Here is a 69,883-nt window from a genome sequence, read left to right as displayed (position 1 = left end):
ATCAAGATAAAAAGCTTCTGCACAGCAAAAGATACAGTCAACAAAACTAAAAGACAACCTACAGAATGGGAGAAGATATTTGCAAATGACTTGTCAGATAAAGGGCTGGTATCCAAGATATATAAAGACCTTATTAAACTCAACACCCAAGAAACAAACAATCCAATCATGAGATAGCAGAAGACATGAATAGACATTTCACCAAAGAAGACCTACACATGGCCAACAAGCACATGAGAAAATGCTCCGCATCACTGGCCATCAGGGAAATACAGATCAAAACCACAATGAGATCTCACCTCACACCAGTGAGAATGGAGACAATTAACAAGGCAGGAAACCACAAATGTTGGAGAGGATGGGGAGCAAGGGGAACCCTCTTGCACTGTTGGTGGGAATGGGAACTGGTGCAGCCACTCTGGAAAACTGTGTGGAGGTTCCTCAAAGAGTTAAAAATAGACCTGCCCTATGACCCAGCAATTGCACTGCTGGGGATTTACCCCAAAGATACAGATGCGGTGAAACACCAGGACACCTGCATCCCGATGTTCATAGCAGGAATGTCCACAATAGCCAAACTGTAGAAGGAGCCACAATGTCCTTCGACAGATGCATGGATAGAGAAGATGTGGTCTGTGTATACAATGGAATTACTCAGAAAGGACAAATACCCATCATTTGCTTCAACGTGGATGGAACTGGAGGGTATTATGCTAGTGAAATAAGTCAATCAGAGGAGTACAATCATCATATGGTTTCACTCACAGTGGAATATAAAAAATAGTGAAAGGGATTATAAAGGGAAGGAGGGGAACTGAGTGGGAAAAATTAGAGAGGGGGATAAACCACGAGAGACTCCTACTCTGGGAAACAAAGGATTGCAGAAGGAGAGGTGGGTGGAGGGATAGGGTGTCTGGGGGATGGGCACTAAGGAGGGCACTTGATGAGTTGAGCACTGGATGTTATAGTATATGTTAGCAAATTGAATTTAAATTAGAAAAATTCATATCTGAAAAAAAATTAAAGGTCTCTGGAGGAGTCATGAGTGAAGAGAGGAGACATTCAAGCTGGAAGGAGACACACAAGGCCCAAGGACAGGAAGAGCCATGATATTGTGTGATACAGGCAGTACATTCGTTCTTGCACATCGGGGCACACAGCAATCACACGGGGTAATGTCGCAGTGAGTATCCCAGGCCTGCCACTGGAGATTCTAGTTTGGTAAACCTGGATTAGAATCTAGATTCTTATATAGGTGATATAATGATGCCTGTGGTTACAGACATAAGCATTTGAGTCACATAGACCAGATTTAAATCCCAATCCCCTCCAGCAAGTAAAGACATGATATCATTGAATCGCTTAATTTCCCCAACATGCCACTTGCCCAGTTCAAAAATGGGAATATGAGTACATAGTTGTGTTATAAAGGGTAGTGTTTGCAATGTTTTCGTGCGTATGAATACTTAGCATAGTACTAGCACCTAAAAAGTCTCAGTACAAAAACTAAGAGCTGGTTCTTTGAAAATATAAATAAAATTGACAAACTTTTAGCTAGACTAAGAAAAAGAGAATGGATCTGTAAAAACTAAAATTATACCTGAAAGAAGGGACAAGACCACTAAGGACATTGCACAGAAGTACAAAGGACCATAAGAAACTCCTAGGAGGAGCTGCACACCAGCAAAGTTGACAACCTAGAGAAAACTTGATAAATTCCTAGAAACACAACCTGCCAAGATTAAATCAGGAAGATATAGAAAACCTGGATAGATCAATGACTGGTAAAGAGATTGAGTCACTAATCAAAAACTTCCAAAGAAAAACCTAGGACCAGATGGTTTCGCTGTGGAGTTTCACCAAACATTTAAAGAAGGATTAATGCCAATCCCTCTCAAACACTCCCCAAAACTGAGGAGGGACCATTCCCGAACACATTTTGTGAAGCCAGCGTTACCCTGCTACCAAAGCCAGATTGGAAGGACTCTACAGGAGGAGGGCCTTGCTCAGGTGATTGGAGTGAGGTGTGGCACTGGGCACTGCCACAGCTGGATGTGGCCCAGGACACGCTGTGTGAGTGTTTCTTTCCTTTTTTGCTTTCACTCTGATCTAAGACTAGAACGTTACCTGTCCAAGTGTCACTATTAACAAGGTAAAGCTGCATTGTAATGGAACAAGGGGCATCCAGAAGATTCAGTCGTGTAAAATATGGGGTCTTGTCATTGCAAGGTAAGTGAAAAATACTGTGCTGCTGGTCATTGCCAGCACAAAAAAGCACAAGAGTAAAGAAATGAAACGTGTTGTTTAGAAGAGGAGCGCCATCCCAGGTAGTTAAGATCTAGTCCCTTCCTAACCACCCTCAACAGACAAGGACTCCGCTGCCCCCACGTGAGCCGGTGGGCTGGCTGGACGATGGGAGCCGGCAGCAGTGGATTCAGGTTCTGCCACCGGAGGAGCTTCTACCCCTTTCTGCCTTTTATGGATAAAGGAGGATGGATGGATGGACTAGGCATCAGTGACTCAGTCAATCAACCGTCTGGGCTCCCTTATATTTCATTTGAAAAACAGGGGGACTGGATTGAGTTGTGATCATTCTTCAAAGAAAATCTTGATCTAGGAAGCAGATGAACCTGGTGCTGTGGGGAGTCCTCAGCCAAGGTCGTGGTGCCTCCGGTGGGCATGGTGGCCTCTCGCCAGAGAAGCTCTGTAATGTAGGCCAGCACCAGGCACTGCTCTACCTGAGATGTGGACATACTTAAACACCTGTTCTATTTCTGTTTAATATTTAACCAAAAGACACACATTTTGTTTCCTCCTTACGCAACAGCCAGTTTGTGTTCACCAGGCTTGGGAGAGCCAGCTCCCCAATGGTAAGAGCCGTATCCTGTTCCCTGGAACCTGCTGGCTGTAGACCCAGTGTCACATTGACATGTGTGACTGAGGAGGGCTGTGCCCACAAATTAAAGACGTACTACACGAAACTTGGAAGTGTAGCTTTCCCTTTTTTCTTGAGGCACCTCAAGTGGGCTGTTTGCAACCCAACAGGGACACAAACACCTTGGAGGGTCACTCTCTGTCTCCCCTCCCCGAGCAGGTCCCAGGAATGTTAACTGAGCTGTAGGGCAGCTGAGAGGGATCCAGAGGAAAGCCATATTTGCTGAAAACATGATCTCACATAGTGTATGGGGTTCACCTTGTGAATGGGATTTCAGGGGTGTCTGACAGTCTGTCCTAGAGGCAGGGAAGGGACCCAGCTGTGCTTACCATGCCTTCTGCTCAACACACGCCTGCAGTTTCCCCTGTAGGCTTCACAATGCCATCAGGAGGCACATGGCATAGGCCTCGTTTTCTGGGTCAGAACACTGAGGCTTAGCTACAGCAGGAGGGGGGACGTGGATGCGGGCTGGCTGCCTCTCGTCTTGAAGCCCGCATACTTTCTCCTTGGTCTTACTCTATTTGAAATAAGCATGTAAACATACGACCACATCAGCTCAGCCATATAGAGCTGACTCATAGGGCAGCCCGGGTGGCTCAGCAGTTGAGCGCCTCCCTTCGGCTCAGGGGGTACCTGGGGCCACGGGATCAAGTCCCATGTAGGGCTCCCGGCATGGAGCCTGCTCCTCCCTCTGCCTGTGTCTCTGCCTCTCTCTCTCTCTCTCTCTCTGTCTCTCATAAATAAAATCTTTAAAAAAAGAGCTGGATCATAAATAAATGCTCAACAAGATTATAAATGGTTTGTATATGAGGTTGATAACACACTGAAAATGTTATTCCTGTGATAAGGGAGAAATCATGTAAACGGCTAACAGCATAAGAAGGATTAAGCTGAGTATGCAGCAGGGAGATTGCTGATTACAGATACATTAAATGGCATATAAATGCTCATGATCTAATACTGAGTGGAAAAAAAATAGAGAACAGAAAATTTTATTTGTAGTGTAGTTTTAGATTTCTCTTTATGGTTTAAAAAACGGGAATAATAGTTACCAAAATTTTAGTGGTGATAAGTTTTCAATAACTCTTTTTCTACATGTAAAAGGCCCTCCAGAGAGAATATATCCTGTTTCAATGATAGGAAGTCACTGTTTAGAGAGCATTTCCAGGCATCCAAACTGGAAATAGGGGAAGGAGAGGACGCTCCTGATGAGCAACCAGGCAGAGGAAGGGCGGCCTGGCTTCTCACAGAGGCAGGTGTCTCCTGAATGCTGGGCCCTTCGCTTCCTAAGCATGTTCCTCTTTCAACCAGGCTGCCCACCAGAAAAGAAGTCTGAGACAAGTAAGAAAGTTCTAATGAGTCGATAAGATCCTTTGTTAACAACGTGGCTGCTCTGAGGACCTCATTTCTCTCATGAGGTCATGCAGGCGATAGAGTCACCTGTCCTCAAGCTGGCCGGGGCCCTTTCACAGCCTGGGGCATTAGCACAGGGAGGGCAAGCGGAACAAGACAGGCCCCTGCCCAGCCCCCCAGGTGTTCTGCTTGGAAGTGTGGCCAGGCTTCAGTGTGTGTGGAAAATTGTCCCTAAAGTGAGACCAATCCTCTGTTGGCTTCAGCACCACCATCTGAGTGCAAAGATGGGCCTTCTCTTCTAGGGTGGGATACAGCCTCTCTGAAGAGGAAACCACGTGGAGCCTTTGTGAAAGAACAGCCGAGGCAAGCAACTCAGCCTCATGCAGGAGCTTGCAGGGGTCAGGCCTTCCTGGAGCCCGGCAGTAGCTGTCAGGGAGCCCAGAGTCAGCCCAACCGAGGGGAGTCCCACAGACTGTAGGGCAGGCAGCCCCAGGCTTCTGTGGTGTCTGGGTGATCACCTCCCCACAACCTGGATTAGCTCATCTGTGTCCCTGGTCCCTCTGAACATCCACCCTCAGGGTCCCAGAGTCTACCGTCACCACGCAACAATCCTTGAGCGTTCCACAGGCTTGTTAGAAGTTGTGTGTGTGTGAGCTGGATGGAGAGACTGGATGCACTGGCCCTGCCTGGTGTACCGAGGACTTGCAATCTACTGTAGCCCATGAAATCCCAGGATGAAGGCCGTTTTAAAATCTTCTGTGTGTTATCATTAGTTAATTGATGTCCATGTACAATAGAAGATATACTGACTTTTTTTCAAAATGGAGAAATATTTATATTAAAGGATTCTTAGAGACATAGGGTTCTCAATTTTCTTACCTTAAAATCACTAAATGATTTTTAAAAAGTCAAACTAACATCAGAGCACCTGGGTGGCACAATTGGTTAAGCATCTGACTCTTGGTTTCAGCTCGGGCCCTGATCTCAGGGTCGTAAGTTCGAGCTCCGTGTTGGGTTCCACGCTAAGTTTGGAGTTTGTTTGAGATTCTCTCTCCCACTTTCTCTGTCCCCTCCCCCCAACTCCTGTGCATGTTCCCTCTCTCTCTCTCAAAAATAAATCTTTAAAAAAAATCTTTAAAAACACATAAAATATATTTTTCTCTTGGCACAATTTTGGCTTGAAATATTTGTGACTTGATCACGCACCTTGCCAAGATGAACAGGAAGTTTATTCATTTAAATCAGTTAAAAATTAGGTAACAGTAGATTTCAAAAGTAGTGGAGACACATTTTTTGCTTTGTTTTTGGTATTTGACTAGCTGGTACCTTCTAAGTACCCGCCTAGTGCAGGTGGTGCAGACATAGAGACGGGGGATGCGGTCTCATCTGTGTGCCCTGCACTGGAGATGAGCTGCTCTCTGCCAATGCTGAGCACCCAGAACTACATCTGGAACCCAGAGACTGAGCCGTAGCATTCTGGAGAGAGCGCAGGTGTTTCTGCCTCTAGAAGATACAAAGCCCGGTACAAATGTGACTGGGAAAAACACAGTTGTGAGTCCCCACTATCCCCTGAGATTGCATTCTGATGAGAAACTCTTCTTGGTCACTTGGGCTGGGTAAAGAATGCATGGCTGGGGATGCTGAACAGGAGTGATTCCATCTGCCTTTGGGGATGGGTGATGGCTAAGCCCTTGTGACCTGCCGGCTGGTTATACTCACACTGCACAAACCTGCTGAGTAGTGGGCAGCTCGGTGGCTCAGTGGTTTAGCGCCGCCTTCAGCCCAGGGCCTGATACTGGAGACCCAGGGTCGAGTCCCACGTCGGGCTCCCTGCATGGAGCCTGCTTCTCCCTCTGCCTGGGTCTCTGCCTCTCTCTCTCTCTCTCTCTCTCTCTCTCTCTCTCTCCCTCCCCCTCTGTGTGTCTCTCATGAATAAATAAATAAAAATCTTAAAAAAAAAAAAAAACCCTGCTGAGTAGGATCAGTGCTGCAGGATCAAACCACCATGTTCTAACCTGAGGAAGGCCCCCTCCCAGAGCAGGGCGCGGAGGTGCTCCGGCCACAGGTCCGCGTGTGCGACGGGATAGGGGCCAGGCAGTGGCCTGACACCTGCACATATGCCGTTGCTGCTGAACCACCTGCCCCGGGCATGTAGACCCCCGTCTTCCAAAGCCTACAGATCATAGAAACTAAAGTTGGCTCTAGTGTTGACTGTGCAACTGGTGATTTTTCAGAAATCAGGGGGAAACATATGATCTTATATTCAAAGTATCAGAAAAACACTATAAGAGGCTTCTCGCGCGGCAACTCGTTTGTTGCAGATGTGTAAATTATTATAAATAAGCTCAGAGAAGCCAGTGTGCTTGTCCAGAAGGAGATGCACTCCCGAGCCCCACATCTGAGGCACCTGTGCTATGCCCAGATGACAATGTAAAAATTAGGGAAGGAGGGAGAGAGAGAGAGAGACAGAGGCAGGGGCAGAAACACAGAGGGGAGAGACAGGGAGAGAGAGTCTAGAACCCAGGTCGGCTGCTTCCACCTCAGCATCCATGCTGCCCCAGGCCGTATTGTCACCTGTGTGGCCTGAGTGATAAAGATGCTTGTTGGCCTTGTTGGCCTTGTTGGCCCCCCACAGCCAGTCAGCAATTTCCAGGTCTAAAAAATGAAAAGAAAGGTATTTTGTCGGTGGGAGATGGGGCTGGGAGAGGGCCTGTGTACTTTCCAGTTGGCCAGTTTGTAACCTGGAACATTAAGATGTGTAACATGGTGATGTGGTCCTCTCACTCCTGCCGGGAATATAAAAATAGTGAAAGGGAATAAAGGGGAAAGGAGAGAAAATGAGTGGGAAAAATCAGAGAGGGAGACAGAACATGAGAGACTCGTAACTCTGGGAAATGATCAAGGGGTAGTGGAAGGGGAGGTGGGCAGGGGGTGAGGGTGACTGGGTGACGGGCACTGAGGGGGCACTTGACGGGATGAGCACTGGGTGTTATACTATTTGCTGGCAAATCGAACTCCAATAAAAATATATAAAAATTATTTAAAAACAGCCTTCTTATCTCACAAGCAATTGACAGTAGCTACAACTCCGATAACATGAGAAAAATTTGAAAATGTACTATGTGAACCAGTATTCTCAAAAGTAAGATTTAGCTAAATAGTGTCTGAATTAAGGAAAAGCACCTCCTACATGGGCCCAACTCTCGTCTCTCAGTGAGTGGAGAGAACTGCTGAATTTGCTCTCAGGAGAGGAGCTGGTTGGACTCCTGGAGGTAGGAAACACAGTCCTGATAGATCCCAGCAGCGCACTTAAATTCCACAAACCGCAGGAATCACAGCTTCTCTACCTCAGACCAAAACTCGTGAGTCATCTCTCTTGATCCCACTCAGATACTTTTGTTCAGAATTCCCAGGTACAAGGCTATTGGAGCATGTTTCTCTTCGAAGGATGGCCTCCGTGTCTGTATGCAGGCAAGGATGAGCATTTCCGTGGAAGTCACGATGAAATGGGCCCAGCAGGGGTGACATTTTAGGGCCCACTACCTGCCTACTATGTGCCTCCTATGGGCCAGTTTTTGGAGAGCCACATCCTTTGTACTGGTGGTTTCCTGTTTTAATCTCAGTGACACGTGAGCAAACATATTTCCAACACAGCTATGGCCTGGTTGCTTCTATTTCCAGTTTCTTTTTATTTCATAGCAAAATTACACCTGACATTTTCTTTCTTTCAAACCCGTGTATCTATAACTTCATCTAAAGCTTAGAGTTACAATACAGCACCATTCTCTTGCAGCTTAGTGTTACAGCTCTGGTGTTATTTTGTTCCCCAAAATCCATCTCAGTCATTCTTAGATTCTTAAGCAATTACATGAAGTTCTGTCTTGCTGAAGGGAAACAATATGAGAATGTTTATTTTTAAAAACGGAGTTCTTGAAAATGAGTAAGCTACATCCCTTCAGAGATTGGGTACTCGTAGATGTGAATTGTGTTCTGAGGGAGAAAAACTAGTCTATTCATTGTCTGTCCACCGAAGTCAGGGAACAGTGAGAGCCCCACTCACACATAACGTAGTCTGACCTTTGCTTAAACCCCAGCCCAGGATGCATAAAAGCAGACTGCTGAGGAACATTCTGCCCCACTCCAGGGACGGCCTGCTCCAATTCGGTGTTTCTCAAACTTTTCTTTCCAGCAGTGGAGTCCCAGACTTCTTAGAGAATCCAATAACTTTCTCACAACCAAACTATGCTTTCTTTTGTGACACACACAATGCAAATATGTGAAGATAAAGTAGAGCCAGAGAAACTCCTTCCAAGCTGAAACCCATTTGTGAGATCTATTCAGTTCCTACTGTAGATCCTTTGTTATTGATTATTATTATTTACTTGGAATCAATTTTATGAATTCTAGCATTATTTTTAGTGGGCAAGTGTTCAAACCTCTCTATGCCCTGCTTTCCTCTGACTGTCAGGTCAGTTGTAGCCTATGGCTCAGCTTTAGTTTCTCTCTTTATTACAACAGATCTGAGTGGACATTCTCCAAAGTGATCTTTAGTGACCCTAACATTCTCACCCCTCTGTGGAGGCCCACATGTCTCCTCCTCCCTTTGCTGCCCTCCAGACATGTTTTAGCACTGCCCAAACTGTCATCTCCAGACAATAGTTTTTTTAAAAGATGTATTTATTTGAGAGAGAGAGAGAGCATGTGAGTGGGGGGAAGGGCAGAAGGAGAGGCTGAGAGAGAATCCTTAAGCAGACACTCCACTGAGCGTGGAGTCTGAACCAGGGCTTGACATGGGGCTGGACCCCAGCATCGTGGGATCATGACCTGAGCTGAAATCCAGAGTGAAATCCAAAGCTATCTAGGTACCTCTCCAGGCAATGGATTTTTTTATGAGTCTTTATTTTGCTGAGGTTCACCTGGCCCCCTGTGACTCACTGGATCACCCCTAAGTTAATGAACAAGCCAGCAGGGCAAACCTTACGTGTTACCGATGTTGCAGAAAATCTGTGTTGAACAAGTCCTGGCGAGTATGAGTCATTTTGCTGCTGAACACACATGGCTGAGCACTGCCATTGGCCTCAGATCCTCTAGTCACTAGATTCTTCAAATCTATGAGGACCTTGGGGCACCTGGGTGGCTCAGTCAGTGAAGAGTCTGCCTTTGGCTCAGGTCGTGATCCCAGGGTCCTGGGACTGAGGCCTGCATCTGGCTCTCTGCTCAGTGGAAGGCCTGCTTCTTCCTCTCCCTCTGTCTGCTGCTCTGTCTACTTGTGCTCTCTCTCTCTCACTCTCTCTCTGTCTGTCAAATATATAAATACAATTTTAAAAAAATTTCTGAGGATAGCTTAGTAATTTTAGGTCTATAAAGAGCACAATATGCTTTCCTAAAACACTGAGAAGAGAATGAGGCAGAGCAGAGCTGCCCATAGGTCACAATTGTAAGACGGTCTGTCTTTGTACGTTGGTGGAAATGGCTGATTTATCCTTCTGGAAATCACCCAGAATAGAGACTCTTTGGTCCAGGTCTCCATCCATCCCTAGTTGGAAACATTGGCATATGAGACATCTTCACCCCCATGGAGGGCCTTTAGTGGTTTTGCTCAAACATCACTGCCCCTAATGCTCAGCCAGACATTTGAATCTCCACAATCCAAACTACACCTGTGTTTCACAGTCTAGTTTCTCATTATTCCCACTCAATATTCCATATTTGTTGGACAGGGTAAGGGGCAAGGTCAAGGATAAGTTAGGGTTAAGGTCAGGGTCAGGGTTAAGGGTTGGGGTCATGGGTTCAGGTCAGGGACAGGCTTGAGATCAGGCTCAGGGTCTTGCTCAGTGTCAGACTCCAGGACAGGGTCTGGGGCAGCTTCTGCTCAGTGTCTCAGTTTGGCTCTGTGTGGGCCTTACATCCTCGGTCAGAGTCAAGGTCAGTGTTTGGCTAGGTCAGGGCCTGGGCCAGGGTTAGCTTTAGCCGGCCTCTTTCCTATCTCCTGTCTCTTCTCTGCTTCTCCTCCATGTCTCTGGACGTCTAGGATGTACAGGTCTTGGTCATGGTCACATGTGCATCAGGGTTGATCGGGAGCACTGCGTTTTGCCTCAGAGTCGGGCTCTGATAGAAGTTCGGTGAAATATCCACCTGGATTCTGATTGCTTCAAATCCAGCTCGACCTTAGTCAAGGGTATGGAGGGTCTCAGAGCTCTCGGGGATCCTTCCGCTCCCTCACCTGGGAAAGGCGCTGCTGCCCCCACTCTGCCTGGGCAGCCTCAGGCTTCAGCACCGCCCCGACCAAGGGCACTCAGCAAACACGGGTGGATTCATATAACCCAGCGCACTGTCAGCCTCCAGGTGCCCCTCCCTGCGAGTCGGCGCTGCCCAGGGGTGGGGTGGAGGACAGGTGCCGCCACCCACCTGAGTCACCACACCCTGCACTACCTGCACCGCCTACAGGGGGCGCCCTGTGCCCGGCTCCCTGACCGCTGGGAGGCGAGCGCACCCCTCGTGACAGGAGCCCAGCCTCCAGGATCCTCCGCGGAGGCTGCTGAGAGATGGAGCGTCCACGCCGGCAGGAGCTGGGCCTCCCCAGAGCCCACTGCGGAGCATGTAAGGCTGTGTCCACGCCAAGAGGAGCTGGGCTTCCTCGGGTCCCCTGTGGAGGCTTTGGGAGGAGGTGGGTTGGATCCACGCTGACGGGAGCCCCCGCGGGACCCGCCGGGGCGGAGCAGGCGAGGAGCCCCGAGCGGAGGCTGCAGGGGGCGGCGTGCTCGCGGGACCCCCGGAGGAAGGCGCGCTGCGTGGACGCGGGGGTTTCCGGGCGGTGTCTGCGGTGACCTGGGGTCCCGCGCGGGGCTGTGCCCGGGGGTGGGGGATTCCCCGTCTCGGCTCGGGATCCCCTGGGCGGGTCTGGTTCCCGCGCGCTCAGGCCGCTCGCAGTCCGGGCTCCCGCCGCCGCCGCCGCCGCCTGCGCCCCCCCCCCCCCGCCGCGTCCACACCGCTGGGCCGCTGGCTCCGTGCGGGGCCCCCCGGGAGGTCGCGAGGCCCGCGCTGCGTGCCGGCCTCGGGAGCGCTGTTGCCCCGGCCTCGGGGCTCGGTCGCTGCGCGCGTCTCCCCGGGTGTGTGTCCCGGGTGCGGGTCGGGGAGAGGCGCGGGCCGGCTTGACGCTGCTCCGCGGTTGCTCCTTCGGATGCAGCCGTCGACGCGACCGCCCGGTTGCTCTGGTCGCGGTCGGTGCGCGGAGCGGGTTTCTTTGCCGCTTTGTTGAAGGGTGATTGACCGTGGAGTCACAGTGTGTCTCGTTCCGGTTTTCCACTCTGTTCTGTTGGCCTAAGGCTCTCCCTCGTGTGCCCGCGCCGTAGTCTGCATCACAGAGCTCCGTACGAGGACTGGAAACCTGGAACCCCAGCTCTGGTTGTCTTCAACGCTGCTTCGGCTATTTTCGATCTTCCGTGGTTTGTTGTTGTTGTTTTTGTGGTTGTTAAAGATTTTATTTATTTATTCATGAGAATACGCAGAGAAGAGAGAGAGAGAGAGAGAGAGGCAGAGACCGAGGCAGAGGGAGCAGCAGGCTCCACGCAGGGAGCCCGACGCGGGACTCGGTCCGGGTCTCCAGGGTCACGCCCGGGCCGAAGGCAGGCGCCAAACCGCTGCGCCACCCGGGCATCCCCTGTCAGTGCTTTTTCTGCATTTGTTGAAATGGTCACTTGGTTCTTATCCTTTCTTTTAATAATGTGGTGTATCACAGTGATTGATCTGTTAATATTGAACCATCTTGGCAACCCAGAAATAATTCCCACTTGATCATGGTGAGTAATTTATTTAATGTATTGTTGGATTCACTGGGCTAGTTTTTTATCGAGAGTTTTTGATCTCTGTTAATCAGGAATATTGGCCTTTAGTTCTCTCTCTCTCTCTCTCTCTTTGTAGTGGGGTCTTTTTCTGGTTTTGGTATCAGGGTAATGCTGGCCTCATAGAATGAATTTGAAAGTTTTCCTTCCTTTTCTTTTTTTTAGGGGGGGCATAATTTGAGAAGAACGGATATTAACCCTTCTTTAGATGTCCAGTGGAATTGCCCCGGGAAGGCCATCTGGTCCTGGACTTTGTTTGTTGGGAGATTTTTGATTGCTGATTCAATTTCTTTGCTGGTTATCTGTCTGTTCCAGTTTCTTATTTCTTCCTTTTTCATTTCTGCTATGTTATCCATTTCTAGGAATTGATCTATTTCTTCCAGGTTCTAAGTTGCTGGCATATAATTTTTCATAATGTTCTCTTATAATCGTTGGTGTTTCTGTGGTGTTTGTTCTTATTACTCTTCTCTCTTTTGTGATTTTATTTGGGTCCTTTCTCATCTTTCTTTCTTTTAAAAAAAAAGATTTTATTTATTTATTCATGAGAGACACAGAGAGAGAGGCCAAGACACAGGCAGAGGGAAAATCAGGCTCCATGCGGGGAGCCTGATGTGGGACTCAATCCCCCAGGACCCCAGGATCCTGACTGGAGCCAAAGCAGACGCTCAACCACCGAGGCACCCAGGTGCCTTGCTGATTCAATTCCTTTGCTAGTTATGGGTCTGTTCCCCTTTTTCTATTTCTTCCTATTTCAGTTTTGCTCGTTTGCACATTTCTAAGGATTTGTCCATTTCTTCCAGGTCTCCCGGTTTGTTAGCATATAATCTTTCATAGTATTCCCTTATAATTGTCTTATTTTTCTGGTGTTGATTGTGATCTCTCCTCTCTCATTTGTGATTTTATTTATTTAGCTCCTTTCTCTTTTCTTGTTGATGAGGCTAGCTAGGGCTTGATCCATTTTATTAAGTATTTTGAAGAACCGGCTCTTAGTTTCGCTATTCCATTCTACTGTTTTGTTGTTTCTGTATTGTCTATTTCTGCTCTCATCTTTATTATTTCCCTTCTGCTGCAGGCTTTAGGCTTTGTTGCTGTCCTTTTCCAGCTCCCTTAGGTGTAGGGTTAGGTTGCGTATTGGAGACTTCTTGTTTCTTGAGGTAGGCCTGTATTGCTATGTACTTCCCTCGTAGGACTGCCTTTGCCGCATCCCAGAGGTTTGGAGAAACGTGTTTTATTTTCATTTGTTTCTTTTTTTTTTTAATTTCCTCTTTAATTTCCTGATTGCTCCATTCTTTCTCTAGTAGGATGCTCATAATCTCCATGTATTTTTGGTCTGTCCAAATTTTTTCTTGCTGTTGACTTCGAGTTTCATAGTGTCGTGGTTTGAAAATGTACATGGTATGATTTCAATCTTCTTGTACCTGTTGAGGGCTGATTTGTGGCCCATGATGAAATCCGTTCTGGAGAATGTCCCATGTGCACTTGAAAGGAATGTGTATTCTGCTGCTTTAGGATGAAATGTTCTGACTATATCTGTTGAGTCCCTGTGGTCCAGTGAGTCAAGGCCATTGTTCCCCTGTTGATTTTCTGCGTAGATGATCTGTCCATTGCCGTAAGTGGGTATTAAAATCCCCTGTCATTGTATTATTATCAGTGAGTTTCTGTATGTTTGTTGTTAATTGGTTTCTATATTTAGGTACTCCCATGTTGGCGGCATAAATATTTACAGTTGTTTGATCTGATAATCAGAGATTGATAGTCTTCTTAATTATGAAATAATGCCCTTCTTCATCTCTTCTTATAGTATTTGTTCTTTCTTTTTTTAACTTAAAGATTTTATTTATTTATTCATGAGAGATACACAGAGAGAAGCAGAGGCAGAAACATAGGCAGAGGGAGAAGAAGGCTCCCCAAGGGGAGGCCGATATGGGACTCGATCCTGGGACCCCAGAATCACACCCTGAGCCGAAGGCAGATGCTCAACCACTGAGCCACCAGGTGTCCCCAGTGTTTGGTTTCAAATCTAGTTTGTCTGATATAAGTATGGGTCCTCCAGCTTTCTTTTGATGTCCATTAGCATGATAGATGATTTTCCATCCCCTGACTTTCAATCTGCTGGTGTCTATAGGTCTAAGGTGAGTGTCTATAGGCAGCATATACATGGATCTTGGTTTCTTTTTTTAAAGATTGTATTTATTCATGAAAGAGAGAGAGAGAGAGAGAGGCAGAAACCTAGGCAGAGAGAGAAGCAGGCTCCCCACCAGGAACCCGATATGAGACTCGATCCCAGACTCCAGGATCACACCCTGAGCCGCAGGCAGAGGCTCAACCCCTGAGCCACTCAGGCATCCTGGATCTTGTTTTTTAAATCCACTCTGATATCCTATATCTTTTGATTGGAGCATTTATTCCATCTGCATTCAGAGTGATTATCGAAAGAGATGAATTTAGTGCCTTTGTGTTACCGGTAGCGTTGGTGTTTCTGGCGATGTTCTCTGGTCCTTTCTAGTCTCTGTTGGTTTTGGTCTCTTTATTCCCCCCACTAAAAGAGTCCCCCTTAAAATTCCTTGCCAGACTGGTTTAGAGGTCATGAACTCCTTTATTTTTTGCCTGTCTGGGAAACTCTTTATCTCTCCTTCCGTCCTGAATGACAGCCTTGCTGAAGAAAGAATTCTTGGCTGCATACTTTTCCCATTCAGTATATTGAATATTTCCTTCCACTCCTTTCTGGGCTGCCAAGTCTGTGGACAGATCTGCTGCAAACTCGATTCATCCTCCCTTGTAGGTTAAGGACTCCCTCTTCCCACAAACCCCGCCTCCGCCGCTTTCAGGATTCTTTCCTTGTCTGTGTATTTTGTGAATTTGACTACAATGTGCCTTGGCGATGGTCGGCTTCTGTTGAATTTAGTGGGAGTTCTCTGTGCTCTCGTTTTCAGTGTCTGTGTCCTTCCTCAGGTTAAAGAAGTTTACATAATTTGTTCAAATAAAACTTCTGCCCCTGGGATCCCTGGGTGGCGCAGCGGTTTGGCGCCTGCCTTTGGCCCAGGGCGCGATCCTGGAGACCCGGGATCGAATCCCACGTCAGGCTCCCGGTGCGTGGAGCCTGCTTCTCCCTCTGCCTGTGTTTCTGCCTCTCTCCTCTCTCTCTCTGTGTGCCTATCATAAATAAATAAAAATTAAAAAAAAAAAAAACTTCTGCCCCTTTTTCTCTCTCTTCATCTTCTGAGTCTCCTATGATATGAATGTTATTGTTTTAATAAGTGGCTGACTTCCCTACGTCTGCCTTTGTGGTCCATAACCTTTCTTGTTTTTAAGGCTTCCACTTGGGACTGCATCTCAGTTATAGCATTTTTAACGTTGGCCTGACTAGATTTTAGTTCTTTTATTTCTACAGTAAGGGATTCTGGAGTTTTCTTCTGTGCTCTTTTTCCAGCCCAGCTGCTATCTTTATAATCATTGTTTTAAGTTCTAGTCAGACATCATATATGTGTATTGATGAACTTCCTGGCTGTGGGTACTAGGAGGTTTTTTTGGAGGTGAATTTCTCCATCTCATTATTTTATCCAAAAAGAAGGAAGAAAAAGAAAAAAAACAAGAAAAACAACAATAACAACAACAGCAGGTCTATTTTTAACTCTTTGAGGAACCTCCACACAGTTTTCCAGAGTGGCTGCACCAGCTCCCATTCCCACCAACAGTGCAGGAGGGTTCCCCTTTCTCCGCATCCTCTCCAACATTTGTGGTTTCCTGCCTTGTTAATTTTCCCCATTCTCACTGGTGTGAGGTGGGATCTCATTGTGGTTTTGATTTGTATTTCCCTGATGGCAAGTGATGCAGAGCATTTTCTCATGTGCGTGTTGGCCATGTCTATGTCTTCCTCTGTGAGATTTCTCTTCATGTCTTTTGCCCATTTCATGATTGGATTGTTTGTTTCTTTGGTGTTGAGTTTAAGAAGTTCCCCAAAGATTCAGATGCAATGAAACGCCGGGACACCTGCACCCCGATGTTTATAGCAGCAATGTCCACAATAGCCAAACTGTGGAAGGAGCCTCGGTGTCCATCGAAAGATGAATGGATAAAGATGTGGTTTATGTATACAATGGAATATTCCTCAGCCATTAGAAACGACAAATACCCACCATTTGCTTCAAAGTGGATGGAACTGGAGGGTATTATGCTGAGTGAAGTAAGTCAATCAGAGAAGGACAAACATTATATGGTCTCATTCATTTGGGGAATATAAATAATAGTGAAAGGGAATATAAGGGAAGGGAGAAGAAATGTTTGGGAAATATCAGAAAGGGAGACAAAACATAAAGACTCCTAACTCTGGGAAACAAACTGGGGGTGGTGGAAGGGGAGGAGGGCGGGGAGTGGGGGTGAGTGGGTGACGGGCACTGAGGGGGACACTTGATGGGATGAGCACTGGGTGTTATTCTGTATGTTGGTAAATTGAACACCAATAAAAATTATTTTATTAAAAAAAATAACAACAACAGCAACCACCCACCCCCCAAAAAACCCACTAGATCCTGTGTGTGTTTTGGCCTGCTTGTTAAAAGAATCTAAATTCCAAAATAAGAAAGAAAATCAAAGTACAATGAAAGTAAACAAAAATAAGTAATATATAAGGTATATACATAAAAATTAAAATCAAACAATTAATAAAAAAGAATCGAAGAAAAGAAATGAAAATAAAGCAAGCACAAAGTACAGAGGAAGCTCGACCCCGCTCTCCCTGCGGAGCTGGAGCTCTGCGGCCTCCTCTGCGGTCCATCCACCTGGCGGCAGCGAGGGGGCGGGGCGGGGTCTTGGGGCGGGGCCGCGGCGCTGACGTCAGGTGCGCACCGCCTTGGTGGCGATGCACCTGCCTCCGGGGGCGATCCACCTGCCTGGGGGCGATGCACCTGCGGGTCAGAGGCGGGGTCTGGCCTCCCGCGGGCGGCGCTGTGCTGCCCCCGAGCCTCGAGCCTCGGCGGCGCTGAGGGCGGGATGCGGCAGGGGCGCCGGGTCCCCTGGGCCTGGGGCTGAGCATCCCGCCCCCCCCCCCCCCCCCCCCGGTCTGCAGGGGCCTCCGCAGAGGAGCCCCCGGGCCCCGGGCCTCCGCCGCTTCTGCAGACCCTGCGTTCACCCTGCCTGCGGCCCAGCTTCTGTTTGGTTTTTGATCTCGGACAAGTGACTGAGTTTCACACCTCCAAGTTTTAGGGGCTGCCCTGGAGGAGACCCGTGCTCCTCCCGCCCGGGAGGGTCTCCTCCCACTTCTGGCCTTTGCTGGCCCGGCCCAGGGACGTGGCCCCGTGACTGCACAGGGGTTTGCAGTTTGTGGCCACACAGGGCAGACAGCTGGCCCTAGTCCCGCGGCTCTCGGCTGGGGTCCCCGCTCCTGGGCCTGGGAACCGTTGGCGCCACCGTCCTTGGGACCCCGGGGACCCTGAGCCCACCCTGTCGCTCCAAGGGCCGCCCCCCATTTCACCTCCCGAGCACCGTCAAGGCCGGCGTGTCCCCCACTCTAGCAGACTTCTGAAAGTTCCGACTTTGTGCTCTGCTGCTTCTAATACTGTGCGTAGACCCGTCGTCAGCTCTGTGGGACCCGATCCCTCTGTGGGATCCCGGTCTGTGTCTCCCCCAGACTGACTGATTTTCTTTTTAAGATTTTATTTTTCTGTCATCTCTACACCCACATGGGGCTTGAACTCTCCGCCCCAAGAACAAGAGTCGCATGTTCTTACGAACCACACCGAGCGGCCAGGCCTGGGAGACCTTCCTGTCCTTAGAGGAAAGCGGGAATCCCACAGGGGTGTGGGTGCCGGAGTCCCCCACCTGGGAGCCTGTGCGGACTCGACTCTGGGTGGGGGCGCGTGTCCTGAGGTTGGGGCGTTGAGAGGCGGTTCTGGGGATAGCAGGGCTGACGTGGACCTGCGGCCCATGGGCTCCTGCGCTGGGTCCCCGCAGGGCAGCTGGACCCCGGCCTCGGGCCCCCTGGGGCCGGGGGACTGACTGCTGGAGCCCCAGCACGTGGAGGAGCCTGCCTCCTGTTGTGGGTGTGGGTGGGGCCCACGGGCCTGCCCCTGCTGCCCTGCCCTGGGGTGTCCTGGGATCCCCAGGGCTGCCCTAGGTCAGCGACCTGGATCTGTGGGGCACGCCCAGGGCCCAGGAGGCCACATCCGGCGGTGAGAGGGCTCGCTCAGCCTGGGGCCAGAACGCAGGCCTGGCCAGGGCCCCGGGGCGCTGGATCCCATTAGTGCTGGGCCTGGGGGGGGGGGCTCGAGTCGCCCCTGCCCCCACAGAGCCCAGGGCCAGGCCAGCCCAGGTCCCTCTGGGTCAGGGGCTGGTGTCCTGTGCGGGGGGTGCCGCCCTCCGGGAGGGACAGCAAGATGAGGCAGGGCACGGTGACGGCGGGCCAGAGCCTCCGGGCCCCCGCCCTCACCGCCACGCTCTGCCCCCGAGGCCCGCGAGCATCGAGCTGCCCCGTGGACGCGGAGGGCAGAGGGTCCCGGGCCTGTGCGGGGCCTCGGGGCAGGGGGCTCAGCGCCGCCCTGGCTCTGCCCTGGCTGTGCCCATCACTGCCCAGCGAGGGGCACGAGCTGCAGTGGCCGCGGGGCAGGAAGGGTGTCCTGGACCCGACAGGTCGTCCCTAGGGGGCTGGGGGGACCCCGTGATGGGAGTCCCGGGGGTGCTCCAGGGCCTGGTCCGTCACGGGGCCTCTGGGGTGGCCCAGGCAGGTGCCGAAGGGAGGACCCCGTTTTTTGTCTTCAAGCCCACCATTCCGGGGGCCGCCTGCCTGCACTGTCTTGTTGCACTGGGAGGGTGGGGAGGGAGCTCCATCGCTGGGGGGGAGGTTGGACTATGGCCTGGCCGGGAGGGGGTCCGGGCGGCTCAGGCTGGGTGGCTGGGCCCGGGGAGGCCGGCTCCTCCACCCTGGGCGGTGTTTCAGAGGCCGGAGAAGGGAGGAGAGGCCCGGGCGTCGGGGACACTCGCTCCAGGCCCAGAGGCCTCGCTGGAAAGGTCCCGCTGGAAAGAGGCCGACGGAGTCAGCGTCTCCAGCAGGCTGTGTGTCCCCCACAAGGGGTCCTGGGAGTCCTCACGGCTCCCACGTGGCCCCTCGGCCTGACCCTGTGCTCAGCCCCCCACACTGGTGCCCGGGCCCTGCAGTGGGTGCCCACCCACCCAGCCTGGCCTGGGGTCCCCGAGGCTGGAGCAGAAGAGGAGAGCCCCAGAGATGAGGACGGGGCCCCAGGGGCTCTGTCCCCTGTGGGCGGCCCCAGCAGGCCGAGTCGGGAGGGGCCGGGGCCCTGAGCCCACCTGGGGGGGGCAGGTCGCACCACGTCCTCCGGAGCTGGGTCATGGAGGCCCGAAGGTGTCTGAGCACCGCCTCGTCCTCCAGGGCCCAGGGCTGGGCCAGAGAGTCCTGGAGGAACTCCCGGAGCCCTTCCAGGGGCAGCTTCAGGAGGCGCTCTGGGCGGTGGGCGAGAGTCAGACCCAGAGGGCCCCGCCCTGGGGCCCCCAGTGCCCCCAGGCCAGCGGCTGGGGTCCCGCTGTGCCCAGGAGCGCCGTGGGCAGTGCACTGGCCGGGGTGGCCCCTGCCTGCTGCTCCTCTCAGGGAGCCCCCCTGCACCCGCCTGCCCCGCCGTCCCCCCGCCCCAGGTCTGGGTGCTGCTCAGAGCACAGGGTCACCGCCCCTGCCCCCCGCCCCCGGCACACCTGGGCTCCCAGGGGCTCACTTACTCCTGTGCACCTTGAGGATGGTGTAGGCCATGGCCGTGAGCACCCTCTCCCCATCGAGTACGTAGGCATTCCACAGCTTCAGGGTGAGCGAGAAGGGGGTCTAGGGGACAGCGGGGTGGGAGGAGCGGCCTGAGCAGGGCCCCTGGAGGGCTCGGCTGGAGCTAGGCTAGGCCTGCCATCTGCCCCCCGCTGCCTCCGACAAGGCCCCACAGCCCCCCGGGGCTAGGCTAGGCCTGCCATCTGCCTCCCGGCTGCCTCCGACGAGGCCCCACAGCCCCCCTGTGCGTGCCCTCCTCCCAGGGAGATCAGGGCTCCTGGCCGCTCCGGGTTCCAACCCTGGCCAGCACCTCCCGCACCCCTGGGGGCACAGACTCTGCCCGCACTTGACGACACCACACCTCGAGAGGACCCCAGGCTGGCCGCCCGATGGGCTGAGGGCCCGTCCACACCCCGGGCTGACCCGGCCTCCCCCGGGGGAGCTGAGGCAGAGACGGCCTGCCCCCCGGAACCTCGTCCAGGGACCCTCTGGGCTTCTCCAGGATGGGCTGGGCTGCAAGCCTCAGCCTCAGGGCCCCGGGGTCGGGCCTGGCTCGTCTGGAGGGTGGGACTGAGCTGGGCCCTCCCCGGGGACAGGGGGCAGGTCCGGGAGCGGGGGTCCCGGGGGTCCTCACCCGGCCGAGGAAGCACTGCAGGAACCACTTTGGGGTATAGATGCCGGTGGACATCTGCTCCTCGTCCTGGCGGGAGGGCAGGAGGTGCTCAGGCCCCACGCCGCGGGCCCTGGAGCCGGGTGGACACGCTCCCCATGGCCCAGCCCAGCCCCGAGGGCGCCCCTGGGCCCCAGGGGGAGGAACGTGACCCCAACTCTGGGCAGCTCGGAGGGCCGTGCCCCCCACCCCCTGCCCCGGGCCCCGGGGATGGAGCCTCAGGAGCTCCCACTCGCCATGTGCTTCCTCAGGTCAGGGAGAGCTCTTTGGAGGATGCGCTCGTGATGAGCCTGGAACCTGAGGAGCTTCGGGAAGCCCGGGACGAAGAAGCCTGAGAAGGCCCCAGGCCCCCACGGTCAGGCCCTCCTCCTGCACCAGGCGGGGTGGGGGGTGTTGGGGCAGGGGCCCCCCCCACGCCCTGACCCCCGTGTGCCCACCGCCCTCGGAGCCCTGACTGGACCCGCTCTTCCCAGAGGGCAGGGCTGCCTCCCAGGCCGGGGGCGCGGGGCCCGGGGACCCTCGTCCTCACAGAGACCACGCGGGGCGTGGGCTGGGGGCTGAGGACCAGGCCCGGCTGACCCAGCACCCTCTCTCCTGCAGGGGCCGCCGCGGGGACAGGCGGGTCCCCAGCCCCGAGGGGCAGCGGGTGCAGGCCACGGGGAGGGTGATGGGTGTGCACGGCCCTCTGTGGGGCTTGGGAGTGAGGCTGGGAGCCCCCGGGAGGGGGAGACGCTGCCCCCTGGGCCCCGTGTGACCATGGGCTGGCAGGGGGGCCTGGGGGGCAAGCAGGCAGCCGGGCGGGAGGCTGGGGGAGTAGCGGGAGTGCAAGGCCTGCAGACGGTGGGGCAGGTGGCCGTGGCTCCGGGACCCCGAGGCCTCCAGGGAGGCGGGGCCCTTGCCCATGGGGGTCGGGCTGGGGGGTCCCCGCCTGCCCCCCGATGCAGGAGCCTGCAGGGAGGCCCTCCGACTCCCCTCCCGCCCGGCGGCCCGGCGGGCCCCTACCGTGCATGGCGTGCCTGTCGTCGGTCATCAGCTGGGCCAGCGCCCAGAAGGCGTCCTCCTAGGGCAGGAACATGAGGATGGCCGCGATCTCGCTCATGCCCTGGCAGTAGCCCACCTCCTGCAAAAGCCAGAGCCCCACGGAGGGCGTGCGCCCCGAGGCCCCCTCTGAGCCCTCCCCGCGGGCGTCAGGCTCCCCCCAGCTCCCTCACAGCCCAGGCACCCGGAGGGGGCTCCCAGAGGGTGGGGGGCAGGTGAGGGCCACCCGGACCAGCTCGGGCGCCAGCACCCCAGGCCCCGCTACCGAGCCCTGTGGCCGCCGTGCCAGGGTCCCTGTCCTCAGACCAGCAGGAGGGGCCTCCGTGAGCTGTGCCAGGCTGCAGGGGACCCGCCAGGGTGGAGACCCCCCGGAGGGCAGGTTGCGGGCCTGACTGTGGCCCCTGGCATGTCCCACGAGGGGAGCTGGGCCAGGACACCCCGCAGAGCCGGGGAGTGTGTGAGCTGGGGTCCTCGGGGACCCTTCTGGAATGCGCCATGGAAGGGGGCGGCCTCGTGGGCGCCTCGGCCTCGTGCCCTTCAGGGTAGTGGGAGGCTTCCTCGCCCGGGTTCTCGTCAGTAGTGCCGTCTGTCAGGGTCCAGACCCGAGCTCTAGGACGGCCGCGGTGCACGCGGGGGCCCCGGGCAGCCCCGGCCCTCGGGCACGCAGGCCCTGCCTCCCCTGGGAGGTCTTCACCCCGCCCCCTGCCCGTCCTGGAGGAGAGAGACCCTCCCCGGCATCTCGGGGCCGTGGAGCTGGGGCCCTGACTGTGAGTCCCGCTGGTCACCAGCACAACAAGGCCGCCTGCGGGGCAGGGGGCAGGGGCAGGGACACTCACGGTGTCGTACACCGAGTAGGCCGCCAGCACGAGGAACAGGGCTCGCTGCCTAGGAGGGGGGACAGCGGGGGGCTCTGCTCAGTCAGCCCCCCCCCCCAGCGAGACCACCGAGGTGCCGACACCCGCCCCGCAGGCCCCGCGGCACGCAGGGCCCCTCCGCGGGGGCTGATCTCTGGGGTCAGGTCTGTGCACGGGGACAGGCGGTGACCTCACACGTGCAGCGTGCCTGGGGTTAAGTGCACCCTGGGGTGTCCGACGCCTCCGAGAGGCTCCCGCCATGGGGTGTGCAGCTCTGGATTCCCCGAGCACCGCCAGCGCCCCCTCCAGCCCTGGAGCGGCCCCCCCGCACGCCCCCTGGGAGCCAGCGCTCCCCCTGCCCCGGTCCCCGAAGCCCCTGACGCCTCTCCTCCCCTGCCCTGGCCTGGCCTGGCCCCGTGTCCCGGGAACACCACCAGCCCCACGTGGCCCCTGCCCCGAGCCCACGAAGCCGGGGCATCCGTGGCCCTGAGCACACCCCCACGCCTTCCCAGGTGTCCCTGGGCTGGACTCTGTGGGGGGGACCCCGGGCCCGCCCATCCCAGAGCATCTCGGGGCTCCAGGTCTGAGCCACTGTGAGGAGAGCAGGGAACGTCGTGCAGGTGTGACCCGGATACAGGCTGCGAACCCCTGGGGTCACTATCTGAGCACGGGGGGTACGGGGTGCGGCCCCTCAGCGCTGCCAGGAGCCGCCGGATGCCCCCCGCATGGCAGCCTGAGTCTGCACCCCGGCTCCGCGGCCCCTGGGCCCGGGCTGCTGGAGGCCGGCTCCCCCTGGGCCGGGGGTCACAGGTCAGCCTGACCCTGCCGCGCTCTGAGGGCCACGGGGGCCCCAGGGGGCAGCAGGTTCCCTGCAGGGAGGAGCACCGAGTTTTCGTGGGGAGACGGTCCGAGCGGCCCCCTGGGAAGCCCAGCCACCCTTGCCTGGTAGCCCCCCAGCCCTGCCCCTGGCGCCCCTGCAGGTCACCCCTGGGGTCCCGGGCTCCCACACACCCTGCCCGCTGCGCACAGAGGTAGCTTCACCCTCTGGTCCACCCACCGGCACCCCCCTGTCGGGGGCTCCTTGCCTTCCCCACCTCCCCGCGGCCCCTGGGGACTCTACGGGACACCCGGGCTTCTGACGGGAGCAGGCCGTCCAGAGAACGTCAAGGTGGCCGGGGAGGCTGAGCATGTCCCACATGGGGCAGCTGCACTGCGTCCTTGTGGGGGGGGAACCGATAGTGTAGGGGTTGGGGGTGTGGGGGTGTGGGGGTGTGGGGGATGGTATGGGGGAGATGTGGGGGATGGCATGGGGGCGTTGGTTGAGGGGATGGGGTGGGGGGCTGCAGACACAGGGCACCCCCTTCTCTAAGGTGCACACAGAGACATCTACAGATAAAGGCGACCCCAGTCTGGGGTTTGCTGTGACCCCTGCCTCTGCCCCTGGGGCCCCGTGTGCTCAGCGCAGGGCCTGCCTGGACCGGGGCGGCATCTGGGGGTCGTCATGCTATGTGTGCTCACCAACTGCAAATTGTCTAAAATAAAATGCCCAGAATTCAGAAGTACATAAAGCACCGAGGGTGGGTGTCACCCTGACCTGTCCGACCCTCGTCGGGTCCATGTGTCCCGGTCCAGCCGCGGCCATGCACCCTGGCCCCCAGGTCCCCTTCCTGCCCCCCACGCCCCCACCCCGACCCCTGCTCTTCATGGGTCTGCCCCTCACCCCCTTGGGGTTCAGCTCAGACGGTGACCCCAGGACGGGGCCTCCCCATCCCCGAGACCCTGGGGGTGGGGGCACGGGGGTCATCCCCAGCACCCTACCATGTGGCAGTGTGTTGTTTGCTGCCGTCGCTCCCCCTGGCCTCGGAGACCCCGTGTCCCCTGCACAGAAGCCCCCGGGCCTCTCCCGGGCCCCCAAACCCCGCAGGCCCAACAGCCTCACCCGACCCCGTAGCCCTCCCAGAACATGGTATGACTGCGGAACGTCCCGTTGACATCCAGGTCAATCTGCATGATGTCCCGGGAGGAGACCAGGGCCTCCTCCTTCATTTCCTGCGGGGAGACCCCGGGAGGAGGAGCCGGTGTCAGGGACACAGACCCCGACCTGTCAACAGCTGCCGTCCTGGGCAGGGAGCCCTGGGGCCACCATGGGAGTGTGTCCTGCAGGAACCTCCACCCTTCCCCTGGGGGGCCGGGGATGGCGGGAGTGCCCACCGTGCCCGCGGGGCCTGCGTGAGGGCCTGTGCCCAGCTGTCGTGGGCAGGGAGGGGACTGAGGGTCAGCCCGGGTGGGGAGGGGACATGGGGGGTCAGCCCTGGACAGGGAGGGGACATGGAGGATCAACCCGGGTGGGGAGGGGACACGGGGGTTCAGCCCGGGTGGGGAGGGGACGCGGGAGTTCAGCCCGGTGTGGAGGGGACATGGAGAGTCAGCCCTGGGCAGGGAGGGGACCGAGGGTCCACGGGGAGTGGACGGGCCCCACCTGGTATTTCCCGGCATTCCTGGCCTTAACCTGGTCGACGTTCAGCAATCGCAGCCACACCTGTCCCCGCACCTGGGGCGGGACCCCTTTGTAGACTCAGCATCGCAGCTGCGGGGAGGAAGGCAGCGCTGGTGAGAGGGGCCCGGGGCGGCCCCTTGGAGCCCAGGGAGCACGAGGCATCTAGAAGGTTCCAGCTTCGGCTCCAGGGTGTCTGTGGAGAGGCTGGGTCTCCCTGGAGCTGGGCCCCGTCCCCCACGAGGAGCAGGGACCGTGGCCCCGACCTGACACTCCCCCACCGCCGACCCAGGGCCTGGGGAGGCTCGGGCTCCCAGCAGACTCTCCCCAGGCAGGGGGCTCCCCTGAGACAGGGCAGGAGGACACTGAGGGCGGCCCCCCAGCCCCTCAGGACGGAGAGCCCTCGGGGGCACCCAGCGCCCCACCTTCTCGCTGGGGAGGTAGTGGTCCCATCGCTTGAGCATTTTTATCCATTTGTCTGCGTGCCGGGTCTCCTGGTGGAGTTTCTGGAAGAGGACAAGCGGGGGCCACAGGTGAGGCTCCAGCCCGGGAGGTGGGCACTTGGGCCGCGTCCAGTCCCCCGCGGGACCCGGAGGAGTCAGGAAGGCACAGGGCCCCCCGCGGACCACGGCTCCGGGTCTGGGGTGCGTTCCTGGCAGCCCGTGCACTGCTGGGACGGGGGACTGGGGAGACGCCCGGGGATGTCCTGGGGGACAGGGTGCAGACAGCTGGCCCCAGCCCCCCCGCCACGTCCTGCCCGGGGCCCAGGACAGGCTCTCACCTTGGCCTCGCAGGGGCTGGGGCCGGGCAGCTCCTTGTCCCTGGAAGGCAAGAGACGCAGAGCCCTGAGGCCCTGGCCCCACAGCCACCCCACCCGTCTGCACCCAGGGGCAGTGCCGGGCAGTGCAGGTGACGGCGGCAGGACACCCGGCGCAGGGTGAGGGCTGCCCCGATCGGCCCGTGGCCCGTAGTCCTGCCACTTCAGAGCATTTCTTACGGAGCCACCTAGACAGGGCCATGTGTGCACATCTCACCGTCCTCACCCTGCTTGTGCCATGAGACAACCAAGTGTCTACGCGGTGACCCGGCGCTCGGCTCCCATGGACCTCCTGTCCACGTGTCGGGAGGGGGCCGCAGTGACCGGAGCCACGGCGGTGGGGTGGGCCGGGCAGCCTGCGTGGGAAGGGTGTTGGTGTGTTCAGGCCCCACGAGGAGGGCATAGGTGTGCTCGCACACCGTGCATGCTCAGCGGGCCGCCCCAGGGACCCCCCGGCCCTGCCTTGGGGCCCTCGTGCTGCACACGGTGGCGTGGAATTCCTGCTCACGCTGGAGACAAAGCGAGTCTGTGTGTCAGAACCTGAGCTATTGGTTCACGCCTCTGAGCGACTCCTACTTTTTCCCTAGATCTTTAGTGATTAAGGAGTTTTTTTCAAAGCCCAAGTACAACCACATTTTGAAGCTAGAAGACTGTCTGAACCGTGCACCATCCTGCAGCTGGGCAGGAGAACCGTGCAGATCGCTGACCTGGAGGTGAGAGCCCCGGAGGCTAAGTGGGCGGCGCACGTACCAGACTCTGTGCGAATAAACAGATTGAGGAACCTTGCCTTTGATTTTCCCCGAGTCTTGTCTTTTTTATGCTCTGATTTTGTATTTTTACATTATTTTTTCACGGACCTCTTTAACATAATCAGTCATTTTTATATTTATGTTTAATATTTTCAGCATCTTGAGATTCTAATAAATTATATCTAGTTTCTTCAAGGATTTCAAGTTAAAAATTTTTTTTCTAAGTTGTGCTACCATGGATGACAAAATTCTTAATTCTCACTCTTACATTCCCCCTGTTGCCACGAGGTGGCGCGTGTGCATTCAGGAGGGTCTCATTTTAAGGGTGTGCTCGGAGGTGCAAGGTGCAGAGCTTGGGAGCGGGTCCCTGGAACCCCCTGGAGCTCAGCCGGGAGCTAAGCTGTTGGCTCTGCACTTAGTTTCGCAGTATAGAGAGGCCTGGTTCTTTATGCCAAGAATTGAGAAGAAATAGGATTCCACTCAAATATGGGGCCAGAAAATGAGGCAAGTGAGGCCCACGTTGCTTGAAACCTTTTCTTTCTTCCTTTTTTTTTTTTTTTTTTTGAAACCTTTTCTGATTATCTGCAGCATGTGAATTTGTGCTGCCAGCTTTAGTAGTTCTTTCCTGAGGAGCAGGTTTGCTGTGTTTGGCGACACTAGCAAGTTGCATCCACAGTTACTGGACTAGACGTGGGGCCGGGCAGTGCAGCGGCATCTGAGCGGGGCTGGTGGGGACAGCTGCTAGTTCCTGCCCCGGAGCCCTCTCCGCCTGCTGTCACGCGCTCACGGGAGCCGCGTCCCTTCCTTATCGTTTGCCTGAACAGACCGTGAAAGGCGAGCTGCACTTTGAGATCAGGAAGGCCGGCACGCTGCATGGATTCACGGCCTGGTTCAGTGTCCGGTTCCAGAGCCTGGAGGAGGACGAGCCGCAGCTGGTGCCGAGCACAGGCCCGTTTCACCCGTGAGTGTGCAGCACCCGCAGGGGCTCCGCTGCCCCGGGAGGAGCGGGTGCAGGTTCCCTGCCGCGCAGCCGTTGGGGAGGCAGTGGCGTGTGTGGGCGGTGGGCGGGGGACCGGGACCGTGCCCCACTCGCCCCTGCCCTGGGCTGCCCTGCTTGTCCTCTGACCCCTGCACGAACGGGCGGAGCACACTGCCTGCCTCAGTTGCCCTGGACGCTGCTTCAGCTTCCCATGGTCTAATACAAGCACAACCCATGGAATTGTAGGGGCTTTTAACTCCCCAAGACTTTCTTGAGGAAGGTCAGTGTTTCTTGAGACAAATTTTTTTTAAAGATTTTATTTGAGGGAGAGAGTGGGCGAGAGAGCACATGAGCAGAGGGCGGGGCGGGGAAGGGAGAGGCAGACGCCCCGCTGAGCAGGGAGCCCGATGCGGGACTCGATCCCAGGCCCCGGGGTCATCCCTGAGCCGAAGGCAGACGCTCCCCGGACTGAGCCCCCAGCCGCCCCTGGGACACTTCTGTGCAGTAGCATTTTGATGCTGCACGCTGCTCAGGCGCGCTGGGCGCTGCGGTCTGCCTCGGAGCTGGACCCAGCAGCCCGGTGCAGAGCTGCCTTCATGGGGCCTCCGTGGGCCTGCGCGGTAGGTGCCCGGGCCGGGGCGGGCAGCCGCGCTGCTCGGGTCAACACTGGCCGCAGTGGGGGTCCTCAGGGCCTCGCATCCGTCCGCACCACAGGAGCCAGGCTGTTGGCCGGAGCGTCCGTGGAGGTGGCGGGGCCAGGCCTCCGGCTGCCCTTCCCGGTCCCGGCGCACAGATGCGAGCTGTCGCCCGTCGACGGCGGGAACTCAGGCCCCGGGCAGTCGAGCGCCCGCACACGGTGGGGTGGGGCAGGCAGGTGCCGAGCCCGGGCAGCGCTCTGGGACACGGGGACAGGGGCCCTCACAGCGGCTGGGGTCGGAGGGACGTGAGGCCGTGGAGCCGTGTCTTCAGGGCCTGCAGAACCCAGAGAGCGCGGAACGTGACGGTTTGTCCCAGATGTCGCACTTGCCACACCCCCTCCAGCCCGACTCCCAGGGGCAGTGGCCTTCCTGCACTGCGGAAACTAGAACTCGGCGTCGGCAGCCTAGGGACTGGGCAGGGATGCGGTAGACGCCCGTCTAGGGGCCTGGGAGCACCTAGAGCAGCGTGCTCACTGGGCTGTGGCCCAGTCCCTGGCGCCCACAGAGGCCTCGCCGTGGGCCTGGTGCATCTGCCCCACGGGGGAGCCTGGGGGTCCACCCCACAGAGGTGATGCGTGCCCCGTGTCTTGCAGAACCACCCACTGGAAGCAGGTGCTGTTTATGATGGACGAACCCATGTCCATGGTCTCGGGAGATGTGGTCACAGGCTTGGTTGTGCTGCAGAGAAACCCCGTGTGGAGGAGGCACATGTCCGTGGCGCTCAGCTTCCACACAAGACCCCACATCGCAGAAAGTAAGGCTTGTGCTGCAGGGCGGGTGCTGGGCGCTGGTGCTGGGAGACGGGCGTGGCGGTCGCGATGCCACGGCCTCAGCCTCGCGCGCCTGCGCTGCTTTCTCACCCTCCTCACGGGAATTGGGTGCTGTTATTGGTAGAACAGGAAACGGGGGCAGGAAGGTGAGTCTGAGGGCAGGGGCCCAGCCCAAGGCCACCCTTCCCGTGTCCAGGAGGCCCCGGTGGAGAGTGGGCCGGGCTGCCGTTCCCACACCTGGTGCAGGATGGCAGAGGGGACGCGATGGTTCTCCTCTGGTCTCCTACCTGCTTTGTGCTAATTTTATGTCAAAGTCTTAATCTTGGTCATTAAGAAAACTTCTCCTCCTGGAAGTCGCTCTTGGGTGCCATCCTGAGTCGTCATCAGGAGGTGCTGCGTGTGAGTCACACTCAAGCGGTTTATTATGACTGATTTGCTTTGTCTGTTTTCAGGTTGGAGAGAAGGTCTTTCCCATCTGGAGATGACGGTCGAAGTTGTGGGAAGCAGGTGCTGCAGGAACGAGCCCGGGCGGAGACGCGCTTGGATGTGAGCCCCCGTTCCTGTGGCCTGAGAGCTCCCCTGCCCGGCGGCAGGACACCCGTGTGCGTGCACGCTACCTTCCTCGGGGCCTCCAGAGGCGCCGCGTGGGGCTCGGTGGGGACCCCTCACCCCTGTCACTGCCCGTGTCTGTGCTCTAGAAGTAGGCTGTGTCCCCAGGTGTCCACAGTCTGGCTCGTGGCCGAGTCGGTGGCACCGTGTCCCTAAGCTAGGTCTAGATCTCAACTCGTAGGGCACACGTGCATCAACCTCGTACTCCTGTGAAAGTGGCTGTTCACGTATCATGTGTCATGGTGTCCTTGCTGCCTGGGTCCCTCCCTGTCGTGCGAAGGTGGGCGCCCCAAAGCCGTGCAGGGCCTGGAGGCGGTGATGCATGTGACGGGACTCTGCATGGATAGTACAGTCGTAGAGATGTCTTCCACGTAAATTATGTGTTGGCGCATAGCACATACTCAATAAATAATTTTAAAGAAATGAGTGTTGGCATGTATCCCATTTCCATGTGCGTGTGCTGTGTCGGCAAGCGTGGGATCGTACCGCGTGTGCTGCTTTGTAGCCTTTCTCACCTGGTGTGAAGGAACGTCCCTGCCTGTAGGTCCAGGTCTACGTCTTTTGGTGTGTATTGTTTTGATTTTTAGTTGACTTTACATTGCAATATGAACGGTATATCCCAACCGCGTGAGTGACGGGTGTGCAGGTGTGCATCTCTCTGTAACAAGCACTCGACCGAGACCGTCAGCCACGAGCGGCTGCCCCAAGTGCCCAGCACGCAGTGCCTCCGAGGGTGGTGCCCCCGGTGACGCGCAGCTTCCTGGGGCCGGTGGGGCACACAGGCTGCTTCCTGGAGCCTGAAGCTTGTGCCACTCACACTCCTAGGCTGAGGCTCCTGGCGGGGGGCGCCCTTAGGAGCAGGTGTTTGGGAGGTGCTTAGGCCTCGAGGGGGGCCCCCAGGACGGACTCGTGCCCTTCCGGGGGAGAGCCCCTCAGAAGGCGGCTGCCCGGGGACTGGGCCGGGTCTCCAGGTCCCAGGAGGGAGGCGGCCGGGCTGGGGGACGTCCAGCCCCCGGGCCGTTGAAGCCGCCGGGCTGGTGCCATCCGGGCCCTGTCCCTCGCTGTGGGCGTCGCTCAGCTCACGGGCACCTGTGAGCCCCGACCCGTGTTGCTGCAGGTTCCCGCCATGTCCTGCCCCGCTGGTGGTCAGCGGGTGGTCAGTGGGTGGCCTCCCGGGCCGGCCCCGGCAGGTGCGGCAGGTGGTGCGTGTGGGCCCGCGCGTTCCCCTTGGGTGCACGGCCGCCGTGGGGCTCCCGGGAGCCCGGGTCCTCAGCGTCGGCGTCCTTGGCGGGCCCGGCTAGAAGCCCTTCATAGGCCTGTTCTGCAAACACCTGCTCCGTGGCTTAGTCTTCTCTCTATTTTGATAAACAGAAGTTCTTAAGTGTTAATTTTGTCCGATTCGACATTATTTTCCTTAAGGATACACTTGCTGCATCCGGTGGAAGGAATCTGCTCTTCGTTTACGGCTCCGTCGGTCGCCCTGGCGCACAGCTCAGCGCCCCCAGCCTCGGTTTCTCTCGGGCCGTCTGGGCGGGCTCGGGATTCGCGTCCCCGGGGGTGGCTGCTCCGGCGGTGGAGTTGCAGCTTCTTTCCTCTCCTGCTGCGCGCACCCTTGCTTTCTCCTCTAGAGCTGCTGCGGCGGCAACAGCATATTTTGATTTATTTCCAGTATCTCCCAGTTCCAAGTATTTTCTAATTCCCATTATGAGTTCTTCTGCTGTCCCAGGGCTATTTAGAAATTGTGGCTTAATTTCCAAAGGTGGAATTTTCTAGGTATTTTTTCTTATTAATCTCTAGCTGAATGTCACTGTGCTCAGAAGACGACCGGAGTGATCTCACTCCCCTGAGGTCACAAGGACTTGAATGTGCGTCATGCTGTCGGATGATGCGGAGGCCACCATGTCGCCGGGATCGGCTCGGGCAGCAGTGTTGCTCGCTCGGGCCCGATGCTTGGGCCACTTGCGCCTCCTCGTCCCCTCAGGCAGTCGCCAAGGGAGGGAGCGGGGCCTCCGAGGACACAGCTGCACCTCGGCGGCTTCATTTGACCCATGTCCTTAAGGCCCTGATCTGCAATGCAGTCACACTGCGGGGCCCTGCTGTGACCCCCGACATCCCCGTGCTGGGATGGAACCCCCACTGCTGAGCGGGCCTCTGGGGATGTCAGGGGCTCCTCAATGATGGGGGGGTGAGGCGGCAGGGGATGTTGGGGACCCCTGAATGATGGGGGGGCCACAGGGGATGTCAGGGGCACCTGTGGGGGCGCCTGGCACTCCTGTGGCACAGCCCCACCCCGCACTGCTCACAGGGCCACCAGCTTGCCAGCCCCCATCCCGGCGCCTCTTGGAGGCCTGGCAGCTGGCCTGTGTTCGGGGTGGGGTGGCTTTAGGGGTATCTGCTCAGCGGGGCTGCCCCCGCTGTGGGGGGGTGGGGGGAGCAGCCCCAGGCCGACCCCCTGGCCTGACCCCGTGCCCTCTGCACCCCGGAGCTGACCCCGTGGTGGACCTGGAGGCTCAGGCAAGGTCATCGTTGCAACAGGAAGACCTTGACTGACCTGCATCTGTCTGCTTTTTTACAAAACGTGTTGTGCCCATGTGCGGCAGTGCCCAGGGCCCAGACTGGGTGGGGGCGACTCGTGGGCATGCAGCGTGGCCTGCTGCCCCTGCTGTGGCATCGGAGCCCCTGAGGGTAGGCTCCAGCCTCTGGCCTCCAGCCTCCAGCCTCTGACCTCCAGCCTCCAGCCTCCAGGCTCCGGCCTCCGGCCACCACAGCCCAGCCAGCCCGGGTTCTGAGCGTTCCCAGCCTTCCCCTCTGAGGCCAGCACGGGGCCTGGCACGTGGCAGGCACTGCAGGAGCAGGAGACCGAGGGGGAATGAGGCCGGTGCATCCCGGGGAGCCTGCGGGGGGCCGGGGGAGGGGTGTGGCGTCTGGGCCAGGCCTGCTGCCCTGCAGCCTCCTGGCCCTGTCCCCACTGCTGCGCCCCTAGAGGCCTGCAGGCACCCCTGCCCCGGGCACACACCGGGCCACCGTCCCAGCAGCGGGGAGGGCGGTGAGCAGACGGCGGGAGGAAGCCAAGGCTCGGCCCGGATGCGCCGGGCGCCTGGGTGCTGGGCTGCCCCGGTCTGTCTGCTCGCCGCCCCTGGGGAGCCGAAGCTCAGCACCTCGGCCTTGCAATGGCCCCGCGTGGAGAGAAGCCCCCGGGATGGCTGCTGTATCCTGCCCCCAGCTGGTCTCCCTGGCCGCTCTGCTTCCACAGGAAATATTGTAAGTAGCAAGTGGAGCCTGGGGCCTGGCCTGCACTGAGCAAGGGGTGGGGGGCCGCCGGCGGGGTGAGTCCCCCCTGGAGCCCTGCCCCGGGCGCTGGTGGCAGCCAGAGGCACCGGCATAGGGCTCTATAGATAGTCAGTTTATACATTTGCTTGGAGTTTACACTAATCTATATTTAAGGTATATGATAATTTAGGTTGACATAGTGGGATAGAAATTTTTTCTTTAGAAATTGTCCATACATTATTCATGCAGGAAATAGTGACCTGACACAAGACACCTGACCTCAACTTCGCACCATGGTGAGAGGCAACCAGGATAAACTGCACTTTACTGTGAAAACTGACACCCACTTCCATCCTGCCAGGGTCTTGCGTCGTTTGCCTCATTGTCAAGGGGACTTTACTTTCCCTGTTCACATCACAAGGATGTGGCGAGGATCAGGTATATGGAAGTGTGTTGGGATCTGTAAGAGACACACTCCAGCCAGCCAGCCATCTGTCCATCCATCCGTCTGTCTATTTATTGTCTTTACTGAGCTTTCATTCACGCTCACGCATGCAGATGCTCACAGAGCCCCGAAATCAGTGTCCCTCTTTTGTCAGACTAATAAATGGAACTTGAAGAGGTTAAGAGGTTTCCCCAAGGTTATGCAGCTGCCAGGCAGGTGCCGGCATGACCATGTGTTGTGACAGGCACTGGATGGTGACTTCGGGTGTGTTAAAAGAAGGCCCCTTGTGGGTTGGGAAGGGGCAGGGATGGGCAGGCTTCTTCACTGCCCTGCAGCTTTCTCCCTAATGCACGAACCTCATTTGAGCTGTTCTGCTCCACTGCGCACAGCCCAGAGGGCCGTGAATAATCCGGGAGGAGCTGGGACCTCTGGGGGAAGCAAAGGGTCGGCTTTTGGGGGAGACGGACCGTATCAGCTGGGAGTACTGTTAAGTGAGGCCTGGGAAATGAGTCCCATTTTTAAAATGTCATTTCATAAACTCACCCTGGAAGCAAATGCATTCTCTGCTGTGTGAGGAGCTCCACGTGGACTCAGAGCAAAGCAAACGGTGGTGATGCTGGTGATAATGACCATTGACATTTATTGCTATTTTGGGCCAGACTTTATGCAGCATCCCAAAATAGGTATTAGTGCCAATTTTACAAAAAAGAAATGGGCTACATATTAAAAAATACATAAAAGTGGAGGTTGAGTGGGGGCCCTATCAGGAATAAATGTGTTTGTTTTTAATGTACCAGAACATAATTAATATTAAATGACGTGTAAACTAACTAACTAGGAAAATGTGGCTGTAGCCAGCCACAATCTACTCTTTTCCATCCAAGAGCAACAGCTCACTTCTGAAATTCATCAAAGTTCAGTTTGAACACAGAAGAGAGAAACTGGAGGCAAGCATAACTTCAATATTTTCAGCATTACTTTTTGTTAATTTGACATTTCATGTTGCCCTTTTTATATTTTGGGGAGCTGTATTTCCTAAAATATTCTCCCTTAAGAAGTCTTATCAGGGTTCTCCCAAGAAGCAGAACCAATAGGATTTACGTGCGCTACCCACGTCATCTCTCTCGATCTACAGCGTCTCTATGTTTATCCTTCATCACTATCTGTATATGTGGATCATGCCTCTCTCCTGCAGGCTGGAGACCCAGGAGACGTCATGCTGCAGCTTGAGTCCGAAGGTCAAGGTTGTCTGCCATCAGAATCCCCTTTCTCAGGGAGGTCAGTCTCATCTCTACTAAGACCTTCAACTGACTGCATGAAGTCAGTGACTTCATGTGACTGCTCATCACACTGGAAAGCCTCGTCTGCTTTATTCAAAGTCTAATGATCTAAATGTTAATCACATCTAGAACATACCTTCGCAGAGAAATCTAGAACGTTTGACTAAATAGGCCTAGCCAAGTTGGCACAAAATTAACCATCACAAGTGTCACTCATTTAAAAAAATATATATTTGGTTTTTAAAATATTCTTGAACAAAAGGATCCTGCATCTAGTCAAACATTTATTATTTTTTTAATTTATTTATGATAGTCACAGAGAGAGAGAGAGAGAGAGGCAGAGACACAGGCAGAGGGAGAAGCAGGCACCGGGAGCCCGACGTGGGATTCGATAAATAAATAAATAAATAAATAAATAAATAAATAAATAAATATTTAAGAAAAAAAGAAATCATGGTTAATTTTCATAGGTGTAAAATGCCACAAGTAAGAAAATGTCTTTTCTTCTAAAAGATTTTATTTATTTGAGAGACAGCCAGAGAGAGTGAGCGACCAAGAGAGAGCATGGGGAAGGGCATGGAGAAGGACAAGCAGACTCCCTGCTGAGGGCAGAGTCTGACCTCAATCCAAGACCCTGAGACCATGACCTGAGCTGAAACCAAGAGTCAGACAATCACCCAGGAGCCCTGGAAAATGCCTTTTTTATTTGAGATGCGACTGATGGTTTTCCAGGTGAAATGACGTGTTTAAGGTTTTCTTTGAAATTACTCCAGCAAAAAGAAAACTGAAGATCAGTAAAACAAGTATGGCAAAATGCTAATGATTGCCAAAGCTGGGTGACATATATGAAGTCCACTGCTCTATTCTGTGTATGTGTAGATGCTTTCATCAATAAAAGTATACAATAAATAAACCTATTAAATATTAAGAATTTGCATGTTTACATATATAAATATAAATAAGCCTTTTAAAACATTATGATTTTCCATATAAAAAAATCTTACATAACAATTTGAATTTGTGTTGGTAAAACTGTATTGCTGAAATTCTTCTCAGCATCCTCCAAGTGCACCTTATACTTTCTCAGTATCCAAGATAAAAGTCGTCTGCTTCCTCAGCTGTTACATTAATAAGCCAGCTGTTCCTTCTGCATTCCCATCTCTGCTCTAGGACCGAAGTCTCTACAGGGCAGAATTTCAGTGACGCACCCTAACACCTCTAACACTAATATTTGTTGAATGAATAATTGTTTTTCTTGCCAGAAAATACTGAGTCGTGAATAGTCATTTCATAAATTTGAACGATGCTTCCATTCAACAATGGAATGATGAGCCAGTGCAACTTTTCAGTAATTAATGCATGAGTACAGCATTAGTTTTGCATCTTTTCAGAATTTCTTTTTTATAGTCCATACATTTTACAAGCCTGATAATACAGTATGGTCGCACATTAAGATTACTGGCAGGTTACAAAAGATTCACATTAAGTCGTCGCAAAAGCATATTCATGAAACTCCGCAGAAAATATTCAAAAATGTCTTGCACTTTTCTCAAGTACAACCTGACACGGGCACAGTTCGGTAGCGCGAGGCCGCCCGGGGGTCCGGCCGGGGGGGGGCGGGTCCACTCCTTGGGACTCGCGTCCTCCAGAACACGGTGTTTTGTCAGGAAACCCAGGGCGTGGGTTACAGTCTGCAAAGCCCAAATCAACATCTGATGGAAACTGGCTTCTGAGCAACAGAAACGGTTTTTGAAGAACAGAATTCCTTACTGGTCGCTTCCGGGGCCCCGGAGCCCACGAAAATGGCTTTTAGTGACTTAGGGCGGGTCACGGGGTTAACGGCCTCCTCGGGCGAGGGCGCCACGTAGATCCGTGAGAGGAAAGATAGTCTTCGAGCTGGGTTCTCCGCTTCCCAGGCAGGGCTGGAGGATTCGCAGGCCGGAAAGTGTCGACCTTGCAAGATAAAACGGTTATTCTACCGGCGAATCGGGTTTCCCCAGGAGCAGCAGAGGCGCTGCAGCCTGGAAGCGGCGGGCGGGAAACGCTTTTATATGGAGGGGGGTGGGCGGGGCTGTATGGAAGGAAAGCCCATTGGAGGGCGGCGGCGGCTTCTCACTGGCTGAGTGCGGCGGCGGCTTCTCATTGGCTGCCGGTGATGGCGGTGGCTTCTCACTGGCTGAGCGCGGCGGCGGCTTCTCATTGGCTGCCGGTGATGGCGGCGGCTTCTCACTGGCTGAGCGTGGCAGAGGCTTCTCATTGGCTGCCGGTGATGGCGGCGGCTTCTCACTGGCTGAGCGCGGCGGCGGCTTCTCATTGGCTGCCGGTGATGGCGGTGGCTTCTCACTGGCTGAGCGCGGCGGCGGCTTCTCATTGGCTGCCGGTGATGGCGGCGGCTTCTCACTGGCTGAGCGTGGCAGAGGCTTCTCATTGGCTGCCGGTGATGGTGGTGGCTTCTCATTGGCTGAGCGTGGCAGAGGCTTCTCATTGGCTGCCGGTGATGGCGGCGGCTTCTCACTGGCTGAGCGTGGCGGCGGCCCGCCCGGAAGTCTTGGCGCTTCCTGCCGCCCTGGGCCGGGTGAGGCCGGTTTCCGCTTGAGGCTGTCCCGACGGCAGTTCCCGCGAGGTCTCCTCGGCTCGGCTCCGGCTCCGGCTCCGGCTCCGGCTCCGGGGCAGCAGCAGGGGAGGCGCGGAGGCCCCGTGGAGCCCTGGCTTCCGGCCGGGCGGCGGAGCAGCTCGGGGCCTCGCCGCGGGGCGGGCAGGGGGAGCACGCGGCCTCCGCCTCGAGCTGTGCGGGCGGAGGCACCTGGGCCCCCAGCCCGTGGCGCGCCCGTCCCGCGGCCCGTCTGCCTCCGGCCGGCCTCCCGGACGCCCCCTGTGCCCGCCCGTGGCCGCCGCGGGAGCCCTCCCCGGCGCAGCGGCCCTCGGGGCCCCCCGGGGACGGGGACGGGGACGGCGGCGCGGCTCCGGCACGTCCTGCCCCCCGCGTGGCCCCGCGTGCCCGGCTGTGGCGGTGTCGGCCGCCGCCGCCTGCAGGTGGGACGAAGCCGCCCGTACCTCGACGCTCCTCGGCGGCCGCGGCTCCCCGTGGGTCGGGCCGTGGCTGCTGCGTCGTGTTCCGCGTCCCTGTCGGGCGGCCCGTGTCCTCGCCGCGAAGCACGGGCCTGGGGCGAGGGCGGGGGCGGGCGCGTCGCCGGGATCAGCGCCCTCAGGACCCCGAGCGCCCGGCGAGGCCCGCGCCTGCAGCCCCGGGAGTGGGGCCGGAGCCGGGCCCGTCGGGGGAAGCCCTGGCCTCGGCCTCGGGGGCGCAGGGGTGAGGCCCCGCCGTGCAGCCCGCCCCGCCCCGCCCCGCGGCTCCCTGCGCCCCACCCGGCCGAGGGCGGCGCTTGTCCCCTTGGCTGCGCCGCCGCCGCCGCCGCCGCCGGAGCCTCCCCCGGGGCTGGAGGCCGCGTGCCCAGCGCCGACCACGCCGGGCCGCCTGCGGGGGGCCGGGGCCAGCCTGAGCCGCCGGAAGGGCCCCGCCCCCGCGTGCGCCTGCCCAGGGCCTGACCGGTCGCCGCAGACCTGGGGCCGAGGCCGGACACGGATCCCTGAGAGGCCCCGTCGGCCGCCCCGGCCCCCGCGGTGTCCCCGAGCTGCCCGGCCTCCCCCAGCGCCCGGGGCGTGCCCGGCCCGTCCTCCCGCCCCGCCCTCGGGACCCTCCCGGGAGCCCGGAGTTCTCCGGAGGACACGCGGCCGCTCGCCCAGACCCGGTGCGCGCTGGTCGCCGCAGGTGCCCCCCCCGTGCCCGGCAGCCCGACCCCACGCGGGCCCCTGGACGTTCCCTCCGCCCCTCGTCCTGCGGGCCGCGGTGTCCCTCGGTCGGCGCGGGCTCCGCTCACCGCGGGTGCCTGGGGCCCGTGTGCCGGCGTCGCGGAGCCCCTGCCTGCTGGGAGCGCGGCTCTGGCGCCGGCAGGGGTCGAGAGCGAGGGCAGCCGCGGGGGGCTCGGCGGCTCCTGCGGCGGCTTCGTTCCAGCGACGAGGACGCAGCCCGCAGCGCAGACGCCGCCTTGGGGAGCGACGAGTCGGGGTCCCCCGTGGGTGCCGTGGGGGGCGCGAGCGGCCGCGTCTGGGTCCCGCCGGCTTGCTGCGGAGGCGCCTCCACCCCGGGGCGCCGCGCTCTGGGGCCCTCGTGCCCGCGGCCGCCGAGTGCTCCGCCGCCCCGTCCCGCTGCGGCCCGCGCAGGCCCCGCCCAGTCCTGTGCTCTGCCGGCGGCGGCCCGTGTCCGTCCTGACGCCCGCCCCGCGAGGGCCGCCCTGGGGACCCCGGGCCCGAGGCCGCCCTGGTGGATGAGGCCTCTTGGGATACGAACAAGATTCAGCCTCTGCGGAGGGCGGAAGTGGTTTTTCTGTTGAAACACGGAGCCCCTGCGGTAGCGCGTGCCCCGAGACTCCCCGCCCTTTGCTCCGCGTGCGCGGCGGGCGCTGCTGGGGCCTGCGGTCGCGCCCGCCGCTCCGTGCTGGCTGCGTGTTTCCAGAAGGGTGAGCCTCCGTTCACATTTGATTGCCTTTTCTGGGTCCCACACGGTTCTCCTTGTCCTTACTCCCACCCCGGGATTGTGTTTATTTCCTAGACAAAGTCACTTGTATCTTTGTTTCTCTGGTTCCCGCCGAGGTTAGGAGCCCTGCCTTCCCTGCCCAGAGCACGTGGTCAGGATTTTTTTCCCCTGGCGAAACGCCTTTTGGAGTTGTTTTCTTTTCTTTCTTTCTTTCTTTCTTTCTTTCTTTCTTTCTTTCTTTCTTTCTTTCTTTCTTAGATCTGAAGCATTAAAAATGTAGTTATTTCAGCTTGAGAGTGGGGAGAGATCACAGATTGACTTTTAAGTTACTCTGAGAAAAGTGATGATTTGTCTCAATAGTTAGATAAGCCCTTACCATACAAATAAAGATGCGGTGATCTTTCATGCCACCCTTTCTTTCCTAAAGAGGAGACCCAGCCTCTTCTGTGGCCACTCACCCAGTGGTGATGCATGTTCCTCCTGAACTGTCTGTGGAAGTTTTGTACTTCTGGTTTGGCAGGTAAAGATCTGTTACATTTGAGCCACCCAGAACCTGGATTCCTTGCTAAGGTACCAGCAATATATCTTACTTACTTATTTATTTAAATATTTAATTTATTTATTCATGAGAAAGAGAGAGAGAGGCAGAGACACAGGCAGAGGGAGACACAGGCTCCATGCAGGGAGCTCGATGTGGGACTCGATCCCGGGTCTCCAGGATCAGGCCCTGGGCTGAAGGTGGCGCTAAACCGCTGAGCCCACCCAGGCTGCCCAACATATCATATTTAGATAGAAAATTTCAGAGAAAGAAAATGTTCAAGTGCCCAAAGTTAGTAAAAATGAAATATGGTATGCTAATATTGCTAATATTTCCATATACACAAAAGATATTTTTCCTTTGTACGTTTGTTTCCTTTCTTGTGTTTGATGGCTTATGGTATGATTTACACATACATCCCTCCCCCTGAGTCTCACACTTCCTGAAACAGATAGGACACATGCAGCATCACCCTTGTGGGGAGAGGTGGCTGCTCTTTGACTAGCCGTTGGCTCTCAGGGATGGACATCAAGGGTTTCTGACTCTGCCCTGTGTGACTCTCACCCACATGGCACTTTGGTTATAGAATTGTCTGAAAAATGGAAGGAATAGATATAGAATACTTTATCCAACCAGAAAATTGACTTGATAATTAAAGATAAATTCAACAAGATTTGAAATGAAATGTTTTTTGAAAACCTCTGAGGCCCCAATTCTGCTATTATCATAACCACTGACAGGAGATAGATTTGGAAAATGTCATACAGTACCCGAATAAGCAAGTCTCCTTCAGAAAACAGTTCTAGATTGACCTGTGGAGAGGCATGCTCACTTCCTCCTGGATTCATGGGTCGGTCAGCTGGGCAGTCTGCAATGCTGTCCTTTAGGGTGGCTGAGGAAGAGAAAATGTTTAATGTTCCTGTTTGGCTTAGCTCTTTTTTTGGTATATTTTTTTATTGGAGTTTGATTTGCCAACATATAGCATAACATCCACTGCTCATCCCATCAAGTGCCCCCCCTCAGATCCCATCACTCAGTCACCCCGTCCCCCCCCCCCCACCTCCCCTTCCACTACCCCTGTTTGCTTCCCAGAGTTAGGAGTCTCTCATGTTCCATCACCCTATCTGATATTTCTCACTCATTTTCTCCCCTTTCCCCTATAATCCCTTTCACTGTTTTTTATATTCCCCGTATGAGTGGAACCATATGATAATTGTCCTCCGATTGACTCACTTCACTCAGCATCATACCCTCCAGTTCCGTCCACGTTGAAGCAGATAGTGGGTATTCATCCTTCTAATGGCTGAGGAATATCCCATTGTATACATAGACCACATTTCCTTTGTCCATTCTTCTTTCGATGGACACCGAGGCTCCTTCCACAGTTTGGCTATTGTGGCCATTGCTGCTATAAACATCGGGGTGCAGGTGTCCCGGCGTTTCACTGCATCTGTATCTTTGGGGTAAATCCCCAGCAGTGCAATTGCTGGGTCGTAGGGCAGGTCTATTTTTAACTCTTTGAGGAACCTCCACACAGTTTTCCAGAGTGGCTGTACCAGTTCACATTCCCACCAACAGTGCAAGAGGGTACCCCTTTCTCCACATCCTCTCCAACATTTGTGGTTTCCTGTCTTGTTGATTTTCCCCATTCTCACGGGTGTGAAGTGGTATCTCATTGTGGTTTTGATTTGTATTTCCCTGATGGCAAGTAATGTGGAGCATTTTCTCATGTGCTTGTTGGCCATGTGTGTGTCTTTGGTGAAATTTCTGTTCATGTCTCCTGCCCATTTCATGATTGGATTGGTTGTTTCTTGGGTTTTGAGTTTAACAAGTTCTTTATAGATCTTGGATATGAGCCCTTTGTCTGATTATGTCATTTGCAAATATCTTCTCCCATTCTGTAGATTGTCTTTTGGTTTTGTTGACTGTTTCTTTTGCTGTGCAGAAGCTTTTCATATTGATTAAGTTCCAATAATTCATTTTTGCTTTTGTTTCCTTTGCCTTCATAATTGTATCTTGCAAGAAGTTGCTGTGGCCAAGTTCAAAAAGGGTGTTGCCTGTGTTCTCCTCTAGGATTTTGATGGAATCGTGTCTCACATTTAGATCTTTCATCCATTTTGAGTTTATATTTGTGTCTGGTGCAAGAGAGTGGTCTAGTTTCATTACTCTGCGTGTGGATGTCCAATTTTCCCAGCACCATTTATTGAAGAGACTGTCCTTCTTCCAGTGGATGGTCTTTCCTGTTTTGTCGAATATTAGTTGACCATAGAGTTGAGGGCCCATTTCTGAGTTCTCTATTCTGTTCCATTGATCTGTGTGTCTGTTTTTGTGCCAGTACCACACTGTCTTGATGACCACAGCTTTGTAGTACAACCTGAAATCTGGCATTGTGATGCCCCCAGATATGGTTTTCTTTTTCAATATTCCCCTGGCTATTCGGGGTCTTTTCTGATTCCACACAAATCTTAAGATTACTTGTTCTAATTCTCTGAAGAAAGTCCATGGCATTTTGATAGGGATTGCATTGAATGTGAAAATTTCCCTGGATAGCATAGACATTTTCACCATATTAATTCTTCCAATCCATGAACATGGAATATTTTTCCATCTCTTTGTGTCTTCCTCAATTTCTTTAAGTGTTCTGTAGTTTTTAGGGTATAGATCCTTCACCTCTTTGGTTAGGTTTATTCCTAGGTATCTTACGCTTTTGGGTGCAATTGTAAATGGGGTTGACTCCTTAATTGCTGTTTCTTCAGTCTCATTGTTAGTGTATAGAAATGCCACTGATTTCCGGGCATTGATTTTGTATCCTGCCACTTTGCCAAATTGCTGTATGAGTTCTGGCAACCTTGGGGTGGAGTCTTTTGGGTTTTCTATGTACAGTATCATGTCATCTGCTAAGAGGGAGAGTTTGACGACTTCTTTGCCAATTTGAATGCCTTTTATTTCTTTTTGTTGCCTGATTGCTGAGGCTAGGACTTCTAGTACTATGTCGAATAGCAGTGGTGAGAGTGGACATCCCTGTTGTGTTCCTGATCTTAGGGGAAAGGCTCCCAGTGTTTCCCCATTGAGAATGATATTTGCTGTGGGCTTTTCATAGATGGCTTTTAAGATGCTGAGGAATGTTCCCTCTATCCCTACACTCTGAAGAGTTTTGATCAGGAATGGATGCTGTATTTTGTCAAATGTTTTCTCTGCATCTATTGAGAGGATCATATGGTTCTTGTTTTTTCTCTTGTTGATATGATCTATCACATTGATTGCTTTCCGAGTGTTGAACCAGCCTTGCATCCTGGGGATAAATCCCACTTGGTCATGGTGAATTATCTTCTTAATGTACTGTGAGAGGACTCAGGCCCCCAGCTCTGCCCAGACCAGGGCCGGGACCTGCTGAGGATCAAGGTGTTCCTCACGAAAGCAGTTCACAGCACACGACTGGTAGACAGCTGCTCTCCAGGGCAGCCCAGGTCCCATGTGTGCCCCTTACCTTGGGCCATCCTGGGCAGAGGGTCAGAGCGAGGGCAAGGGTCTGAGGTCTCTACCACTGTCAGTGGCCTGCAGCACAGCCCAGTGGGTGGGGACAGGCCCGAACTAGCGACACGTGGGCAGACTGCCTGGAGACAATGGCAGAGGCAAGCAGAGGACCTATTCAGGGTCTTCGAGGGCTGACAGGCCTGCAAAGGACCCCTGCCTCCCTCCCCGCAAAGGATCCCAGCCCCTGTGGGATTCACGTAGCCTAAAATTAACCATTTTAAACTGAGAAACCACCACCTCTCTCTCCATCCAAGATACTGGATCCACACCCCCAAAAGGAAAGCCGGTGCCCATTTAGCGGCCCTCCCCGATGCCCTGACCCCAGCCCCTGGGGTCACAGTGGACCCCTGCTTGGACAGTCCACAGCACTGCTGTACGAGACTCCACAGGTGCTGCTGCTTTGCAGTTACCCCTGCAGCTGGGTAATTTCATAGTTCTCAGTGTATTTTCAAGGTTGACTAGACCCGTTTCATCTTTGAGTTTCTTTTCGAGCAGCTGTAACCATCTGTCCCGTGTTGTTCAGGCCCAGAGTCTTCCTTGGGCTGTCTTCCTGTGCGGCTGCTTACTAGCTATGGAGGGGATGTGCTCAGCTGCATCACTCAGTTTACTGCGTACAAGTCCCAAGCACAGGAATGGGTTAGGACTAGCTCTCAGCAATGACACAGTGGATTAGCAGGTAGGAAACAGAAGAGTAGACTGTGCCCGTTACATGGTAAGGAAGTTTAGGAGAAAAAGTGCTCTGGGAGATTATAAGAAATAGCCCAGTTCATAGCTTCAGAAAAATGAGCCCTTTGTTCTGAGCCAAAGCTCTGGAAGATGGAGGAACATTTAATTTATCACAAGAAATGATAAAGTAAAGGAAGGAAAGAAGTTAGACCATCTGCTAGGACCTCTCCTCTGCACCTGCCATTCTGTGAGCCTGGTGGGAAGCCCGTGCCCATCTCCTTCCACAGAGAGCAGAGCCCAGGGTCCATATGACAGGCTGGGCAGAGAGACACACCTGCAGTCTGGGTCACCTATTGTACCTGAGCTGAGCGTGAGGCCTTCTTCCTGTGTCCGGGACCCAAACACTGCGGTGCCGCTTCTGCCTCACAGAAGGTCAACGCTTAGAGCTTGTGGGCAAGCTCCTCTCGTAGCTTGATCTGGAGCCACGCGGCCGCTTACCTGCAAAGCAGCTCTTCACCTTCAGGTAGCCCACGACCAGCCTGAGGATGCAGAGCTTGTCAAGCCGGGCTGCACGTCCTCGGGGTAGGGCAGCAAGGTGGTCAGTTTGCTCAGCTCTGGATTCCAACGGTCCGGTGCTGCTTCAAAGGGTTGCATTTGGCTCCCTCTGGAGGCTGTGGCTCAGGACTTGGCAGGGAGAGAGCAGCAATCATTCTCTACCTCCCTCTGTACCTTCACCGGAGTCACCCGCAGGGCCCCCAGGCCATGCCGGACGCCATCTGGCCCCAGGTCCTGGTGCTTGGAGGCAGGGACCCTTGTCCTTCAGGTTCGGGTTCTGTCCTCACTGCCCTCCTGGCAGGCGGGCCCTATTCATACTGTGCACATGCGAGACCTGGTGTCCCTCAAGGCACTAGGGGCCCAGGACTGGTCATCCCCTCCCAACTTTCTGGTAGCCTGACATGTTTGCAACCATTTTTTAAAAAGATTTTATTTACTTATTCATGAGAGACACAGAGGCAGAGACACAGGGAGAGCGAGAAGCAGGCTCCCTGCGGGGAGCCCAACGTGGGACTCGATCCCAGGATCCCGGGGTCACGCCCAGGGCCGAAGAAGGCCAGTGCCCAACTGCTGAGCCACCCAGGGGCCCCAATATCCACAAATAAATTTTAAATGAGTAAATCTCCATACTACAATTAACACTGAAAAAGCTGAAGCTCCATTTAAGAAATTATAGTTAAGAATTGAGCCTACACACAGACACAAACACACACACACATTAACATACATCTACATGTATACTCTCTTTCTCTGCATGCACACACCCATGCACACCCCAGACCAATGTACATCATAATTACATTGTTAAAAACCAGGGATGGGGAGAGCCAAAGGAAAAAAGACCCATTTCATACAGACAAATAAAGACAGAATAAATGACTTCTCGTCAGAAAAAATGCAAACCAAAGCACAACAGGGTGATATCTTTAATGTTCCAAAAGAAGGGAGCTGTTAACCCAGAATCTCGTATCTGGAGAAATGATCCTTCAAAATGAGGGCAAATTAAAGAAATTTTCAGACAAAAATTCAAAGATTGTATCTCCAGAAGATTTGAGCTACAAAAATACTAAAGAAATTTCTTCAAGCTGAAGAAAAATGGCATTAGGTAGAAATGTGGATCTCCACGAATGAATGAACAATGTTGTAGACAACAAAAAATTTAATGATTTTATTTAAATGGTAATTGTGTAAATAAAAACAGTATTGCATCATGGGGCTTGCAACATATGTAGAAGTAGAATTTGTGAAAACAATAACACAAAGGATGGGAAGTGGAATTACATTGTTGTGAGGTGCTTATGTCGTCCATGAAGTAGTACAATATTATTTGAAAGTAGACAGTAATAAGTTAAGATGTGCATTTTATGCCTTATGGCAACCACTGAAAAAATAAAACAGAAGTACAGCTAATCTGTACTTATTAGAGGAGAAACATGAGATACTAAAGAAGAATGAAATCCAAAGGTAGTAAGGAAAAGAGGAAAAATAACAAAGATGGAACAAAGAAAAAACAGCGAGATGGCAGACTTAACCCTATTGATAGTGACAAAAATGTAAACAGAGGATATCAGACTGACCTGATATATGGTGTCTGGAAGAAACCCAATTAAAAGGTAAAGACACAGATTAAAGTGAAAAGATTGGAAAAAGACATACTATGTACACACTAGACATAGGAAATCTGGAGGTGCTGACAAAGAAGACTCACCAAAGAGAAAGATATTTTCATAATATTAAAAAGGTCATACCAATCATATATGCATTTAATAACAGAGTTTCAAATATGTGAAGCAAGAACTGACGTAACTGCCAGGAGAGACAGGCGAATCCATTAGTTAGTGGGGACTAACTAGAATCCATTAGTTAGTGGGGACTTCTGCGCTATTCTCTCAGTAACTAATAGGACAGATTGCTAGAAAATCAAGGACATACAAGACATGAACGCTATCCTCTAACTTGGTATGATTGACATTTATAAAACAGTGTACCCAACGACTGCAGAATATAGATTCTTTTCATGCACATGCAAAAATTCACCACGGGAGACCATAAAACAAGCCTTAGTACATTTAAATAGATTCAAATCATTTAATCATCATAGAGTATATTCTCAGACCACAATATTTGTGAATCAATAATTAAAACATCTGAAAAGTCCTCAAATATATGAAAATCAATACATTTTAAAATAACTCATGGGCCAAAGAAGAAATCACAGGGAAAATAAAAACATTTCTAAGTGGTAATGAAAGACAACATGCCAAAATTTGTGGGGTACAGTTAAAAGATGATTGTGTAGAAGGAAGATTATAATCTTATATAAGTAAAGGAGGAAAAAAAAATAAGTAAAGGAGGAAGTTTTACAGTCAGTGATCTGGGTTGCCTCCTTAAGAAGCTAGAAACACAAGAATAAACTAAGCCCAAAGCATGTAGAAGGAAAGGAAATAATCAAGTTAAAGCAGAACAATAAAACAGAAAATGGAGGAGCTAAATGAACCAAAAACTGAAAATATCAACAAAATTGTTAATCATCCAGCTAGAGTAATCAGTTCCCGCCAAAAAGAAAATGCAAATTACCAACAGCAAGGAAAAAAGGGAGATAGTTCTAGATCCTACAGACATTGAGAGGAGAAAATCTTTGTGACCCTGCAATATGCAAAGATGCCTTAGATGGGACACCAAAATCACTAACCGTAGCAGAAAAAGATTGATAAACTGGACTTCACCAAAATTAAAAAACCGAAAAGGCAAGCCACAGAATGGGAAACAATACCTGCAGTACATGTAGCTGAGACAGGAATTGTATCCAGAATACATGAAGGACTTTCACTAACCAATTAGAAATGGGCAAATAATTTGAATAGATACCTCATTAAAGAAAATATGCGGGGATCCCTGGGTGGCTCAGCGGTTTAGCGCCTGCCTTTGGCCCAGGGCGCGATCCTGGAGTCCCGGGATCGAGTCCTGCATCGGGCTCTCGGCATGGAGCCTGCTTCTCCCTCCTCCTGTGTCTCTGCCTCTCTCTCTCTTTCTCTCTCTCTCTTCTCTCTATGTCTATCATAAATAAATAAATAAATCTTTAAAAAAAAAGAAAATATGCTAATGACCAAAAAGCATGTAAGATCATAGGCACCATCATAATTCATCAGAAAATGCAAATTAAAGTAAATTACTTGTACACATACATTAAAATGGCCAAAATTCAGAAGATTGACACCCAAGTGTTGGAGGGGATTTAGAGTAACTGGAATTGCCATTAGTGGAAAACTTTGTTTCTTTTTTTTTTTTTAAACTTTCAGTTTCTTAAAATGTTAAACATGACCTAGTAATTCCATTCCTGTCTACCCACTGGAGTGAAATGAAAACATGTGTCTGCTGGGGACTATTTATAGCACTTTATTCATAATGGCCCCAAATGGGACAAGCCAGCCAAGTGGGTGAGGAGAGGCTCAATAGCTCAGCCCCCACCCCCACCCTGTAAGGCTCCTTGGAGCCTGCTAACCGGGGGACCCTGTCCCACGAGGTCTGCCCTGGTCTTCTCCAGCCGGATCCCAGCCCCTTTGAACAAGCCACAGAGAGGGGCTGGGTCTCTGTTGGGCAGCCCCCTCACCACCCAGCTTTGGTGACTTGGCCTCAACCCAGAGGATAACAGAAGTCTCCACCTCTTAGGTTGCCTGGGGATCAATGATAACACAGATGCCATGGTGCAGAACCTGTGCCATCCTTGTGTGGTTTGCTGACAATGTTAGTTTGTGTGTCCCATCACTGTATTATGTGGAAATGTGGACGATTTCATTTTACATTTAAAAAAATTAGGGCACTGGAGGATGTAACTAAGTTCAAAGGACTTTGGGTAGATTCGTTTGTTAAATCTTCACAAACTGCTTTGAAACAGAGCCCTGAGGAGGTTTGTAGGGCCACCAACACCTGGATTTGAATCAGCAGAACAAAATGGGCAAATTGGTATATGCTGATGTTTTTTACTCTTGGAAAAAAAAAAAGAAATACAATTTTCAGTATATATAACACTCTTAGGGACCCCTCACCCCATTTTATTTTATTTTATTTTATTTTATTTATTTTTTTATAATAAATTTATTTTTTATTGGTGTTCAATTTACCAGCATACAGAATAACATCCAGTGCTTAAACATCTTTTTCAATTAACCAGTGATGACTGGTTTCCGTACCCTGGAAAAATAACTTCTGATGAGCTGGTTCTGGGATACCTATGCCCCTACCAGGAAGTTTTATGATATATATATATTTGTGGTAAAATACACACACCATAAATGTTACCATTTTAACCATTCAGTGGCATTAAGTACACTCCGGATGCTGTATAACCATCACCGCTATCGGGTTCCAGAACTTTTCCATCAGGCCAGGGAAACCCTTCACCTGGTAACAGTCGCCTCCCCTCTCCCACTCCCTTGCAATTACTCATCTACTTTCTGGATTAGCTATTCTGGACATTTCACACATGGTGTCATGGGCCATTTGCCGTTTTGTACATGGCCTCGATCGCGGCACTTTACGCAGAATTAGGATCGGTACTTCTAGAGGCTTTGGAAATTTCTCACAAACCTGCCTCCAGGTGCTGGGAAGGAACCCTGTGCCCCTGGAGGCTGCTCCGGGTCTCCACGTCCCTGGGGAAGTGCTCTGAGCCTGTGGATGCCGGCCAGGCTCTGCGGGGTCCCCCGGGGTCTGCCGGGTTCCCGGGCTCTGCGGGTCTCCCAGGCTCTGCGGGTTAGGGACACCTCCCGGCAGGGTGTACCCCGCTCCTCGGTGGTTAGGGACACTCCCGGCAGGGTGTTCCCCGCTCCTCAGTGGTTAGGGACACTCCCGGCAGGGTGTACCCCAGCTCCTCGGTGGTTAGGGACACTCCCGCAGGGTGTACCCCGCTCCTCGGTGGTTAGGGACACTCCCGCAGGGTGTACCCCGCTCCTCGGTGGTTAGGGACACCGCCTGGCAGGGTGTACCCCGCTCCTCGGTGGTTAGGGACACTCCCGCAGGGTGTACCTCAGCTCCTCGGTGGTTAGGGACACTCCCGGCAGGGTGTACCCCGCTCCTCGGTGGTTAGGGACACTCCCGGCAGGGTGTACCCCAGCTCCTCGGTGGTTAGGGACACTCCCGCAGGGTGTACCCCAGCTCCTTGGTGGTTAGGGACACCGCCTGGCAGGGTGTACCCCGCTCCTCGGTGGTTAGGGACACTCCCGCAGGGTGTACCCCGCTCCTCGGTGGTTAGGGACACCGCCTGGCAGGGTGTACCCCGCTCCTCGGTGGTTAGGGACACTCCCGCAGGGTGTACCCCAGCTCCTCGGTGGTTAGGGACACCGCCTGGCAGGGTGTACCCCGCTCCTCGGTGGTTAGGGACACTCCCGCAGGGTGTACCCCAGCTCCTTGGTGGTTAGGGACACCGCCTGGCAGGGTGTACCTCGCTCCTCGGTGGTTAGGGACACCGCCCGGCAGGGTGTACCCTAGCCCCTCGGTGGTTAGGAACACCGCCCGGCAGGGTGTATCCCGCTCTTCGGTGGTTAGGGACACTCCCGCAGGGTGTACCCCGCTCCTCGGTGGTTAGGGACACCGCCCGGCAGGGTGTACCCCAGCCCCTCGGTGGTTAGGGACACTCCCGCAGGGTGTACCCCAGCCCCTCGGTGGTTAGGGACACCGCCCGGCAGGGTGTATCCCGCTCTTCGGTGGCTGCTGGTGGAGCTGGGAGCGCCCAAGCGGGGGCCTGTGCGAGTGCGTGTTCGTGTTTGTGTGCCCAAGAGCCGCTCTGCCATTGTGCCCGCTGCGTGTGTGATGCTCCAGGTGCTTCAGGCTCCTGAAGAGTAGGCTTCGCACCCCTCAGGTATGGGGATGACGTAGGAGTGCTTTTATTTTAACTGATCATAGAATGAAAATAATCAAGGGCACTTAAAGAACACCAGTAATACGATACATTAGTGACCGACTGTATATGCTCCAGGAGGCATGATAGGCATCTCGGTGTTTTCCTTTGCACATCAGACCCCTTCCTTGAGTTTAATGAAGTTGATTCGAGGAGTGGAGGCAGAAACACGGGGCCCAGTCCTGAGAGCAGCTTACTCCCAAGTGTTTGCAGACGTCAGAAGAGCACCCGGCCAACTGTGAGCTGCAGTCGGAGGGGTCTAGGGCCCGGGCTGAACGTGGAGGAAGGGAAGCGTTTCCTGCCCATCCCCCCAGCAGCGCCTTTGCAGTCCCTCCACAGCCATAGGTGGAGACCCCCCTGACAAGTAAGAGAGCCATGGTGGTGCCACAGAGACCACGCTCCTTCCTGGGTTCCTCTCCCTCTTCCTTCTCTTCCCGGGTGATGCAGAGGCCAGGCCGTTTCCAACAAAATCTGGGAATGCATTTCATAGCCTGGGACTTAAGGGCCAGTGCTGCAGGTTCAGGGATCCATGCGCTACAGCCTCTTTATCTTTAATGTAATGGGGGCTGAAAAAGTGGTCTCTGAGTCTTTTACAATCTTTTCTCAAAAAAAGACTTTTAAGACTTCTGCTAATTCAGTGGCATCTTTATTCCTAGAATCACTTGAGTTTCAATGGTATTGCCTAATTTCCCTGTCCATGGTGTCCTCTAGTGTTTTTTCTCTGCATATTTTTAAAAAACAGATGATGTGGATAATGTGAGTATTAAACTGGACCCTTTGGACTTTACAACAAGGAAAACTTGGTAATAATTAATTGGATAAAGGGTATAGGCTTATACCGTATAGGCTTCCTAAAAGAACCAGGGAGTGTGTTTCATTGTATGATTGGACATGCTCTGCTCACTGTTAGCAAGGGCACTGGGTCTCGGTGCCTAGCACCTGTGGGGAGGAGCCAACATTGTTAGCGTGCTGGCTCTTTACTGAGGCCATCAGTGAGGCAGTGCACAACTGACGTATTTCGTTTCAGTCCTGCAGATTGGACAGGAGGAAGTTGCCAGCTGGAAAGTCTCCTGAGATTTAAGAGTGCAGAGGACCAGGGCCACTTACAAGTCAGCAATTGTCTACCTTCTTGAATTGCAAAAGCTGAATTATTTGGCTCATGGCAGCGTTAGGGATGGGATCATCAAACTGTGGTATTCTGGAAGCCAGGATGTGATAGCCTGGAGGATCAGGGGATCCTGCCCCCCAAACCACTCTCGATAGGCCTGCTGCTGCTGAAGGCCTCTGTGCCTCTGGCTCTACCATAAATCTGGGTGGGGTGGTGGCCTGGGGACTGAGAGGTGTTCTTGGACTGTTTGGGGCCACCTGGCCATCCCAGTTCTTTGTTCCCACTGTTTTGGAGGCAGAGAGAAGGCTGGGCCAGAAGCCACTGACTAAAGAGATAGGACCAATAGTCATGGCAGGACTCAGGAAATCAATCAATTGGCATCAAAATAGTGTTTGGGACAGTGTCAGCGAAGGGTGCCCTGGCGCAGGAGCCTCTTACTGTTCAGTCCCCAAGGCCACCTCCAGGATAGTTACCTCCCCTCTCAGAATGCTGTCCCCAGGCAATAACCCTTTTAGTAGGGCCACAGAGAACAGAAGGGAGCAGAAATCAAGTCTTCCGTGCAGGGGGAACCCAGCCAGCCAAGCTGTCCATTGAGCAGGACGTCACTTTCTCCCTATCCAGAGGGGCGTGATGTGTTATTCAGACCACTGATGACTGGATTTACATTTCCTTTTCTGAAAGAGAGTTTTTATTCTGATTGCTCTGCTTTCCTTCCTTGATTAGGTTAGATATCTGGGTAACTGTTAAATCCATGGTTGCAAGATCATGAAACTGAACATTTTCACCTTCCATGATGCGTGTACAGCACCCCCAGGTTTTCAGCTTGTTGCAGTATGATCTACTTGGATCCAGTCCTGAGCCATCTTCCAAAGGAAGAGGAGTTTTTTGTGATTGAAAGGATTGTTGCATTATGAGAAGTGCAGTCTTTGGAATAATTAGTTAGGGAAAGGGTGTGTGTACATGTGTATGCAAATCTGCATGCATACTCGGGAACCAAGGGGTGGACTGTGGTTGAATATGTAATGTTTTTTGCTTGCTCTGTTGTATTAATTGTAAGTGGCTGTTGTAACAAATTTCTTGGTGGCTTAAAACAACACAAATGTGTTCTCTTAGAGTTCTGTAAGGAGTCGGAGGTTTAATATAGGTTTCACCAGGCTAGACTTAAGGTGGTTAGCAGGGCTGTATTTCTTTCTAGAGGCTCCAGGGGAGAAGCTGTTTCCTGTTCATTCAGCTTGTTGGTAGGATTCAACAAGTTGTCGGACTGAGGTCCCATTTCCTTGCTGGTTATGAGCTGAGGGCCATTCCCTTCTTCTTTTCTTCTTCTTTTTTTTTTTCTTCTTCTTCTTCCTTCTTCCTTCTTCTTCTTTCTTCTTCTTTCTTCTTTCTTCTTCCTTCCTCCTCCTCCTCCTTCCTCCTCCTCCTTCCTCCTCCTCCTCCTCCTTCCTCCTCCTCCTTCTTTCTTCCTCCTCCTTCTTCCTTTCTCCTCCTCTTCCTTCCTTCTTTCTTCCTCCCCTTCTTTCTTCCTCCTCCTTCCTTCCTCCTCCTCCTCCCTTCCTCCTCCTTCTTTCTTCTTCTTCTTCTTCTTCTTCTTCTTCTTCTTCTTCTTCTTCTTCTTCTTCTTTCTTTTTCTTCTTCTTCTTCTTCTTCTTCTTCTTCTTCTTCTTCTTCTTCTTCTTCTTTTCTTCTCCTTCCTCCTTCCTTCCTCCTCTGCTTTCTTCATCTATTTATTTGTTAGAGAGAGAGAATAAGTAGGAGGGGCAGATGGAGAGGAAGAGAGAATCCAAAGCAGACTCTGTGCTGAGTGTGGAGCCTAATGCGGAGTTTGACCTCATGACCCTGAGATCATGACCTGAGCCAAAGCCAAGAGTCAGATGCTCAACTGACTGCCACCCAGGTGCCCCATTCCCAGCTTCAGAGGCCACTCACATGTCTTGATTTGTGACACCTTCCTCCATCTTCAGTGCCAGCAATGGTGAGTCCAGTGCTTCTCACAGACTCTTCTGCTTTCCTTCTCTATGGACTCATCTCATTAGATTGGAGCCACTTGAGTAATTCCAGATAATTTCCCTATTTCAAGGTCAACTGATAAGGTAACCTTAATTCTATCTGTAACCTTAATTATTTGTTGCATGTAGCAGAATATATATACAGATGCTGGGGATTAGGTGGCCATCTTTGAGGTGCCATCATTCCACCTGCCACAGTTACATGCTCAGGAGAGGGGGGACTTGTGGAGTGTAGAATCTGCATATGATCAGTTTTACCTGATTCTGCTAAATAATTTTCCAAAGTGGTTGTACTCACCAAACACTATTCTGTTTTTTTGATCTATTTGTTTAATCATATGCTCATATCATACTGTCTGAGTTTCTGTAGCTTTTAATTAGTAAGTCTTAATATCTGGTAATGTAAATCTTCTTTCTTATTCTTCTTTGGTATTGTATTTGCTATTTTAGTCTTGCATTTCCATATAAATTTTTTAATTAACTTGACTTCCACAATACCTGCTGGAATTTTGAATGGGATTGTTAGATTCTATAGATAATTTGGGGGAAGAATTCACATTTTATAATAGAGTATTTTGTTTTTAAAAGATTTTATTTATTTATTCATGAGAGACACACAGAGAGGAAGAGGCATAGACACAGGCAGAGGGAGAAGCAGGCTCCATGCAGGGAGCCTGATGTGGGACTCGATCCTGGGTCTCCAGGATCACACCCTGGGCTGACAGTGGCATTAAACCACTGAGCCACCCAGGCTACCCTTATAATAGAGTCTTCTAATCCATGGATAAGGCATATCTGTCTTTATTTTGGTCTTCATTATGTCTCTCAATAATGTTTTACAATCATCTATCCATTTATTTATTTGTTTTTGAGAGAGGGTGCGGATGGAGGGAGGGGCAGAGGGAGAGTGAGAGTGAGAATCTTAAGCAGACTCTGTGCTGAGCAGGGAACCTGACATGGGGCTTCATCTCACGACCCTGAGATCAATGACCTGAGTCAAAATCAAGAGTTGGACACTTAACTGACTGAGCCACCTAGGTACTCCAAACATATATATTTTTACATATACTTTATTAAATCTTTTCCTAAGTGTTTTATTTTTGAAGCAATTATAAATGGTGTCATTTAATAATTAATTTTCCAATTGTTGCTGTTGTTTAGAAATATAAAATTATGTCCAGTAACTCTGATTATTAATCATAGTAGTTTCTCATAGACTTCTTTGGATTTTTTTAGTGTTCATATTGATGTAATCAATAACAAATGACATCTTTATCTACTCCTTTCCAGTCTCATTACTTTTCTCTTTCTTGTCTTATTGAGTCTGGGTGGCATCTCCAGCCCATCATTGAATGGGGATGGTGTGAGCAGCCATTTGTACTTTGCTCCAAAACTCAAGGAGAAGGATTTTTTAGATTTCACCATCAAGCATGATGTTTGAGTGTTTTGAAGACACATCAAGAGGTTAAGTAAATTTACTTCTATTCATAGTTTTTTCTTTTTATCATGAATGGATTTTTAATTTTATACAATAATGTTTCTCCCTCCACTGACATGATCATATGTTCTATAGATATGGTTAATTACTTAAGTAGATTTTTGAATGCTAAATCAATCTTGCTTTTCTAGAATAAGTCTGTTTGATCACACTGTACTACCCTTTAATACTGTCTGGTACTTTGATAGCATTTTATATCATATAGTTTTGTAATGTTTTCTTTAGTGATTATAGATTTGACTTTCATTACCCTTGTATTTAATGCCTCTGTGAAGCTTTTGTATCAAGGTTTGCTAGCCTCAGATATTGAATTGGAAATGTTCTCTCCTTCCCTTTCTCTGGATAAATGGATATAAGTTTGTGTTATTTTGACATGAAACACGTGGCAAAGTTACCCAGCCTGGAGTTTTTGGTTAGAAAGTGACCCAGGAGGGGTGCTTTCAGCCTGGTTCAATGTCCAGCAATCGATTCAGTGTCCAACTGGTGATTTTGGCTCAGGTCATGATCTTGGGGTCCTGAGATCGAGTCCCGAGTCTAGCCCCACACTCATTAGGGAGTCTGCTTGAAAATTCTCTCCCTCTGCCTCTGCCTACCCCCTATTTGTGGATACAATCTCTGTTTCTCAAATAAATAAATAAATCTTAAAAAAAAAAAGAAAGACTAACCCAGGCGGGAGGGATGCAGGACCTGCTTGTCATGGAGCCAAGGAATATGATACGAAGAGGCATCTGAAGGAAACAAAGACGGAACATACAGCACTTTAGCTATGTGGCTCCGGTGGACATGAAAAGGACATAGTGTCTGAGTCTCAAGGTCTGAAGAATTTTCAAAACCTGTGCCCACAGTTGGCTGACTTTCCTCTGATATGAACCAGCATCAACTCCCAAACTATAAACTCCCTCATTTGCTCTTTTGTTGTCCTTGTTATATTAAGAGTTTAAATAAAAATGCTTTACACACAAAAACAAATTAACGAGGGGCCTGAATCCCAAGACATTAGTGAGTCTGACTTCCCGCTGCTTCCCCTCAAAGCGCCTGCTGTTTCAGGGCTGAGGAATTGGGCAGAATGGGGCTGATCGGAAGCAAATGATAAGCAGTGAGTTCCAGCACCTGGGGAGACAGAAACTGGAGTTCTGCAGAGAAGTGAGCCCCATACTTTCTGTTTTCTGCCCACAACAACATTAATCTAGAAATTGGTACTGAGGTATACTGATACAATAAGGTAAAATAAGGTATATAATAAGTAATACATGATGATGAAGATAGATGATAGATAGATAGATAGAAGATAGATAATAGATAGATAGTCTCTATCTATAACATCCAATAACAATGATCCCAGGTCTTAGCTTCTACAAATGAACCAGAGCTCCATGATTCCAGGGCCATGTTAGGAAAATTACAAGGTGAAGCCTGGAGCATCTTGTGCCAAAACAGCAAGGAGGGGCTCACAGACTGGAGGCATGTTACAGGGATACAGGAGCCAGCCTGGAGGGCCTCCTGTTGGTCAAGTCTGAGATGGTTTGAATGTCAAGAGAAACAGTGAGAGAATGGACTAACTCAGTAAAATAGGAAATCATATTACAGATATAAATACATCAGTGATTACATCGAAAATTCTATGATGAAGGGGGTATTTATATAGTTGGAAAGTATTTCCCTACAAAATGCTTAGTAATTTCAAAGGAGAAAGAGTATCATCATGGTGGAGACTGTGGGAGATCCCAGCTTCAGTGCGTGATTGTCAGTAGTACAAGGAGAACTTGTGGGCCTCCTACAAGGACATAGGCACAACATTACCTCAAGATGTTTTGCCAAAGATACACGACTTTAATCTATGCATGAGGACATGTCAGATGATCCAGATGAGGGGCCTTCCATGTTCTACAAACAGCTGGCTGTGGTGTTGGAAAGTACCCAGGGACTGGAGAGGAGACATGGAGTACCTTTTACTCTGCAGGGCATTATTATAGATGAGACTTGAGTACAGGCCAGAGGACCAGGTGTCAGCTCTACATCCATGACAGCTCCCTCATTTTCAAGGATGCACTGCAGTTGTGTGTGGGGAAAAGTCCTTGTTTGTAGGAAATACATGCCAAAATCTTCAGGGGTGATATGGTGTCAGTTTTGCAACTTTCTCACAAATGTATGTCTAGGTTTTCTCTAAGTTTGTAATTATTTCAAAATTATAAGAAACAAATTGAATTTATGACTTTCCCACTAAGAAAACTCCAGGCCTGGCTGGCTTCATTTGGTAAATTCTATCAAAAACCTAAGGAATAATTAAAGTCAGTATTATAGAAAATCTTTTAGAAAATGGAGGCAGGAATACTTCTGAGATCATCTCATGGACCCAGGATACCAGTGATGCCAAACCAGACAAGGATATTATAAGAAAAGAAAATTGCAAACCAGCATCTCCCCATGAACAGAAAAGTCCTCAACAAAATATTGGCAAATTGATGGAGCAATCCATAGAAAGAATAATACATCACCATTTCCTTGTTGTGTGACCTTGGGCATTTTACTTGGCTGCTCTGAACCTCATGGCCCTCACACACCCTTCCTGAGGATAGTGCCTCGAACATTCGTTCTAATGATTTCCCCATCTTTTTCACCGCAGTAGGCCAGGGCCAGTATGAGGACCCCAGCCTCAGGGCACAGTCACTGGGTCAAGGAGCAGACCCGCTGCCTCTGTGGGTCCCATCAGTTTCTCTCCTCCTGGAACTCAGGTCTTGAGCGGTGACCAAAGGCAGCCACAAGAGGACATGGAGGTGGCACCCACCGTTCCCACAGCAGCCGGGACTCCGTCTTCCCAGGTGTCTGTCTCTCCCTTTGGCACAATGAGGAATGACCCTCACCTCTCAGTATATCCCCATTGCTTTGGTGGTTAGAGTGAATTTCTCTTGCTTGTAAGCAGCACTTCTCACTGTGGGAGAGGAGAGGATGTGCCTGCACATGGGTGAGGGGGTGGAACTTGAGGGAAGGGCAAGGAGGGCTGAGTCCCCAACAGCAGGTCAGATGGTCAGCCCTGAAGGGAGTGACCTCAGGGTGGGTAGTGAAGAGAGCAATATTTACATGAACATAGCAGAAACTTGCCTGCTAGATGAAAGATTAAGAGTTGGACTCATTTTAAAAAAGATTTTATTTATGCATGAGAGACACAGAGAGTGGCAGAAACACAAGCAGAGGGAGAAGCAGGCTCCCTGTGGGGAGCCCAATGTGGGACTCGATCCCAGGATCCCAGGATCACACCATCGGCCAAAGGCAGACGCTCAACCACTGAGCCACCCAGGTGCCCCCAACTCAGTTTTTGACTTTGGAGTGCTGGCAGCCTCCGAGCCTCACCTTCCTCTTTCCTTTTGTCCCATGTCTGGGTGAGATGGTGAGAAAGCTGAGTGCTCCCTCCCTTGGCAAGGTGAGAGATTCAGAGAGCCCCTGAGCCAGTGTTACACTGGGGATTTGTGGTGATTTCCTAAATTCCATAATATATGTAATTCATTCTGAATGTCCTAGTCCTCAAATGTCCAGTTCCCAGAGGGAGAAGAGGGAAAAATAAAGGGGGCTGGAATAAAACCCTGTCTCTTAATTTCCCTGGTGGCTTCTTTAGCCAGTAGGTTTGCGACAATGGCAGTCTACCTCCCTGCCTGTACCTCCAAGATCAGAAGCAGCAATCACAGTATAAATCCCTGATACTTGTAGGGAAAGATCCATATTGTCTACATTAGCCCCCCAAAATCACATTCATGACATGTCAGGGATGCAGACATGAATGTCTGCCATGTGGCCGAAGATGAGGATTGAGTGGCCACCACATGCTGAGAGTGGAGAGAAACCACAGTGTGCTGCCCAGTAATTCCCCTGAAGGCTGCAAGCCTTTGAAAAGACCCCAGAATTTCAAAATAGTTACATCAGACATATTCTTCAAGTACAATTTTTGTCTAGAATGGGAGATGTTTTCCTGGAGCTTCCTGCTTTGCCACCTTCTCTAACATCATTCTAAGACCATTCACAGTTATTGTAATCCTTGCCTTTCTGAAAATTTGTTCCAGAGATGCCTGGGTAGGCTCCATCAGCTAAGTGTCTGACTCTTGATTTCAGCTCAGGTCATGGCCTCAGGGTCGTGAGAGTGAGCCCCGCATGGAGTTTGCTTGGGATTCTGTCTCTCTCTCTTTTTTTTAAGATTCATTTATTTTTTATTTTTTTTATAATTAATTTATTTTTTATTGGTGTTCAGTTTGCCAACATACAGAATAACACCCAGTGCTCATCCCATCAAGTGCCCCCCTCAGTGCCCATCACCCATTCATCCCCACCCCCGCCCTCCTCCCCTTCCACCACCCCTAGTTCATTTCCCAGAGTTAGGAGTCTTTATGTTCTGTCTACCTTTCTGACATTTCCCACACATTTCCTCTCACTTCCCTTATATTCCCTTTCACTATTATTTATATTCCCCAAATGAATAAGAATATATAATGTTTGTCCTCCTCTGATTGACTTATTTCACTCAGCATAATACCTTCCAGTTCCATCCATGTTGAAGCAAATGGTGGGTATTTGTCATTTCTAATGGCTGAGTAATATTCCATTGTATACATAAACCACATCTTCTTTATCCATTCATCTTTCGATGGACACCGAGGCTCCTTCCAGTTTGGCTATTGTGGACATTGCTGCTAGAAACATCGGGGTGCAGGTGTCCCAGTGCTTCATTGCATCTGTATCTTTGGGGTAAATCCCCAGCAGTGCAATTGCTGGGTCATAGGGCAGATCTAATTTTAACCCTTTGAGGAACCTCCACACAGTTTTCCAGAGTGGCTGCACGAGTTCACATTCCCACCAACAGTGTAAGAGGGTTCCCTTTTCTCCACATCCTCTCCAGCATTTGTGGTTTCCTGCCTTGTTAATTTTCCCCATTCTCACTGGTGTGAGGCGATACAGTCAACAAAACTAAAAGACAACCTACAGAATGGAGAAGATATTTGCAAATGACATATCAGATAAAGGGCTAGTTTCCAAGATCTATAAAGAACTTACTAAACTCAACAGCAAAGAAACAAACAATCCAGTCATGAAACGGGCAAAAGACATGAAGAGAAATCTCACAGAGGAAGACATAGACATGGCCAACATGCACATGAGAAAATGCTCTGCATCACTTGCCATCAGGGAAATGCAAATTAAGATTCATTTATTTATTTATTTGTGATAGACATGGAGAGAGAGAGAGAGGCAGAGACACAGGAGGAGGGAGAAGCAGCCTCCACGCCAGGAGCCCGACGTGGGACTCGATCCCGGGACTCCAGGATCGCGCCCTGGGCCAAAGGCAGGCGCCAAACTACTGAGCCACCCAGGGATCCCCAGGATTCTCTCTCTTGATCTCTGTCTGCCCCTCCCACCCTGCTTGTACTCTCTTTAAAAAAAAAATGTGTTCCATCTGTTCTTTGTTTTCCAACATTTCCAATTTGGAGATTACTGGACACTGGTTCTAAACTGACACTAATTTCAGGAAACCTAAAATGTCACTGTGGTCCACTAGTCAGCACAGGGGCTTAGGGAGAGCAGGTGAGCAAGGCAGTTTGGTGCCAGGGCATCTCCGAGCACGTCTGGTATGTTTCCAGAGCGATCTTGTGTAACGGAATTACATTTATTGAATTCACATACTCAGTAACTGGCTGAACTGTGTTGCTTCCCTGGCTTCTGGAATAGCGCTATACCGGTAGGAAGGAAGAGGGTTAGAATTCACTAGAACTCTTTCTACTTAGGAAAATAGTAAACCAACAGAAATTCCACATTCTGGAAGAGATTAGTGCCACCATGAAGGACTTGAAAGACTTGGAAAATTGGGGGGTGAGTGGTGAATCTCTCATAGGTTATTCAATTCACATATCTGGCCTGTGCAGAAAACAGAAGGATCTTGTAAAATGATGGTAAATTCTAGTAAGCTTAACTAGATGGTATCTCCAATTGTAAGTGTTGTTCCAGATGTGGTTTTATTGCTGAGTAAATTAACACATCCCCCATACCTGGGTATGCAGCTTTTGATCTGGAAAATGCCTTTACCACACCTTGACATCTATTAGTAAAGACCAACAGAATACTTTTCTTTTAGCTGGCGAGACCAGAAGTACACGTTCCCTGTCCTACCTCAGAGGTATATCTACTCTCTAACTATATATCATAATTTGGTCCACAGGGATCTTGATTGTCTTTCCCTTCCACAGGACACCACATGGGTCCTGATGGCATTATATTGATTGACCTAGTGAGTAAGAAGTAGCAAATACTCCAGAGTTATTAGGCAACACATTGGCATGTCAGAGGGTGAGAACTAAATATGATAAATTCAAAGGCCTTTCTCCTCAGTGAAATTTCTAGAGGTCCCTTGGCACCAGGCATGTCAAGATATTCCTTTCTAAAGGGCAAAAAGAGGCAGAATGCCTAGTGGGCCTCCTTGGATTTTGGAGGCAACATATTCCTCATTTGGGTCCATTTACTGAGTGACCTTGAAAAGCTGCTAGTTTGGGTGGGACTCAAAATGAGAGAGGGCTCTGCAATAAGTCCAGGCTGTCATGCAAGCTGCTCTGCTACTTGGGCTATATGATGCAGCAGATCCAATAGTTCTCAAAGCAGCAGTGGTAGGTAGAGGCTTTCTGGATGTGAGTCACAATGTGGACACCTAGTATTTGTGAGGAAATTCCTATTATCCTCCAAAAACCCTATTATCTCTCTTTGGGGGAACAGCTTTTGGCTTGCTACTGGGCCTTGGTAGAGACTGATGCTACCAAGTTACTATGCAGTCTGAGCTTCCGGTATTAAGCTAGACATCAGTCTGACCAATAAAGCCATAGGGTCGGGCATGCACAGCAGTATTCCATTGTTGAATGGAAGCGGTCCATACAAGATTAGGCTTGTACATGCCCTGAAGGCACAAGGAAATTACACGAAGACATAACCCAAAAGCCCACGGACCTCACTCCTGCTACATTACCTTCTCTCTCCTAGCCTGCATCTATGGCCTCCTAGGGATGTCTGCACTGTTAGTTGACTAGGAAAGTGAAAAGCTGAAGCTTGGTTTACAGATAATATGCACGCACCATTCAAAGTGGACTAAATGTGGCACCACAGTCCCTTTCTGGGACATCCATGAAGGACAGTGGTGAAAGGAAATCTTCTGAGTGGGAACAATCAGGTGCAGCTAATTGTTCATTTTGCTTTGGAAGAAGTAGTCAGAAGTATGGGTATATACAGGTTGGGCTGTGGCCAACGGTTTAGCTGGATGGTTAGCAATTTGGAAGGAATATGATTAGAAAATTGGTGAGAAAGAGGTGTGGGGAGGAGAAATGTGGATAGACCTTTGAGTGTTCAATAAACATGAATATATTTTTGGGAGCTACTGTACTGTGTGGGATCATTGATCTCAATTAGCAAGGGGAAATTGGGCTGCTACTACACGGTGGAAATAAGGCCAAGGGTGTCTGAAATACAAGTGAGCCTTTAGGATGACTTTTACTACTACCAGTTTCTGTGATTAAAGCTGATGGAAAACTACAATGATCCCAATTCAGGCAGGTAGTATTAATGATCCCCACACTTCAGAAATGAAGATTTGTGTAATCCGTCTGTCTAAGAACTCCACCTAAGCCCCACACATTATTAAAAAGCTCAAAATGGATATCAAGCATATGTATACTGTAAAACTATAAAACTCTTAGAAGATAAAATAGGAGGAATTCCTTGTGCCCTGGGTCTTGGTAAAGAGTTCTTAAACATACGACAAAAAATGGGGCAGCTGGGTGGCTCAGTTACGAAGCCTTGGACTTTGGTCCCAGGTCATGATCTCAGGGTCCTGGGATTGAGCCCTGTGTGAGGCTCTGTGCTGAGCTGGGAGTCTGCTTGAGGATTCTCTCTCTCCCTTTGCAAACCCCCCCATCTCTCTCAAATAAGTAAATCTTTAAAAACAAAACAAACGAAAAATCCCAGGGCACCAAAAGCATGATCTGTAATAGGAAAATTGGACTTCATAAAAATAAATACATTTGTTCTCTGAAAGATTCTGTTAAAAAGATAAAAAGACAAGCTACATCCTGAGAGAATATTTACATGCTATATTATTTGACAAAGGAGTCCTTATCTAGATTATGTGAAGAAGCCTGAGAACTCGATGTTTAAAAACCCAAACAATCTAATTATAAAATGGACACCCAAAAAGAAAGACACAAAGCGAAATTTCACTGAATAAGAATACAAATGACAGATAAGCACATGAAAAGATGTTCAATGTCACTACCCTTAGTAAAGTATTTGAGACCATGATAAGGTATCACTACACAGCTATCAAAATAGCTAAATATAAGATAATGGCATATGCAAGTTACCTCAAAACTGGATTAAAGACCTAAATATAAGATCCCAAACCCAAAACTCCTAGCAGAAAACACAGGGGAAAGCTTCATAACATTGGATTTGGCAGTGAGTGATTCTGGGACGTGACACCAAAAGCAGAGGCAATAATAGCAAAGACAAATGGGACTACATCAAACTTTAAAACACTCATGCATCAAAGGGCACAATGGACAGAGTGAAAAAAGTCTATAGAATGGGAGAAAAGATTATAAATCATTAAAGTGATAAGGGATTAATAATATAAGGAGTATGTAGACAACTCCTACAACTCAATAGAAAAAAATCAAGTAAGTTGGTTTAAAAGGATTCAACAATATGAACTGACCTTTCTCCAAAGAAGATATACAAATGACCAACAAGTTTACAAAAAGATGCTCAACATCACTAATCATTAGAGAAATGCAAATCAAAACCACAGTTAAATATCACTCCACACCCATTAGGAAGAGTACTATCAAAAGATCAGAAAATAACAAGTGTTGACAAGGATGTGGAAAAATTAGAAGCTCTGGAAAACCACTATGGGAAACCGTGTGGCAGTTCCTCAAAAAAAAGCAAAAGTAGAACTACCGTGTAATTTATCAATTTCATTTCTGGGTATAATCCAAAAGAATCGAAAGCAGGTCTTGAGATATTTCCACACCCCTGTTCATAGCAGCATTATTCACAAAAGGTGAACACAAGGGGATCCCTGGGTGACTCAGCGGTTTAGCGCCTGCCTTTGGCCCAGGGTGTGATCCTGGAGTCCCAGAATCAAGTCCCGCGTCGGGCTCCTGGCATGGAGCCTGCTTCTCCCTCTGCCTGTGGCTCTGCCTCTCTCTCTCTATGTCTATCATGAATAAACAAATAAAATCTTTTTAAAAAAAGGTAAACACAAGAAATCCATGAATGGATGGAAGAATATACAGAGTGTGGTATATACATTTACTGGCATGTCATTCAACCTTAAAAGGCAATCCTGTCACACACTACAGAATGGACATTAAGCCTAGTATTATGAACCAGTCACAATATGACAAATATTATATGATTCCAGTTAATGAGGTATCTTAAGTAGCCAAATTCATAGCAATAGAAAGAATGGTGGTTACCAGATGTTGGGATTAAGGGGAGAAGGAGGGCATTGGTTAATAGGCATAGAATTTCAGATTTGAAAGATGGAAAAGTTTTGGAGATCCATTGCACAACAACATGAATATACTTAATACCTCTGAGTTATATGCTTATAAACAGTGAAGATGGTTGATTTTACATTATTTGTAGTGTACCATAATTTTTAAGAAGATAATCACATACTAAATATTGAGGAGGATGTACAGCAACTGGATTGCTCCTACACTGTGGTAGGATTGTAAATGTCCCAGCCACTTTGGAAAACAGTTTTGCAGTTACTTTAAACATTGACTATACCTGTATCACACAGTACATCAGTTGTGCTTCTGGGCATTTGTTTCAGAGAAATGAAAACTTATGTTTACACAAAGATTCGTATACAGTTGTTCAGAGTAATGCAAAACTCCCTAACCAGTACCCTAACCTGTACCCTAACCCTAACCCTAACCCGTACCCTAACCCCTAACCCGTACCCTAACCCCTAACCCGTACCCTAACACTAAACCTAACCCGTACCCTAACCCTAACCCGTACCCTAACCCGAACCCTAACCCGTGACCTAACCCTAACCCGTACCCTAATCCTAACCATAATCCTAACCCGTATCCTAACCCATACCCTAACCCTAACCCGTACCCTCCTTAACCCGTACCCTAACCCGTACCCTAACCCTAACCCCTAACCCTAACCCTAACCCTAACCCTAACCACTAACCCGTACCCTAACCCTAACCCGTATCCTAACCCTAACCCCTAACCCTAACCCTAACCTGTACCCTAATCCCTAACCCGTACCCTAACACCTAACCCGTACCCTAAACCTAGCCCTAACCCCTAGCCCAAACCCTAACCCATAACCCTAACCCTGCCTTCACCCCTTACCCTAAACTCTAACCCCATCCCCCACTCTATCTCTAACCGTATTCCCTCCCTCTATTCCCTAACCCTAAACCCTATAACCTATCTGTAACATTACCCTAATCCAGACCCTAAGTCAATTTCCTAGTCCCTAATACCTTACTTTAACTCCTACCTCTTGACCCTTACCCCATCCCCTCACCCTCACCAGTAACTCGTACGCATAACCATGATCACTAATCCATATCATCTAAGCTAACCTTAACAACCTATTGCTCACCCTAAACCCTAACCCTATCTCAATTCTCCCCATTCACTTACCTTGTCGTTCTGAGTAGCCCTGCTGAGGTGGATGTGACTCTGAACAGCGCCTCCAGGGTCCTCCAGCGGGTCCTGAGGAAGCCGGACTCCTGTCATGGCGGACGTGGCCCCATGTCTTCCTGAGTCATAGACAGCGGGTCCTGAGGACGAGAGGGGTCCTGTCACTGTGGACTATGCCTCACATCCTCCGGAAGCCTCCCCGCGGGTCCTGAGGAGGCCGGGGCTCCTGTCAGCGTAGACGCTGCCCAACGTCATCCCGAAGACTCACCGCAGGTCCTGAGGAGGCCGGGGTTCCTGTCCCCATGGACACAGCCCCACGTCATCCCAAAAACTCACCGTGGGTCCTAAGGAGGCCGGGGCTCCTGTCAGGGAGGACGCGGCCCCACATCTTCCTGAAGTCTCACCGCGGGTCCTGAGGAGACCAGGCTCCTGTCAGCGAGGACGGGGCTCCACATCCTCTGGAAGCCTCACCGCGAGTCCTGAGGAGGCCAGGGCTCCTGTCACCGTGGAGGCAGCCCCACATGGTCCTGAAGCCTACCCACGGGTACTGAGGAGGCCGGGGCTCCTGTCAGCGTGGACGCGGCCCCACGTCCTCCTCAGGCCTCCAGAGCGCAGAGGGGCTCCTGTTACTGCTGGCTGACGAGGCCTACTGCGCATGTGCGCCCCTTGACCCGGGCCTGGGTTCGGGCGCCCCCTGCGGGACGCTCAGGAGCTGAAGGAGGCCGTGCAGGAGGCGGCGTCCCCGCGCCCAGGGCCGGACCTGCCTCCTTCCAGGCTCCAGCTGAGACCTAGGAGCTTCAGAAACGTCGCGCTGAAATGGAGCCCAACACCCGGCTTCCCCAGAAATACTTAAGGACAATGAATTGGAACCCACAGGATGCGAAATGAAATGTGGACCAAACTTTTCCCACGTCCGCCAAGACTCACTCAACCCTCTTCCACTGTGGGCTGGACCGCGGGCTGGTGCAGCCGCCCTGGAAACAGTCAGGAGGCTCCTCAGGAAGTTACCGATAGACCTGCCCTGCGACCGGCAGGTGCACGGCCTGGAGCTCACTCCGAAGATACAGATGCAATGAAATGCCGGGACACCTGCGCCCCAATGTCTACAGCAGCCAGGTCCACAGTAGCCACACTGTGGGAGGAGCCTCGGTGCCTTCAGACAGATGATGGATAAAGAGGATGGGAGATAGATGATGGTCATAGAGAGAGGAACGGTACTCAGCTATCAAAGAGAAGGAAATCTTGCCATTTGCAATGACGCGGATAGAACTAGAGGGATCATGTTAAGTGAAATAAGTCAGTCGGGAAAGAGAATGACCGTGTGGTGTCATTCATAGGTGGGATTAAAGAAGCAAAGCAGATGAACTACTGTGAAGGGAAGGAAAGACAAATAAGATGAAAACAGATGCAGGAAATACAGACTCTTAATCATAGGAAACAAACTGAAGGTCGCTGGGGGGGGGGAGGGGTTAACGGGGGACGGGCACAAAGGAGGGCAGGTGATGTCACGAGCACTGCTGTTCTCTCCAACGGGTGAATCCCTGAATTCTACCTCTGAAAGTAGAATTATACTTTCGCTATAACGAAAACACTATACGTTAAATCATTGGGTTTAAATTAAATTAAGTTAAAAAATATCAGTTGTATCAGAGCACATTTCCTTCTGAACTCTCTGTTCTGCTCCTTCAGCTTATGCTGGAACCACCCCCTGTGGGTCTAAGTAGGTGCCACGCCTCGTTCATGGCCCAACCCAGGGCTAGAACTCAGGACCCCGAGATCAGGACCAGAGGTGAGGTCAGGAGTCGGATGCTTAACCGACAGAGCCAGCCGGGGGTCCGAGAACCACACTGCTTTATCCTGTGTCTCTGTGACATCGTTTGAAATAGGAAAGTGCTGCGTCCCACTCTATCCTGCTTTTCCAATCCTGATTTGCTGTCCGGGGTCATTTGTGGGGGCTGACGGATGTTAGGTTTTTTTTTTTTTTCCTATTTCTAGGATCTACCACCATGATTTTGATAGGAATGACATTGAAACCGAGGGTGGCTTCAGGAACTGCGGACATTTTCACAAGATGAGGCTCCCACCCCACGAGCCCAGGACGACCTCCCAGAGCCTGGTACGGCTCAGTGCACAAGTCTTGTGCTCCTTTGGTTCAGTCTCATTATTTATTCTCTGTGATGCTCCTGAGAAGGGAGTCACGTCCTTCATTTCCTTCCTGAGTGCTCATTGTCGGGACACAGCAAGGCTACTGAGCTCTGTAGGTTCAGTTGGTGTCCCGTGAATTTACTGAATTCAATCATTAGTTCTAACAGGTTTTGGTGTGGGCTCTCGGGTTTCCTGTTTCTAGTACCGAGTCTTCAGCAAGTAGGGAACAGTGTGACGTCCCTCTTCAGGTGTGAAACCTTTGCTGTTTCCTGTCTGTTGACTACATTAGGACTTCCAGTGCTGAGAGGGGGACCTCCTTGGCTTGTTCCTACTCTTAGGGGAGATGATTTCAGGATTTTCACCCTTGAAGATGATGTCAGCTTCCTAGCGGCCTTTATTCTGTTGATAGACATTTCCTCAAAACCCACTATGCTTTTGATGCTGTATTTTGTCAAATGTTTTTCTGCAACTCTTGAGAGGATTGTATGCTTTTTGTCCTTTCTCTCGTTTTTCTTTTTTTTAAGATTTTATTTATATATCCTTGAGAGACACAGAGGACACAGAGAGGAGAAAGGCAGAGGACACTGGCAGAGGGAGAAGGCGGCTCCATGTAGGGAACCCGACATGGGACTCGATCCCAGGACTCCAGGATCACGCCCTGGGCTGAAGGGCAGGCGCTAAACTGTGAACCACCCGGGGCTGCCCCACGTCCTTTTCTCTGGTTAATGTGATGGATCCTGCTGACTGGATGGACAGAGGGCCGTGGGTAGGACACGGGCGACATAGATGAACAATAGTAAAAGCTATAAGCGTCTGGTTCGTAAATAAAATAAGTCACAGAAATTTAGAAAATACAGCCTAGGGGAATAGAGTCAGTACTGTTCTGACAACTTTGTACGGGGACAGACGGTGACGCCGCTTCTCGTGGGGGGAGCTGAGTAAGGCACAGAATTGTCAAGTCACTAGTTTGTAGCCCTGAAAATATTGTCGCATTGTGTGTTGACTGTACTTCAGTAAATATCAAGGAAAAGGGGTTCTTGGTAGGACTCCCGGTGGGTCCGTGAAGGCATTTACACGGTCGTTACACACACGATAGGCACCTCTGCAGAGGGGATAAAGATGCTCACGTGTCTTCATGTTAATTTTTAGAAAATTTACTTGAGAGAGGGTGTGGTAGGGAGGGGCAGAGGGAGAGGGGGAACCTGGAGCGGACTCCTCACCCAACGGAGCCCGAGCCCCACGCGAGGCTCCATGCCACAACCTCGAGATCCTGACCTGAGCCAAATTAAAGAGTAGACGTGGAACCGACTGAACCACCCAGGAGCCCCTCAAATGTTAAGTGTGACCCCATGCTGTGAACTCTGGGGGTCGGGGGGACATCTGTGACCCCCAGTCTGCCTAGAATGGTGGGAGGCCTGCAGGGCCCAAGGATGGGAACTGAGGATGTGGGAGGGTGCCTGCATCCCCTTCCCACCTGGTGTGGGGACAGGACCCTCCCCCAGGACCCTCGGCCTTCAGGGTGAAGGGCTAAGTGCTGATTGGACCCCGCCTGCCCACAGTGATGATGCGGGACCCCACTGTGGGCGGAAATGTGCAGCCCCCGGGTTCCACCGCTGCCTGGCGCTCACTGTGCTTCTGCAGACCTTCGGAAGCACTCGTGCTTTGGATCTGGCTCACAGCGACCCGACTCTCCTGCTCTCCCCAGTAGCTCAGTACTCCCACTCTCCCCAGTACCCCAGAACTCCCACTCTCCCCAGTTCCCCACTCTCCCCAGTACTCACACTCACCCCAGTACCCCAACTCTCCCACTCTCCCCAGTACTCCCACTCTCCCCAGTACCCCAACTCTCCCCAGTACCCCAGAACTCCCACTCTCCCCAGTTCCCCAACTCTCCCACTCTCCCAGTACACGGTGCATAAAGAGGAGGCACTCACACAGTGACAGGTCACAGGTGAGTGGCCCCTGATGCCTGCTCCCCGTGGACCACTCTGGGGCCTGTGTGTCTGGGTGGGGGCGTTGGCCTCCTGGGCTGGGGTCCAAAACACCCCGACCCCAATGAGATGACCTTGAGCAGCTCCTGCAGCCCTTCCACAGCCCCACGGGGTGAGGGCGGCCCCCTAAGGCCCTGTCCAGGGAAGGAGGCTGCAG

General features: G+C 52.1%; 2 protein-coding genes, 1 long non-coding RNA gene and 1 other non-coding gene across 6 annotated transcripts; 1 reads left to right on the top strand and 3 right to left on the bottom strand.

Annotated features, from left to right (window-relative positions):
- Positions 1–18,760: 18,760 nt before the first annotated feature.
- Positions 18,761–20,582, bottom strand: LOC119877142 (USP6 N-terminal-like protein). Its single transcript, XM_038560640.1, has 5 exons — positions 20,523–20,582; positions 19,852–19,951; positions 19,429–19,581; positions 19,294–19,318; positions 18,761–18,953 (listed from the first exon to the last, which is right to left on the bottom strand). Exons 1-5 carry the CDS (start codon positions 20,574–20,576, stop codon positions 18,761–18,763), a joined length of 525 nt encoding a protein of 174 aa, XP_038416568.1. The 5' UTR covers positions 20,577–20,582.
- Positions 20,583–20,805: 223 nt separating this feature from the next.
- On the top strand, positions 20,806–29,970 carry LOC106557545. 2 transcript variants are annotated; one of them, XR_005371769.1, is made up of 5 exons: positions 20,806–20,913; positions 26,349–26,474; positions 27,335–27,471; positions 28,781–28,941; positions 29,410–29,970. It is a non-coding gene; the product is annotated as a probable protein arginine N-methyltransferase 3 (transcript). The 2 variants fall into 2 exon arrangements; XR_005371768.1 differs by lacking the exon at positions 20,806–20,913 and having other exon boundaries at positions 25,849–26,474.
- A 5,962-nt stretch (positions 29,971–35,932) lies between these two features.
- Positions 35,933–39,568, bottom strand: LOC119877141 (collagen alpha-1(I) chain-like). Its single transcript, XM_038560638.1, has 3 exons — positions 39,554–39,568; positions 36,678–38,895; positions 35,933–36,514 (listed from the first exon to the last, which is right to left on the bottom strand). Exons 1-3 carry the CDS (start codon positions 39,566–39,568, stop codon positions 36,267–36,269), a joined length of 2,481 nt encoding a protein of 826 aa, XP_038416566.1. The 3' UTR covers positions 35,933–36,266.
- Positions 39,569–39,846: 278 nt separating this feature from the next.
- On the bottom strand, positions 39,847–66,151 carry LOC119877145. 2 transcript variants are annotated; one of them, XR_005371936.1, is made up of 3 exons: positions 65,927–66,151; positions 65,591–65,730; positions 39,847–40,525 (listed from the first exon to the last, which is right to left on the bottom strand). It is a non-coding gene; the product is annotated as an uncharacterized LOC119877145 (long non-coding RNA). The 2 variants fall into 2 exon arrangements; XR_005371937.1 differs by lacking the exon at positions 39,847–40,525 and adding an exon at positions 64,070–64,128.
- Between the last annotated feature and the right edge of the window lie 3,732 nt (positions 66,152–69,883).

The sequence above is a fragment of the Canis lupus genome, chromosome 17, assembly GCF_011100685.1.
Source record: "Canis lupus familiaris isolate Mischka breed German Shepherd chromosome 17, alternate assembly UU_Cfam_GSD_1.0, whole genome shotgun sequence".
NCBI classification, from domain to species: Eukaryota; Metazoa; Chordata; class Mammalia; order Carnivora; family Canidae; genus Canis; species Canis lupus.
Note: the sequence above shows the minus strand (reverse complement) of the source record. Positions and strands in the feature narration are given on the sequence as shown.

Coding starts and splice junctions, on each gene's coding strand:
- LOC119877142 (XM_038560640.1), bottom strand. CDS start 20,576: ATGTCCACCGGCATCTATACCCCAAAGTGGTTCCTGCAGTGCTTCCTC. Junction 19,952..20,522: donor TGCAGTGCTTCCTCGGCCGG/GTGAGGACCCCC, acceptor GCTGTCCCCTAG/ACCCCCTTCTCGCTCACCCT. Junction 19,582..19,851: donor CATCCTCAAGGTGCACAGGA/GTAAGTGAGCCC, acceptor CCCACCGCCCAG/AGCGCCTCCTGAAGCTGCCC.
- LOC119877141 (XM_038560638.1), bottom strand. Junction 36,515..36,677: donor GCCGCCGCCGCACTCAGCCA/GTGAGAAGCCGC, acceptor TTATCTTGCAAG/GTCGACACTTTCCGGCCTGC.